This window comes from Toxorhynchites rutilus, chromosome 2, assembly GCF_029784135.1.
Source record: "Toxorhynchites rutilus septentrionalis strain SRP chromosome 2, ASM2978413v1, whole genome shotgun sequence".
NCBI lineage: Eukaryota > Metazoa > Arthropoda > Insecta > Diptera > Culicidae > Toxorhynchites > Toxorhynchites rutilus.
In genome coordinates, this window is record NC_073745.1 from 144,953,891 (window position 1) to 145,025,979 (window position 72,089).

General features: G+C 39.5%; 6 protein-coding genes across 7 annotated transcripts in view; 1 reads left to right on the forward strand and 5 right to left on the reverse strand.

Annotated features, from left to right (window-relative positions):
• Positions 1 to 338: 338 nt before the first annotated feature.
• On the reverse strand, positions 339 to 1,872 carry LOC129767244 (probable methyltransferase-like protein 25). The gene is made up of 2 exons (XM_055767939.1): positions 1,258 to 1,872; positions 339 to 1,201 (listed from the first exon to the last, which is right to left on the reverse strand). The coding sequence occupies exons 1-2, from the start codon at positions 1,855 to 1,857 to the stop codon at positions 356 to 358; spliced, it is 1,446 nt and encodes a 481-aa protein (XP_055623914.1). The 5' UTR covers positions 1,858 to 1,872; the 3' UTR covers positions 339 to 355.
• Positions 1,720 to 2,552, reverse strand: LOC129767245 (protein LTO1 homolog). Its single transcript, XM_055767940.1, has 2 exons — positions 2,356 to 2,552; positions 1,720 to 2,289 (listed from the first exon to the last, which is right to left on the reverse strand). The coding sequence occupies exons 1-2, from the start codon at positions 2,363 to 2,365 to the stop codon at positions 1,868 to 1,870; spliced, it is 432 nt and encodes a 143-aa protein (XP_055623915.1). The 5' UTR covers positions 2,366 to 2,552; the 3' UTR covers positions 1,720 to 1,867.
• Positions 2,553 to 14,865: 12,313 nt separating this feature from the next.
• Positions 14,866 to 29,427, forward strand: LOC129766516 (ATP-dependent helicase brm). Its single transcript, XM_055767084.1, has 4 exons — positions 14,866 to 15,811; positions 23,382 to 25,317; positions 26,518 to 28,734; positions 28,796 to 29,427. Exons 1-4 carry the CDS (start codon positions 15,227 to 15,229, stop codon positions 28,966 to 28,968), a joined length of 4,911 nt encoding a protein of 1,636 aa, XP_055623059.1. The 5' UTR covers positions 14,866 to 15,226; the 3' UTR covers positions 28,969 to 29,427.
• LOC129766517 (inositol monophosphatase 1-like) lies at positions 15,849 to 17,032 on the reverse strand. Its single transcript, XM_055767085.1, has 2 exons — positions 16,439 to 17,032; positions 15,849 to 16,285 (listed from the first exon to the last, which is right to left on the reverse strand). The coding sequence occupies exons 1-2, from the start codon at positions 16,904 to 16,906 to the stop codon at positions 15,917 to 15,919; spliced, it is 837 nt and encodes a 278-aa protein (XP_055623060.1). The 5' UTR covers positions 16,907 to 17,032; the 3' UTR covers positions 15,849 to 15,916.
• A 4,100-nt stretch (positions 29,428 to 33,527) lies between the features above and the next one.
• LOC129769178 (uncharacterized) lies at positions 33,528 to 34,547 on the reverse strand. The gene is made up of 2 exons (XM_055771266.1): positions 33,810 to 34,547; positions 33,528 to 33,755 (listed from the first exon to the last, which is right to left on the reverse strand). The coding sequence occupies exons 1-2, from the start codon at positions 34,470 to 34,472 to the stop codon at positions 33,615 to 33,617; spliced, it is 804 nt and encodes a 267-aa protein (XP_055627241.1). The 5' UTR covers positions 34,473 to 34,547; the 3' UTR covers positions 33,528 to 33,614.
• Positions 34,548 to 41,309: 6,762 nt separating this feature from the next.
• The window catches only part of LOC129765981 (uncharacterized), a 202,960-nt gene continuing 172,180 nt past the window's right edge, over positions 41,310 to 72,089 (reverse strand). For both annotated transcript variants that reach the window (XM_055766442.1, XM_055766441.1), the window contains 2 exons: positions 42,294 to 42,473; positions 41,310 to 42,237 (listed from right to left, as the gene is read on the reverse strand). In XM_055766442.1, coding sequence (XP_055622417.1) covers positions 41,917 to 42,237; positions 42,294 to 42,473 — 501 coding nt within the window. In that variant the 3' untranslated portion in view covers positions 41,310 to 41,916. The remainder of the gene's footprint in view (positions 42,238 to 42,293; positions 42,474 to 72,089) is intronic.

Genomic DNA, 72,089 nt, shown 5'->3' on the forward strand with positions numbered 1-72,089 from the left:
CTGGACGAGTGCGATGGGCAGGGCATGTTGCAAGATTGCCGGACAGCAGCCCTGCAAAGATGGTGTTCGCATCGAATCCGGTAGGAACAAGAAGGAGAGGAGCCCAGCGAGCGAGGTAGTTGGAACAAGTGGAGCAGGAATTGCAAGAATCGGTACAGACGGGAGTTGGAGAACTGCAGCCATGGATCGGGTTTATTGGCGAAAAGTAGTGAATCAGATCTAATCTCAATGGAATTTAGAACCATAGTAAATAAATGAAAATCAGAATCCATAAAATCTACCAGACGGAATCCCAAAAGACTTTCGGATCAATAACATCAAAGAGTTTTTTTTTTATTTTCAGTAAAGATCAATATCATTTAAAGGCCAAAATAGAATAACAACGTGGTGAAACGACTGGATCGAACAACTTGACTAGAAAACTATTCTCATATCCGCATTCCTTCAAGTACAAAATACGATCTAGTAGTATCACCCCTTCTACAATTGGGGCATACGTCATTCGATATAAATAGTAAACCTTCAGCTGCTCAAGCTCAAGCTCGAATTTGTTTTCTAGCTCATTCAAGAAATCGTCCGACAGATGAATATTGTCAATCTTCAATCTTTTTAACGATTTCCTAGCGTAATCAACGAAGTTTGTACATTTAAGTTTACCCACTTGGCTGTCTACGTCAGCGTTTTGTTCCGCCAGGATAACTTGCAACATCGCGCGGTATCCTAGCTTATCATTGGGTTCCTCAGAATAGAAAATCGACCGATCAATCGATTCACCCGCCATATTTCGCACGTTTCTACCGAGGAAGAAGCCTTTCTCTCGCAAAAATTCACTCATCGGAAAACCAAATCCAGAATTTTCCTTCAACCTTTCTTGATTATAGTACTTATCAACAACGAACTCCTCAACAAGCAAATGGTAGCAGCAGCCAACGTTACACAGTGCATGAATATAACGATTCTCATGGAAAAGACGCAAACAGTTCGGTCCCAAATTACCACAGGTGTGAAGCCCCGCAAGGCAGAAGTGACTGACGTCAGATTCTGGAAATTTTTCCTTTACCAGTTGAATAAGATTCGTGTCCGAATCAATGAGTTTATTAGTAGTTTTATACCTTGGTTCACTACCATTTTCTTGAAGAAGATTTATGAAGTGATCATCATCTGTAAAATCCGATTTTTTTATGGCCACCGCGATTTTTTTCTGGAAAGCATCAAATTAAGCATCCATGTACAGGAGAAGATTCAGCTGATACCCACCTTCAAACGATCACGTCTTTTTTCCGCATTGATTGTGTTTCCCATGTTTGAATCGATTCCCAATACCTTAATACCATGCTCCAGTGCAACCCTCGATGATAAATATCCTTTTCCATCACCAGCATCTATAACTGCTACGTGATCTAGGTTTTCGCTAGGAATACTTCCAGCCACTATTGTACAAAGCGAGGCAACCGCTTCGGATGCAATTTCTACTTCATGGCGCTTCTTAACGCTCATTAAATCCGGCACTTTTAGCCGTGTTTCCTTCAGACACGAATCGAATGCTGACTTCAATTCTTCTATACTCATTACAATACCGGGAAGCGCATCTAATCTGTACTGTTTTGTCATTGTTAGGTGTTTTGCTAGTGAAGGAAATTTTAACGACCCGGAGAGATCCAGCATGTTCTGATTCCAAAACATTTGCTTCGCCTCCAGCAGATCTTGAGAATCTTTTAGTTCCTTTCTTATCTCCACCGGGACATACGTTTGCCAATGGTTCTTCGTCAAGTAATCGACCATGTGACAGTTTAGGAATTCCATCTGGGGCTTCAGATAGTCAATCATTTTTGCCAGCTGCTGTTTGGTTGTTTCCATTCTGACTAATCTAAAACGATAGCTCATTCGGTTTAGGATATTTTGCCGATATTTTCAGCAAAACACAAAGTTTCTTGTATTGGTTTCTCAATTTCAGCAGCTTATCCAGGAGATCAACTTCCAAATCGTTAGTTATGGGAAACTCTTCTATCTGTTGCTTGATTTCTCTCAACAAATTTTCTGCCTTAGTTTTTGGTTCCTCCAAATTGCTTTCTTGGGCGCAAATAACTCCGTAGTAGAAACCCAGTTCGGCGCCAATTTCTGCCCCACGATGGTAACCGAAATGGTACGCATCGACGTTTCCCTCCAAAACGCCGGCCGCCACTCCACGTTGGTAACTTTCCTCTGATAGTTTCTCTTCTGCTAGGAACAGGTCCTCGAAAACATCGTTGATATCTACTTCTGCAACTTTTTTGTCAGATCTGGCAAATTCTTGTTTAAGGAAAGAGAAAGTTAAGGAATATTCACATAACAGGTAGTTTGAACCATATATAATACCATTAGTCATAATAAAACATCAATTGAACGAATATTTGCGCCTCAAGATATATTCGCTTTTTAACATGTCATCTGTTTGAAGCAGCTGATTTTGGTTTACACAAGCTATGAATGAAATAAAAATGTCTTCACGAAGTAGAAACATGTGGAATAAATACAATCGATTTATTTTGTTTATCTTTACTATGGCGTTTAGAATACAGTGGGCCAATTCCGAGATTTTTAAATCTGTGACGTCACAGATTTTGTTTATGTGTGTTACTTTTCTTATAACAGTTCACTACATAGGAAAAGTATTGATATGAAAAGTAAAAATGAATAAAAGATGAAATGAACGAACTAGATTTTTTCATTTAAACAATGCTTTTATTTATTTTTTATCCCTTTTGTTTATTTTAGGCTTATTAGCATTTGAGCTGTAACAGAACCGAATTTTAATCGCGTACATGTTTATCATATCTATAATTAGTACATTACACAGTAGCCATTTTTCGGCGTTAGAGTATTCCCTTCTATACCATTGCATATGGTACACATTTACATAGTAGCCATTTAGGCGTAAGAGTTTTCCTTCTGTTCTTCCATTATCCAGTTAGACCGGACAGCGGAGACAGTTGATTGATAATTGATGAGTTATTTATAGAACAGCAGCTCGAGGTGTCTTGCAGAGCAGAGCAGTTGTATGGATGAATCGGTCTTATTTCGACAGTGGATCGATCTCCACCGCTGATGATTGTTGCGTGGACGTAGTTATTCTGTAACAACACAAAGATGGTCAATGGGGGCCTTGAGTTTTGAGCTCACGATCGATCGCTTACCAAGCGAACACGCAACCAATGTAGCTACGGAGACCCCCAACTGTTTATTTTTTGATGATAAATGTAATGCGAAAAATATTTTTTGGAAATACGTTGTTATTTTCTATATATCCTTTTTCGACGTTATTCATTGATTCATTCAATTCTGTATTATTTGAGTAACTGAACTGACTGTTATGCCTGGTATGTGAACTTCCTATTTTCCTGGCTACTAATACAATCAAAGTTTAACCAACCAAAACCCGTGAATCCTCCCACCTTCTATTCTTCATCTCGGGGCAATTCACTGTCGAACTGTTATAACTGTTCTATGGCGGGATTTAGAAATTCAACGTACAGTGTCGACATCTACGAAATTTTACAATTGCCGAATTTACATTGGATTTACAGCTAGATGGCGCAGCACGTAAAATGAGGATGTTTTGTTTGCTTGGTATGAAATTCGTTCAAATTTTCTAGAAAAATCAGAATTTATCTTCAAATCTCCCGGTTTCATGTATTCTTTCCACACTGAAAAGGTTTGAAAATCATCATTTTACAATGTGCTATGTGTATTACGAGGAATGGCTTGTTATGAGTATTGTAACTTTAATTTTTTTGACGTAGAACTACGTCTAACCGGAAGATATAGGGGGTGAAATGGAAATCTAGGCTCTGAACAAGTAGGAAAAAATGCAAGATTTGGAACGCTTATAACTCGAGCATTTCTCAATAGATCGCAAAGGTTTTTGCATCAATTGATAGGAAATATATCTACGCATCTATCATAACGAATAACATTTCATTTTTCTTGAGATAAATAATTGAATAATTGTGAAATATCAAGCATTGTCAAAATGCACTATGTGCCCATTTTTGATTGGTCCATTTTGTGCTCCTCAAATCGTACCGACCAAAACAGGCAACCAGAGCAGCAGCGAAATAGAATGAAGCACGATTGGAAAGGAAAAAGAAAAAAATGAACGAAACATTGGTCGCAGTCTCACACATGCGTAATTCTCGAGCCAACCAGTCAGCTTAAAAATCCCCGCTCCGCTGCCGTAACGATCATTCTCATTCAAACCGTACACCACATCGGTTCGCATCACAACACATCAACAAGCCAACCCAAGCAGCCATGTCTGGACATGGTAAAGGAGGAAAAGTGAAGGGAAAGGCAAAATCCCGCTCGAACCGTGTTGATCTGGAGTTCCCCGCAAGGGTAGCTAGGCCGAGCGCGTTAGTACCAGTGCACCAGTCCACCTAGCCGCCGTTATAGAGCTTCGGCTGCCGAAGTGATCGAGTTGGCTGGCAAAACTGCTCGCGCTTTGGTTCGGTGGACATCAAGACAACAACAGGCAGACGCAAACGCAATCGCAAAACGGCAGCAGGTAGCAGAAGAATAAAGTTTGTTCTTTATACAAATTGCTTCAATGACAAATCCAGAACAAGGCGGCATCGAGGGCGTTCGAAATGGTTTTTTTCAAAACCATGAGTACTAAGTTTTCTAAATTGGAACCATTCCATAAAACAAGGCGCTTTTCAGGGCTATTAAACCTTCCAAAAAAGAGTTTAGGAAATACAGTTCAATGCTTTCTAAAACAATATCCAAAATAATAATAAAACACAAATTGATTTTTTTCATAATTTGTTTGCCAGGATATGATGAGTATGTGAATTTGGCAGTTGTTCTGAGCTTATTGATTTTCACCAATTCTTAAATTGCTTCTAGATTGAAAGTACAGTAATTTACACTTATCTCGACATTTAGCTAATTGGACGGACCTGTAATGCGACATATTTAGTTGGACATTTTTGTAAACATAGACATCCAAATTATGACCCCACATTGAAAGTCGACACTGTACCACTGTCATCGCAAATGTTCAATTACAGGTTAAAATTACCTCCAATCCGATACTGAGTGGTGGTAATGCGACGTGCCATTGAATGTAATTTATTGTAAAATATGTCACAAGCTGGATGGGAAGAATTTTTCCAACTGTGAAAGCTGTGGCGAGTGGCAAATGCAATCGCTAAACAGGAAGGTTTAGCCGAACAAGATGGGGATATCGAGTGATAACAAAACAATAAACTCTTTAGTTTGAAGATAATTTTGTGATCCTGAAAAGGACCCTTTTTAGTCTGCATGTGAATCCAACGAGCGAACAAATCGTAATGAATGTATTTTTTTGCCATCGCTCCTTTTTAACGCTCATTCGTTCGTCTCGTTAGACTCGCCCCTCTGGCTGAGTCTGCCGATTTGTCTCTATCCTGTGAGTGTGTACCGCTAGATTATAAAACACGCGGACCCCAAAAAAATATCTTATTTTCTTTCAAACCGTAAACCCGTGTGGTTGTACGGCATCGGCATCGTGGACGTAACAAAGGAGGACAAGTTAAGGGAAATCCAAAGTCTCACTCGAACCGTGCAGGTCTCCAGTTCCCTGTTGACCGCATTCACTGATTGCTCCGCAAGGGTAACTAGGCCGAACGGATTGGTGCCGGAGCACCAGTATACCTAACATTATAGAGTTTCGGCCGTCGGAATGCTCGAGTTGGCTTGCAAAGCTGCTCAAGACAATCAGAAAACCCGCATCAAGAACAGAGTAGCTTCGGTTCGGCGCTCATCAAGGCAACAATTAGTTTCAGTGAGTGGCAAAGTGTTTCTCCGGCACGTCGCATTAAATTGTAATTTACTGAACAACATGTCACAAGCTGGATGGGAAGAATTTTTCCAACTGTGAAAGCTGTGGCGAGTGGCAAACGCAATAGCTAAACAGGAAGGTTTAACCGAACAAGATGGGAATATCGAGTGATAACAAAAACACAACACCAAAGGTTCTTTTCAGAACCATCAACATATTCATAAAGAGTAAACAGTGAACTAATCCATTTTTCAGGTAGATAGGTAGGTATTCACGTAGGAGAAGAAAATAAAACAATATATTTAAAATATATATTTAACAAAAGCTGTCCCCTTTGTATAGTCCTACGTCACTCCGGTTATGTCCCTGACATTACCCACCCATCTTTTTCAACTAAGTAAACGATGAATAGGGTGTTTTGCGCTAAAAATACTGCAAATTCTTCTCGTATCGGCCCCTACATAATCAATGATATCAGCCAATTTGATATGATATCGATTTCATCGCAATTATCCATAGTATTAATAACCGGTATGCATTATCAAACATTAAATTTTCGAAGATTATCTATGACTTTGGTCAAATCGCGTGTTGAAACCATCATAAATATACAAAACTCCAACTTTCTTACCATATACTGACGACATTCAATGGTTGAAATGAATCTAAATTGAAATAAATTGAATAAACACCACCGAATCTTGCTTTTCAGTGCGTAGAGTAAACAAACACCCTCACTTTTGTGGTTCTGAGCTCTAATGTAGATGTCTCATGAGCTGATTCAGCTTTGCGTAAATTCGTCAATTTCAGTGTAGTCCTTTTTCCGATTAGCTACCCTTAAGGCGGGGGTTACATTGCTTGCAGCTGTGAGGATACGTATTGAAAACTCTCATTGTCTCATACCTGAAATGAGAGACCCTACAGCAGCTTCGCGCGAAAATGTGGCCGCACCATGGGAAGTAAACATCTACATAGGATTGTTGTGGTTACATTGCTTCTTCTCGCTGCGTTCGAAATCGTCTGCTTCGAGTGAACAAAATAGTTTGTTTCTCTTTGTTAGTGATCGTACAGTCAAGTTTTCGTGCGTACTCCGAATCAATGTCACCGCGGCCTAATCCTCCTGTACACGCGCGTAAAAATATGAAGGTGCTCATACACTGTTTGGTCGAAGCCAAATGTTTGACTCTTTTTGACAGATAAATTTTGATCAACGTGCTGCTCGAAAATATTCGACATTAAGCACGACAAGCAAGTATTCAGTTATTTTTTTTTTTTATCTTCGCTTATTTTTCGTCGGCCTATTTCCGCCACTTTAGTGCCAATCACCGACAACAGGGAGGCGACTCCACCTGTTCCTACCTATCAGACTCAACAACTCATGAGCCGGGCCAACTTCTTTTACTTCCCCTCCGAAGGAAGACGTAACCAGAGATTTTTCGCCTCAGAAAATCCCAACGACGCCAGCTGGGATTGAACCCAGGCCGATCGGATTGTGAGGCTGTTACGCTAACCACACAACCACTGGCGCCGTCGAGTATTCAGTTATCGGATACCTATATATTTTTTACTTCCAAACATTAACACTTGTCGATACCCATTGCCATTAATTGAATACGTCCGTGTCGCAATAATTCGACACATCCGGGTCGCTACACAACCTCTCGGCTGGAACTAATGTCATCATCCGGCTGAGGTATTCTCGAGCTATCGGCTATTCTATATTATAGCCGCTTTTGATCAAATCCCAAAAATCTATAATGATTCTATAATCTTCTAATGTAGGAAATCCCAAAGTTCTCTGGAAATACTTCCAGAGTATTAGATATTAGATTATAAAATTATTCGCACTTCTATTAATACAATAACTTTGCATTCATTAATTGAACTTATTCATGGTGATTATGTTGTATAGAGTAAAACCCTTTTTTTTAATCAAATGCCAAAAATGCTAAAACATTACGATTAAAAATCAAAATAAATACTATACTATATCAGCCATTCCATGACAAACCAATATAATGGTTCTCAGATTTTCGTGGAAAGTGGTAATATTGTTCTTTATCGCAAATCACTAGACCCATATTTTTTTTAGAGGCGAATGAACTGCAAAGTTTAAAACCTTTTAAAAACAAAGGACCGACCGACCATATTTTTTTATTTTTTCATTAGGGTGACCATTTTCCAAAAATGACTACACATACAATGAATAAATACGAAAACGAAATACAATTATAATTTTAGTGTAGTATTATTTCAAACAAGACCAGTTCATTGGCTTTAATTTGATATGTCGATCATCGACAGAGTAGTTATAATTTTTTGTGTTGGAAAAAAATTAAAAAGAAGATTTTTAGGGCCATTGGTTATTTTTGAAAAATCATAACTTATGAACAAAAAAAAACGCTTCTCTGATTTTGGATCTGTTATGTACAAAAATTTTCAGCTGTCACATTAAATGTAAATTACTGTACAATCAATAATTACGAAAATGAAATTAATTTTCCTTGGAAGTGAAATATTTTTTCAAAGAAAAATACCTGAATTCAGCAAAGTAGCATATGTCGATCATTTGAATCGGTTCGGTTTTGACGTAGGACTACGTCTTTCATTTATATACCGGTGTGTGAAACAAAGTTTCGAAAACGAAAGCGTTACGCCGGAGACCGAGATTTTGAGCGTTAATAGCTCTTAAACAACTGAACGAAATGGTATGATAAACACTTCATTCGAAAGATAAAATGTCTACGCGTTCTATACTTGTTACTTTCTGATCCAAAAACTTGTTTCAATAGTCTTAAAATTGCTTTCAAAACAGGCTATTGAAATCACCAATCGGTATAGAAGCGAGCGCCGCTCGGAAATCCACTCAGTTCTAATTTAACAGCGATTGGAGCATGTTGTCGCTGTTGTGGTGTAGCTCTTCGTTTATCATGAAAGCGCGAATGAACGGTGTCACCAAGAGCCTGTTTGTGCACCTAAGGCCAGAAGGGAATCCATCCGGAGATCTCGAAGATCTCGAAGCAGCCGCTACACACACAAACACACATACACGCGCGAAATTCTTTCCGTTTGGATGCCATTCAGCATCGAGAAAGATCCGGAAAATAATCTGCCAGTTCCTCTGGGAATTTAAAAATACATTCATGTGAAAGAGTTTATTTGAATGTTTTCTATCCATGTAACACTGTGACTAAATACATTTGGTTTTGTGATTTTTCAATCAATCGCAATTAACAGAATAGCTTCTGAAGATTATTCTTCCCCATCAGTAGGATATTTCCGTATCCAATATTGTATGCGCCCGCAATCGATTATTGCTCAGTCGCCGAAAGTTCCGAGCTCAGAGAGTTCATTCCTCTCTAGTTTGCCTTCCAAATTGCCATCGTAAACCACACATTCTCTCGATTCAATCACGCACAAAAAGCATACTTAAGCGATATTCTGGTGGTGAGATGCATTCATTTTTCGTGAGGACATCGACAAGACAACATAGTTGCTGAGGGTGCTGGACGGCGAAGAATCGAGATCTGCCCTGAAACGCAAGCTTTTTGTTTGAAACTGTGAGGGAGCACAGAGAAGCCGATCCTTCAGGAGAAGAGAAGGTGACCATCGAAGCAGCCGCTACACACACACATACACGCACGGAATTCTTTCCGTTTGGATGACATTCAGCATCGAGAAAGATCCGGAAAATAATCTGCCAGTTCCTCTGGGAATTTAAAAATACATTCATGTGAAAGAGTTTATTTGAATGTTTTCTGTGACCAAATATGTTTCAATCAAGTGCTATTAACAGATGGTTATCGAGATGGCATAAACCACTGGTGGGCTTCCAGTATCGAGGAAAATGTGGAAATATCTAATCGTTACTGAAAATAATCTGCCAGTTCCTCTGGGAATTTACAAATACATTCATGTGAAAGAGTTTATTTGAATGTTTTCTATCCATGTAACACTGTGACCAAATACATTTGGTTTTGTGATTTTTCAATCAATCGCAATTAACAGGATAGCTTCTGAAGATTATTCTTCCCCATCAGTAGGTTATTTCCGTATCCAATATTGGATGCATAAAACCTTGTGCCTCCAACGTAACGTTTTCGTTTTCGAAGTCCCGCAAATATTCATTCATTCAGAATGAATTCAGATTCAACTTCAAACAAATGATCTCTAAATCAACGATAGTCCTACGTCACCCTTGCGGTTATACCATAAATATAACCCACTTCCTGTTTTTAAAAAAAAAATCATTCATGGAAAACAAAAAAAGTTCACCCCAATGAAAAACTTAAAAAAAAATATGGGTCTAATGATTTGCGATAAAGAACAAAATTATCTCTTTGAAAATCTGGAAACCACTTTATCGATTTGACATGGAATTGCTGATATATAAAACATTGTTGAAAATTAAATTATGATTTTTTCTATTTTTTAAAATCAAGATTTTTCAATATTTCTTGATTTTAAAAGTTCTAAAAATCATAAAAAGTGACAAAACCGCAAGTCTAGCCGACTATAAATACAATAGTGTACCGCATTTTCACTGCAGGGAAGGTTTTATGTGATGTTTTATCGACTTCATATTAAACAGTTTTTGTTTACTTCAGCAGAATGTCGAAGTGCCACGTCCCGCGATGCCAGAGCAGAATAATTTTGAATAGAAGCAGGACATTTGGCACACAATTCCAATGGTTTCACGCGCAATTCCAATTGTATAATTTCACTTAACACCACTACTTCTTGCGGAAGTGCAAAATTTAATTTGCAATAACTTCGGAAAATGACCCGGGATGGAGCAAAAGTTTTTCTCGTTCTCCAAAAACGCCAATTTGGTTCCTTAAAGTGGCCTCACTACGACTGAACACTCCAAACCGAAACCAATGAAAGCGTCGCGATGACTCTTGATGGATGCTTAATCTTGCATCATATTACCAATCTGCGGAAACGACACTGTTTCGATATAACCTCTCCACAAATTTGTTCATCGTTTTTTGCATTATTTTTGTAATACAGGTGTGATAATTTTACTGTTTTGAATTTTAAAATGATTAAGTAAACTGCTAAGAGCTGGAATCGACAGGTGGTTCGTTTTTGACAGTATGAGGATGAGGCCTGGAAGATGCGAGAGGGGATGAAAAATGACAGCGACTATTTTTGTTTATAAACAAACCAGGTCTAATTTTCATGCTACAAAGCGTTTTCTCGTAATCGTAATGGATTGCCAATGAAACTTAGAGCAGTACGGCCAGCCTGAGGGCATCCGTATACTAGCACATAGGATTTGACAGCGTCAAACATGTCCGGGTCGCAAATGCAATTTGCGACCACTGTCACTCGCGAGAACTGCCAAACTCTCAAGCTGGTGTAAAACAAGGCACTTAACATACTACCAGGTGGGTCGAAACGTGAAGTGGTTTTCTGCAGTCATTTAAAAAATACACAAAAGTAAATTAAGACGATTGAGCACAATTTGTGGAATATACTGATACTTTATGAAATACTCATTGCTATATTCATTATATTCATTACGTTTTACGCTGCAAGCGTTTCATTTATTGTCTTATTTCACTTAAATTCTTTCAATTTCTTAAGTTGGTTTACATTATAATATAATACTACATTTCAAGTGATCAACCTAGGGTTCTACGTTTTATATTATCATTCAGACCCTTGTGATCATCATGATCATTACATTTCACATAAATTTTTTTTTCAAAAAACAATTCTTTTTTTAGTTAGCGAATGGGCGCACCTTGTTCCATAGATTTGCCTTGAGTTCGCCGAGTAATTTGATAGGTTTGGCAATGACAGCTAAATTTGTAGCACATCTTGACTCGCGGATCATATCCCCTTGCCCGGGGCTTGAGTACGGCACAAACCCGCCGGTAGTGGCTTTTTCATATACCAACCAGCACAGCTCTCACAATGGGTGAATTGCCAATTCCAGCACCAACGGCAACAACCCTCACGTCCCGTAAAACAGCAATGGAAACGATAACTTGCAGCAGTCACCGAAACACAACAATGATGCCAATAGCGTTAACAAAAGCAACGTTTAAAGTGCGATTCACATACAACATACACGTCACGATAAGTTAATGATTCTACCATGTAATTCTCATGAAAACATTCACATACACCAGCAACGAAACGACCCGTCAGCATACGTTCAACGAAAACGACCGGCAGGATTTGTAGAAAAGAATAATTGACGGAGACGAACTACTCGTTTGGTTTTTGTCTGGGCTTTGTGTCTCGGCTTTTGTTTTGATTTGGTTGTACAGTAATTTACATCTAAATCGACATTAAGCTATACGAACAGATCTGTGATGCAACACGTTTAATTGGACATTTTTGTAAATACTGAGTTCGGGTCCAAATTATGGCCCCACATTGAAAGTCGCCACCAGTCGCGAATGTCCAATTACTGGTCAAAATCGACTCCAATGCGACACTGAGTGGTGCCTCAGCATATCGCATTATAAGTAACTTACTGCACTTTTTATGCCAACATATCTCTTAACTCCAAATTTCGGAGTGCAAAACAGTAGTGGGTCGGACTACGGGGTTTAAGCATTTAAATAATTGAATTCAATGATTCTCATTGAATTTTCCAAAATTTAAAACTGATTCTAGGCATGCTGATTTTAAAGGGGGCATTGCAATTCAAAATTGTTGTAGGTGGCGACACCATGAATAAAATTAAATAAATCATTCGTTTGGCATTTGACGTGACGGTGCTGGTGAAATCATTGACTGCATGTGTGAATTGGTGGAGAAGTTGACGGAACGTAGACGTTCTTCTCCGTAACGTGCTTATGCACTTATGTGCGATTCACATACAACATCCACGTCACGTTCACGTCCCGTCACGTCACGTTACGTCAATTATTCTACGATGCAATTCTTATGAAATATGAATACACCGGCAATGTAACGACCCGTCAGCATACGTTCAACGAAAACGGCCGGCAGGATTTGTAGAAAAGAATAACTGACGGAGACGGCCGTGTCGTTGGGTTTTCGTCTGGGCTTTTGATTTGATTACAGTTGTATTTTTTATGCCAATATATCTCTTCTAAATTTTTCTCTAAAAATCTAAATTTCGGAGTCAAAATCATTCGCGAGTAGCTAAGAAAAATAGTCTATATATTATTGTTGAATATGGGTCGGGACTACGGGGTTTAAGCATTTCAATTATATAATAATTTTCATTGATTTTTCCTAAATTTAGAGCTGATTCTAGGCGTGCTGATTTGAAGAGGGCATTGCAATTGAAAATTGTTTTAGGTGGCTACACCATGAATAAAATTAAATAAATCATTCGTTTGACATTTGACGTGACGGCGCTGGTGCAAGCATTGACTGCATGTGTGAATTGGTGGAGACGTTGACGGAACGTAGACGTTCCTTTCCGTAACGTTTTAGATGAATCGAACATTATGCGCAGCAAACACATAGCAGTATGCACTCCTTATTGCATGCCATTTGTTATCCTCTTCTTCGGAAAACTCTAGCCGTTCGTTTGGCCGCTGTCAATTCGAACTGAAGTATTGGCTGAACAGCAATTCTGACAAATCGTTCCACCTTATTATACCGCCTTGATTGAAAATACGTTTTTCATCGTCTAGGTTTTGACCCAGGAACGTTCAACGGTGCGGAAATATTTCAAAACAAAACCAAAAGTCTTTTTTTTTACACACACATTGACAATTTTCATAAAACTCACCGAACACACGCCGCTGGCACAGTACAATGTGCTCTCAAGGCACGTTGACGCTCCGCTGCAGTGAGAACATGACCTTATGCTCCTGATTTTTTACCTTTTTTATCCCGTTTGTTTATTATTAGGCTGATTAGCATTTTAACTGTAACAGACCCGGGTTTTAATCGTGTACATGTACATGTGTTTATGGTTCTCGAATAGCGTTAACGTTCCCTGTGGAACTTTTGCCGTCTCAACGTATGCATTAACTAGTGTCATTTATTAATACTTAGTTGAGATTTCGTAAGCCAAATAACACGCCTTGAATGTATTCCGAGGGGCAAGCTCTTGAATACGCGTGACCACAGTGCAAGTCGAAGGAAATTCCTTTGACGAAAAATCCTCCCGGCCAGAACGGGAATCAAACCCGAACACCCGGCATGATAATGTGAGACGCCAACCTCTGGCCACGGGTGTACTTGTGTTTATGGTTCTATAAATTGTAAATTAGTAGTAGCCATTTAGGCGTTAGGCATTCTGTTCCATTACATTATGGTAAATTATGCAGTAGTAACCATTTGGGCGTAAGGGTATTCTTTCTGTTCTTCCATTGTTCAGCAGACCTGACAGCGGAAAAGGTGGTATTGTTCATTGTTGGGTTATGAATAGAACATCAACCCGATGTTTCTTGCAGAGCAGGGCAGTTGTATGGATGAATCAATCTTTGTTCCACCGTGGATCGATCTCCATCGCTGATGATGGTTGCGTGGACGTAGTTATTCTATAAAAACACAAAGATGTTCAATTAAGGGCCCTGACTTTGAACTCACGATCGATCGCTTAATACGTGAACGCGTAACCAAGTGGCTACGAAGACCCCCATTCATTTTTTACCTTTTGAGTGAGCTCAAATGAAATAATTGTTATAATTTGTGTAATTTGCATTTTTTAGTTGTTTTAATGAAGTAAAGGAAAAGTTTGGAAGTCAATAGCACTGGAATATCAATTTATGCCAAAATGCCAGTTGATTCCTTATGATTTTGAATGCTATCATTAATTGATACAAAAATATTTTTCGTTCATTTTTATCAATTCGATTATACTTGCTTTAACTGCAATACTTTCTCTTGTAGTGGATTATTATCAGAAAAGTAAAACTTTTTTCCTCTCCAGAATATTGAATCTCTTTTGGCATTCTATTCTTCAACAACTAGAACGTATAACATGCATAAATTGAACCTTACTGTAGTTCAATCCCGCTTTCTGGAGCAAAACAATGTTCACAAAATAATGCTGACAGCACTGAAATTACACGCAAATGATTGTCATCTACTTTTTTTGACGATCGGCTTCACTTTTTGTTGTTTGCTTCCTCTCTCGCTCTTCGTGTCATTTTTCCTGTGTTTGATCGAGTGAAATTTCCTGTCGGTTGTGTTATTTCTGAAAGTTGCAGGAAAATACGACTTTTCGGGTGGAAAAATTATCGAAACAGTGTTGTTTGGTGCTAGGGGATAATCTGTGAGGTGTTATTTTGTGGTTTTCTGTGTTCCCTGTAAGGAAATTGCCGATCGAAAATTTTCCAATTGGCAGCCATTTTCTAAGTGCTGCGATTTCTTTGCTTTATGCTGGTGTTGTGGTTTTTCGAGCTCAAAGTCGATTCGGATTGAATTTGATGCGGGAGAAGTTGTAAATCGAGAATTATTGATAGTGTATAAGTGAGTATGGCGAGTCCATCGCCAGTGAACAGCCCAATGCCTCCACCACAAGCTCCGAGTCCAATGGGGCCACCGTCGCAAAGCCCTGCACCCTCTCCTTCACCGCACAGTCCGTATCAACCGCCGCCGGGCCCACCGCAAGGCCCTCCTCATATGGGTCCCGGACAAGGACCACCGCATCCGCATGGGCCACCAGGTCCACCTCAAGGTGGACAAGGTGGTCACATGCCGATGCAGGGACCGCCCCCTCAACATGGACCACAACCACCCAATCCGCACGGTCCTCCGCCTCCGCAGCATGGACCTCCACATATGAATGGACCACCACCACCATCTCAAGGACCAGGAGGACCCCAAGGACCGCCGCCTCCCCACCATATGCAAGGCCCCGTGGGACCTGGAGGACCCCCTGGACCACCACCACAGCATATGCAACAACATCCCCCCGTTCCCCATCCTCAGATGGGACATTCTGGACCACCACCATCGCAACCCCCACCACATCCAGGAATGTTACCGCATCAGGGTCCTCCCATGCCGCCCGGAATGGTCCCCGGAGGTTATCCACCCCACTCTATGCCACCCAATTCGGTAAGTATGGCCAGAATCTCACAAACAAAACATACGCTTGGAAAGTTTGATTTTATTTATAAACAATACATTGTAATACACATATTTTGTTGTAATCTATGACTGTTATCCTCTGACTACGTCAGCTTCAACCTTCCGGACTACCTCCAAAACACGCTGAGCCAGTTTCTCACTGCCAGCCGCAATCACATCTGGCTTGAGAATATCATATTCTCCCCCGTTGATATTTATAACAACGCCTCCTGCTTCTTGAATCAGAAGGGCTCCGGCAGCGATATCCCACGGTTGAAGGTAATCGATAGCATAGCAGTCAAGGTTTCCACTAGCAATGTAAGCCAATGTTAGGGCAGCTGATCCCAATGCCCGTAATCCAATGCATTCCTTAATGAATTCCAATCCACGACCAAACACATAAGGACGAGCAGTTGCATAACTAGCGATTGATGACTCGTGCGCGACCAGACATTGTTTGAGCTATATGAGAGATGTAAAAGATTATCACGAAAGTTTTGTACAATAAACTGTGTCAAGCTGAGATACGGTTGAGTAGCAGCATCAAGATCGTATATCTTCACGATGATTGCGCACAAACAACGTATCGCGGTGTAATCTTCGCAGTGCTCTTACCTCTTCTATTCCGCTAGTTTTAATTTTCTCTCCATTCAAAAATGCTCCTTTACCCTTGACAGCCGAGTAGAATTCGTCTAAACAAGGGTTATATACGATGCCAATCTTCAAATCACCACCAACAACTAGAGCAACCGATATTGCGATGAACTTAACTCCCCTCACGAAATTACTGGTTCCATCGATCGGATCTATAATCCACGTCGGTCTCTCATCTAGTGGTTCTCTCAGGTTCGCCTCAGTTGTACTCTCCTCGCCAAGCATACGATGATCTGGGAAACGTTCAAGCAAACCTCTCACAAGCACATCCTCCACTTTCTGGTCATACTCGGTGACCACGTCCCAATGATTTTCCTTGCATTTCACAGCTTTTGAAGCATTTCGGAAGCCTTCCAACACAATGGAGCCACACTGTTTCGTGAGAGTGGTAGCTAACTGGAACGCTTCGTCAATTTTCTGATCATCCATCTCGGCGTTTGGTACAACACTAACTTTTAGCTTCTAGCCTCGGTAAGATTACAGCAATGCCCGATAAGGCAAGAGCCGTGGTGGCTTAGAGCAGTGTTTACTCTCTGATGAAAAATTATACACTTGATAAAAGCGAATGAAAATGGGACCATTCACTGCGTCGTATCGTCGCTCTCTGCTCTCGCGGTATACCAACGCTGGAAGGGTTGTAAGTTATTAATTGAAATTTGTATTTTGCAGCTCGAATTTAATTAACCTTCATGGAAAATATAATTGTAAATTGTTTCCCAAACATGCCATCATTTGCATGTCATTTAAACGAATTTTATACCAATTTATACCAATAAATCATTTATTTACTAATCTTTTTATCAGCTGCTTATTGCTTCGATTAAACGCCTTCAGATTAATTGGTTATTGTCTAATAGCAAAATCCCCATCAAAATATGGACGGATGCCAAGACACGATCAAATCAATTCAAATTAACTCTCATCCCCAGCATCAATAGTACAGTAGAATCCCAATTATCTGCGGGATTGTGGGGCAAGTTCACCGTAGATAACAAACATCGCGAATAACGCAATTGAGTACTAAAAATAAGAGTGTAGCAAACACGAAAAAAGATATTTCAGCAGCATGTTTTATCAATACAGACTTCATTAAACTATGGCCATAAGGTCGTGTACCCCAGTGGCCAGATAATGTAGAAGCCATGACCAAAACGAAACTATAAGCCTACTATTCCCTCACAAATACAGTAATAATTCGATAACTGAACCTGATTTAATTGGACTGCTTTTTAACTGAGCGAACGCTCACTGGTCTTTGGCCCAGTTAAAAAGCAAAATTTCGTAAACTATTGTCGTCATTTTCAATTTGAAGATTTGCTGTGAGGAGCATGTACCAGGATGGCTTATAGATTTACTATGAAACTCGCTGTCATGAAAAATCCGCACCGCGGTTCATCCACTCGCGGATAATTGAGATTCTAAAGAACTTGCTGCCTAGAATGACACTGAACTTATTGAGTATTCAGATTGTTTCAATATTCTCTAGCAAAATTATATACCATGCATCAAGATCCGAATCGAATTGGAATTGGCGATAGCAATCGCAGCGAAACAAAATTTCTTTTTCAATTTTCAACCGAATAACACAGCTATCACCGCAATTAAATAGCTACTTCACATCCGGCTTAAGGTGGCGGCACTGTTGACCCATGATGAGTTTTTATTTTATTTCTACACAATTTCTCATTTCATTTTTACTTCCTTGTAGCTTCTGCACCTTCTTGGTTTGTTTTATTGAGGCTTTGTACTCAACCGTTCGTTAATTTTGCTGATGACGCTTACGACGATTATATTGCCTTAAATTGTAGACGCTTCCATTTTTTTTCAGTTCATTCTCCTCTAGCCTTGAAAAAGGGCAGTTTAGAAAACTAAACCAAAACTCTCACTTTCGTTTCTGTACCGGGGTGTAAGTTCAAAATTTCGAAGAAAAAACCTGGAGTGTTTTGAACGTTATAATGTTCACTTCATTCGAAAGACAAAGTGTCCAAGAGTTGAGTTGTTTCGATAGCTTAAAAATTGCTTTGAAAACAGGCTATAGAAATCACACAAATCTTTATATCCACTCAGTTATGATTGCGCAGCAGTTGATGTATGACAGCTGGAATCGATGTATTTCCCTAACACAGATTTCAAAACCAACGAGCCTGGGGAAATCAACATTGCAAAATAGATGCGGGTACATTTGTACCCGCATGCATTTTTGCACTCCTGGATGTGTGTGGACTTCAAAAGCGCTATGAACACAACGCTTTGGTTCGATGGTTCGATTAATCAAGACTGCATTGGAAGATATCTCTTCATGTCTTCAGTTCACTAAACTTCTACGTATATCGTTTGGAAAAATATTGATTACAATTTGCTGCGATAACGTCGATTGAACAATATGCGTTAAACTTACATGTCAAAATCAAAACTGAGTGCCTGAAGTTCATCAATCAAGCAAATTTACGGTTCGAGAAGTACGTACACTGCAATAAGGGAAAAGGAAATGTACAATACATTAATCGTTTAGCCATTCTTCCGTTCACATATTTTGGAAGTCCACGATAAATGGATGAAATGAACAAGGAATCGTGTCATACGTCAGACTTGCAATGAAGAACGGGATCCTATTGGGATGAAGCTGAACGTCCCCTAGTCTGTACTCCAAATGTAGCGTGGTGTGTCTCTCTCGATTCTGAGGAATCCAGAATAGAATGGTCGCTGGTGAGCTGAATCTTCAGCTCGTGTAGAGCCGTCATGAGCACAACAATCTTCAGCTCTTGGTGAAGGATTAATGGCCTGCACAACCTTCGGCCCGTGTATCTGTAAATAGTATGTGTATGTATTGCCGAGATAAAGTAAAAGTTTATCGATCGGATTGGAGGGATACGAAACAGGGATACAACGAAGGAAACATCATTAAACGTTGACATCGGTGTTTCTGAGGAACAGGTATAGATGAAGCAGAAATCAAGATCACGGCTACTTAAGATATCACGGACAGGAATATCCGATTGTCTGTTTGTGCCCTCAATGCTCTGGAAAGTTGAGAACGGGCAGCATTGAACCGGATACACGACCAGACAACATGCTCGATGTCGTGGTAGCCATCGCCACAATCACAAAGATTGTTGGGTGCGAGCTCAATTCGATAAAGATGTGCGTTTAGGTTGTAGTGATTGGACATGAGCAGAGATATCACACGAATTAAATCACGACCTACGTTCAATCCCTTGAACCATGCACTCGTCGAGACTAGGATTGGGCGATCTCGGATCGATTCTTAGAAGATCGATCTTTTCCATTCTGATTTTCGATTTTTTGGATCGATCTTTTGTATTCGAGAGAATCGATTTTTTTGCTTTCGATCTTTTCGATTTTTTTGTTGATTTGTTTTTCAGTATGCATCGATTTTTTATCTCACCAAAGGCCACCTAACATTTTTTTAAACATAATGTCAACATTTGGATCGCTTCTTCTACGATTTACTACTGTACAAACTAGGATTGGGCGATTTTGGATCGATTTTCAGAAGATCGACTTTTTTCCATTTCAATTTCCGATTTTTTTTATCGATTTTTTGTACCCGAAAAAATCGTAAAGATCGATCTTTTTTTCCGATTTTTTCGATCTTATAATCTTAGATCTTAGAATTATTTTATAAACACAATGTTAAAGTTTCGATCGCTTTCGGGGATGTCAAATTAATGATAGTGAATCTAGGTGAAGCCGCTGTGTATGTTTGATCTAGGATTGGGCGATGTTGGATCGATATTTAAAAGATCGATTTATTTAGATTTTTTATCTAAGACAAACTTTTTGTTTTTCAATATACATCGGTTTTAATCTCACCATCGCCTGAAAAATTTTATAAACATAATGACACCGTTTGACCGCTTCGAAGCACTTCATTTGGCTTGCTAACAAAGTCAGTTTGATCATTTTTCGATATAATTCCGTACAAATTCTGACAAGATCAGAACTAGTGACAGCAACTAAGGGTTGTTGTTGAGTTTCCAATGATGCTTTTAAAATTAATTTATTTGATTTAATGATTGCATGATGGCACATGATGAAAGCGGTAGGAAAACACTACACTTTCTTGGAGATCTATTTCTTTCAGTCTTCATGTTGAAAGGAAAACAAACTGCTTTTGATTTTTAAATAAAATCATGAATTTTTTTATTCCATTTTAAAGAAAAACAAGATACTCACATAAAATAAGCAGATAAATTGGAAAAAAATACTTTCGATTTTTTAAAGATCGATTCTTTTGTACCGATTTAATCAGAGAATCGATTCCTACGCTGTTTAGAAAATCGATTCATCGAGATCGATCTTTTTAAAAAGATCGCCTAGTCGAGACCTTAGGGATAATCGTGTGTAACCAACGACTGAACTCATCTTCACTCCACATGCGCTGCCAACATACGAGTATGTGAAGACGAAGAATGTGGAAAAATTCATTCTAAACAATTTGCCTTTCAAAGAGTGTGCCTCCTGAAGCACCCACCTTAGCTAGTGAGTTCGCTTTCTCATTTCCCGGAATCGAGCAATGGAGGAGAACCCATGCTAAGGTAATCTTGAATAATTTTTTGACCAAAACACTCAATAGTTGCTTTTTCTTGTTAGGAAATAAGATGAGTGTTTCTTGTTAGGAAATAAGATGAGTGTTTATCTACTTTCATTGAGCGGATTGCCTCTATTGAGCTGAGACTGTCTGAAAAAAATTAAAAAAATGGTCAATGGGCAGTGCTACAATGTTCCCTAGTGCGTAGTATATCGCACCCAGTTCAGCGACATACATGATCTGACAACGGATGAGATATCTGTAATATAATTCTGAGAACCGAAGAGTGAGAAGGAATACTCCTGCCAAGACTTCGAGACTCATCGTATGTGTCGAATGCAAACACCCAATGGCTATACGCAAACAGCGATATTTTATCCTACATTAAGTACATTTACATACAGAGAAATATACTCCAAAGCAGAGCCCGAAATCTAGCAAAAACGACCATTTCGGTTTTCTCCGTAGAGATTTCGATACCCATCTTGAGAGCCCACGTGAACAGGTTGTTCAAGATCGGATTTATTCCCGTTTCCACTTCACGGTGAAAACGAAATGAATCATTGAACTACGTCTTACGAGTTAGCGAAGCCTCAATGATTGTAATGGGTTTTCAGTAGTGTTGAAAAAAATCGTCTTCGCCAAGCTCAAATCCATAAATTTTCGGACTTGCATCGAAAACCTATATATTCCAGGTATAGATGATGACTCTCCAGTTATTTATGTACATCAGGACACTAAAATGCCGATGAAATCTTCGTTGGCAGATTTGTCGGGTTGAGGTTTTCGGGTACAAATGGGGTCGAATCGGTATTCAGGAATGATTGTGTTTTGGCGTAATGCGATGACGCTTTATTTGGCCACAGCATATACTGTCCATCTGAATGATGGTTTTCATCTAATTTGTTTATTTATTTTGGCTCATTAGCATTTTAGCTGTAACAGAGCCGGATTTAGTGTACATTTTACATGGTTATGGTAACTATAAATTGTAAATTACACAGTAGCCATTTAGGCGTAAGAGTACCCCTTCTGTTTTTCGAATTGTTCGGTAGACCGGACAGCGGAGACAGTTGGTATGACCATTGTTGTGTTATTGATAGCACAACAGCCCGATATTTTTCTTGTTGCAGCAGAGTTTGCGTATGGAGAAAGGATAGGACTCCGACCGTGAATCGATTTGCATCGCTGATGATTGTTCCGTGGACGTAGTTATTCTATAACAACACAAAGATGGCCAATCGAGGGCTCTGAGTTTTGAACTCACGATCGATCGCTTAGTAAGTGAACGCGCAACCAATGTGGCTACGAAGACCACCCGGATGATGTTTTTGTTGAAACGGATCAAAACTTTCTTCAAACATTCGTTCTAGTACAAATCTTGATTGATAGCCAAACCAGAGGGCTTAAACATGGCTTAGAAATACCTACCTCCGAAATGCCAATGTACAAAATCAATTTCTGTCCAAACTTATTTTTGAACTTATATTTCTTGTTCGGAGATGTCGTAGAACTATCCAAGAAATAGTATCGATCGTTTCCGGGAATGTGCAACTTCGAAAGAAGGAAGTAACTTTCGTCGTCAAAAAAACATTTTCCGGAATATTTTTTTATCAACCAGCGGCATTGGAATTTCAGCGTCGAAATCTGTTTCTCAGTGTATTCCGGGGTTTTTATGTTCTTTCTGTATTTTATTCCGCCTCTTTTCAGTGTTATGCAGATTTACTGGTGAGAACAGTTGAACTTTTTTGCGGCAGCTGTATTCCAATTGAGCCTCAATATTTAATAAAAACATGAGAGGCTTGTTTCTGTTATCATTATCAAAAAATTTAGTGGGTATCCAAGTGTAATATAATTACTTGAGATGCTACACATCTCGCTAATGGTCAGGGCCCCTAAGACAATAAAACTCCCACGAGGGTGCCGGGCAAACATTAATATTAAATGGACCCTTGCCCCAGTAAGAGGCTTCGGCATCGTATGACACTTTATGGTTGCATTTGCCCGGCACCCTCGTGGGAGTTTTATTGCCTTAGGGGCCCTGACTATTAGCGAGATGTGTGGCATCTCAAGTAATCATATTACACAAGACTCGACTGCATTGCTGGATTATTTTATTCAATACAATAATATCGCTTCAAATATTATTTCAGGTTGACACGATATTTTAAAATCAACTATTCCATAGAAAATTTTTGTGGTCCCGAAAAAACGAGTCGTCTTCTGTGAAGAATAAAGAAATATATACCATAAATATACTTTCTATAGAAACGTTGTTCTTACATTTCCAACCATAAACCTATGAAAATCATCAAATGATAAAAACATGCTAAACACTGCTATCTTTTTCAGGGCCCTCCTCCGCCGGTTCCGATGCAACCTGGTGGGCCGGGTGGCCCCGGTCAGGGCATGTCTGGTCCTGGTCCCAGTATGATTCCCGGAGGTCCACCCCCACCAGGGCAAGAAAATCTAAGCGCTCTTCAGCGAGCCATTGATTCAATGGAGGAAAAAGGTCTTCAGGAGGATCCACGGTACTCGCAATTGCTAGCACTGCGTGCCACCTCCAAACAACAAAACTTGAACGCATCCCAGTTACACCAACTGCGAGGTCAAATTATGGCATACAGGCTTCTGGCACGTCATCAGCCTATTAGTAAAATGCTCGCAACTCAAATTCAGGCCCAACGGGCGGATGGAACACCTCCGCAGTGTCCAACTCCACCGGCAAGTCCATTCCCGGGGCAACAGGGTGGTCCGTCTCCACAACCGGTCATGCAACAGCAGCAACCACCACAACAAGGTCCTCCCCAGGGACCTCCTCAAGGTCCCGCAGGAGTACCTGGTGGTAAATCGGGACCACCGGAGTTAGGAAAGCCCCCTGTTGGAGGCATGCCTCCCACACAGAGTCCAATGCCGGGTATGACAATGGGTGGACAACAACAGCCACATCCACAACAAATGGGAGGTCCAGCTGGCCCAGGTGGACCGGGACAGCCACAAAGGCCAAACTCTCAAGGACCGGCCGGAGCAGGACCACGCCCGGCATCTCAAGCTCCCACAGTTCAACCAATTCAGAAGCAGAATCGAGTTACAACCGTTGCTAAACCAATCGGACTGGATCCAATTACTATTCTTCAGGAGCGAGAAAATCGAATGGCTGCTAGGATTGCGATTCGTATGGAGGAATTGAACAATCTCCCGGCAACTATGCCCGAGGATATGAGAATCCGGGCTCAGATTGAGTTGAGGGCTTTGCGGGTGCTTAATTTCCAACGACAGCTCAGATCGGAAATTGTTCAATGCACTCGAAGAGACACGACTCTCGAAACGGCTGTTAACGTAAAAGCTTACAAACGAACCAAGCGTCAGGGATTACGCGAAGCCAGAGCCACCGAGAAACTCGAGAAGCAACAGAAGTTGGAAGCGGAACGTAAGCGTCGTCAGAAGCATCAGGAGTTCTTGACTCTTGTCCTGCAGCATGGCAAAGATTTCAAAGAGTATCATCGTAATAATGTCGCCAAACTGGGCCGCCTCAACAAGGCAATCATGAACTATCACGCAAACGCGGAACGCGAACAGAAGAAAGAACAGGAGCGTATCGAAAAGGAACGTATGCGACGTCTGATGGCCGAAGACGAAGAGGGTTACAGAAAGCTTATCGATCAGAAGAAGGACAAACGGTTGGCGTTCCTGCTGTCCCAGACCGACGAATATATCGGAAATTTAACGGAGATGGTGAAGCAACACAAGGTCGATCAGAAGAAAAAGAAAGACGACGAAGAAGAGCGCAAGAAGAGGAAGAAGCGTATGGTTCTCGAGAGTGGCGACATTCAGATGCTGGATACAGACTGCGAGGCGCACGACTGTCGTGTTACCGTGATGGAAACTGCCACCGGGAAGACCATTACCGGGGACGATGCTCCGTACTTGAGAGATTTGTATGGCTGGTTACAGTGTCACCCAGGATGGGAATATGTCGTGTCCGATGGGGAGGAAGACGAAGACGACGATGAATCGGATGAGAAGAAAAAGAAGAACGAAGAAGAATTTGCGGATGACAGTAAAACGAAAGAGGTCATCCAGAAGGCGAAGGTCGAGGATGACGAGTACAAAACTGAGGAGCAAACTTACTACAGTATTGCACATACCGTTCACGAAAGAGTTACGGAACAAGCTTCGATTTTGGTCAATGGAAAACTTAAAGAATATCAGATAAAAGGTCTCGAATGGTTGGTTTCATTGTTCAATAACAATCTAAATGGAATTCTGGCTGATGAGATGGGTTTGGGTGAGTATATGATTGGTTCTACTATGCATATTAATCTATTAATTTCAGTGGGGTCCCGTGAGTATATTGACTAGTTGTGCATCTACACGGTGACACAAACCTTTTACTCAAAATTTCAAAATGGAGGTTAAGTAGTGCTCGAACATTGTTTTCTTTATGCAAGAATTTTAATGGGTTGGCTGAACTATCTCGTGTTTCATCGTATTCAATTTCTGGGCTAATTCTAGTTTTGGACTTTTCTTAAATATAATACTACAGTCTTGATTTCGGTAACAAATTGTTTTTTTAATTAAATTTCTTCTAGCGATACAGTAATGAAATTATTCGTTCTGCTACGATTGGCAAATCGGTCAATTGTTTTCCAAAAATATTACTCTAAAATTGGAGCTCGAAAAGCATTTTTTTCAATAGCTATAAGTATAAGATTTTCGAGTCGCTCCTCTCATATCGTTGATCTTAAGTAGGTCTTCATTCGACGAAGAACAGAAAAAATGCGTACTGCATATACACATACATACAGAGCAAGTGTGGGGCACACATCGTTTTTACATTCGTAGTTTCTATGCAGCAGAAGCTGATTAATTATCAATCGGCGTTCTTGTAGATGATTTAAATATAGTTAAATAATTAATAGTTAAATAGCCTGCCTGTTTCACAAAGTACATGTTAGTTCTATGAAATATTTCGCGCTAGATGAAAGACCGCAATTAAATTTAAATCATCTACAAGAACACCGATTGATATTTAATCCGCTTCTGCTGCATAGAAACTACGAATGTAAACAAACGATGTGTGCCCAACACATGATCTGTTTATATGTGTTGCAAGAGCCCTATTTTATAATTCTCGTGCACAAATGAAAGTGCGCGAGATGTGAGAGCGTTGAATAAGTGATAGAAATAGAAACCAATATTTTGCATCCTCGTTTCACGCCTTTTGTTCTTCTTTACTATCAAGAACGCTTGTGTACCTTATGTACCTTATGGGGTAGCCAAGTTCCTTATGATTTTCATACTTTCCATACGTTGCCTTAATTGAACTATAGTCTGTGCTAATAAGCAGAGTAGGGGCGCTACATTTTTTTCTTATTTGGAATATTAGGTTGTGCAGTGCATGAGGTGCACATTTGGACGAGACGCCACTGGTTTTATTATGCATATTCACCTATTAATTTCAATTCTTTGATTCTTCTTTTAACAGGCAAAACTATTCAAACAATCGCTTTGGTCACTTATCTGATGGAGCGAAAAAAGAACAACGGACCCTATCTTATTATCGTCCCGTTGTCTACTCTTTCTAATTGGGTTTTGGAATTCGAAAAGTGGGCTCCAGCGGTTGGTGTCGTTGCATACAAAGGTTCCCCCGCTGGACGTCGTGCAGTTCAGAATCAAATGAAAGCTACTAAATTTAACGTTTTGTTAACAACTTACGAATACGTTATCAAAGATAAGTCTGTGTTGGCGAAAATTTCCTGGAAATATATGATCATAGACGAAGGTCATCGTATGAAGAACCATCACTGCAAGTTGACCCAAGTGTTGAACACACATTACAACGCCCCTCATCGTTTGCTTCTGACCGGAACACCGTTGCAAAACAAACTTCCCGAGTTGTGGGCTCTGTTGAACTTCTTGCTGCCTTCGATCTTCAAATCGTGCTCTACCTTCGAGCAGTGGTTCAACGCACCATTCGCGACCACCGGTGAAAAGGTCGAGTTGAACGAGGAAGAAACGATTCTTATTATTCGACGTCTGCACAAGGTACTGCGCCCGTTCTTGTTGCGTCGTCTCAAGAAAGAAGTCGAGTCGCAGTTACCGGACAAGGTCGAGTACATTGTCAAGTGTGACATGTCCGGTTTGCAACGGGTACTATACAAGCATATGCAGAGCAAGGGTGTTCTGCTGACCGATGGTTCCGAGAAGGGTAACAAAGGCAAAGGGGGAGCGAAGGCTCTGATGAATACTATCGTGCAACTGCGCAAACTATGCAACCATCCGTTCATGTTCCAACACATTGAGGAGAAATATTGTGATCACATTGGCGTCCAGGGAACCGTTACAGGACCTGATCTATACCGGGCGTCTGGAAAATTTGAACTATTGGATAGGATTTTGCCGAAGCTGAAAGCTTCGGGACATCGCGTGCTGCTTTTCTGTCAGATGACACAGTGTATGACCATTATTGAGGATTATCTCTCCTGGCGTGGGTTTGGCTATCTTCGGTTGGATGGTACAACGAAGGCAGAGGATCGCGGCGATTTGCTGAAGAAGTTTAACGTCAAAAATTCGGAATACTTCGTGTTCTTGTTATCCACACGCGCGGGTGGTTTGGGTCTCAACTTGCAAACTGCAGACACTGTCGTAATCTTTGACTCTGATTGGAATCCCCATCAGGATTTGCAGGCCCAGGATCGTGCCCATCGAATTGGTCAAAGAAATGAAGTGCGTGTCCTGAGATTGATGACAGTGAATTCAGTCGAGGAGCGTATTTTGGCTGCTGCGAGATATAAGTTGAACATGGACGAGAAGGTCATTCAGGCTGGTATGTTCGATCAAAAATCTACCGGCAGTGAGAGACAGCAATTTTTGCAGAGCATCTTGCACCAGGATGAGATGGATGAAGAGGAGGAGAACGAGGTACCGGAAGATGAAATGATTAATTTGATGATTTCTCGCTCGGATGAAGAATTAGAGTTGTTCAAGAAATTGGATGCACAACGGAAGGCGGAAGAAACTAAACCAAGGCTGATCGAAGAATCGGAATTGCCCGATTGGTTGGTAAAGGAAGAGGAGGAAGTCGATCGTTGGGACTACGAGGAAGATAATTCAATTCTTGGTCGTGGGTCGAGACAAAGGAAGGAAGTTGACTACACAGACAGTATCACCGAAAAGGAATGGTTGAAGGCAATCGACGATGGAGCAGACTTCGATGAAGAGCTAGAGGAAGAAGAACGGGAGAAAAAACGGAAAGGTCGCAAACGTAAGAGCAGAAAAGACGAATCGGACGACGAAAGCATCATTTCCACGGTGACTAAACGCAGAAAGGGAACCACCCATCCAAAGGTTAAGAAACAGTTGAAGAAGGTGCTTGATGCCGTGATCAAATACACCGATGCGGAAGGTCGTGTTTTGAGCGAACCATTCATGAAACTCCCATCCAAGCGAGAACTTCCTGATTATTATGAAGTTATTAAGAGGCCCATTGACATCAAAAAGATTTTGACTCGAATTGAAGAGGCGAAATACGCAGATTTTCCCGATATTGAGAAGGACTTCTTTTTGCTGTGTCAAAATGCACAAATTTACAACGAAGAAGCATCACTTATTTACGAGGATAGTTTGGAGTTGCAACAGGTGTTTACCAACGCAAAGCAGAAGGTTCTTGAAAGTGCCGTAGATGATGATTCTGATGATGATGGTAAGTAAATAGTTGGATAACGTGAGAAAAACAGCTTCCAAATCTTGTTGTATCGTTCCAGATGACGATGAAAACTCGGACGAGGAATCGGGTAGTGTAAAAATGAAGCTGAAAATCTCGAAAGCTGGCACTTCATCAATGTCGGCGGGTAGACCGAAAGGCACTCCGGGCCGGAGGAAACGTTCACAGAAAAAGTATACCATTTCGGATGACGATGACGATGATATGGATTAAGTGGAAAAACACATGTGTAAGGCCAACACCATAGCCAGTAAGCTTACCATCATTCATTTGCACTCTTATTAAATACCAATATTTATGGAAGGTGTGAGATCCAATTTTGAAGATTATGCAAAATGAAATATTGTAGCATCGTAGAAAATTGTATCATTGTTCCGAGCTGGCTGAAACAGTACTATTTCATACGTATCTGTATTGCAGTCGTCAATACAGTTCCGATAAATTACATGAACCTTTAGAAAAAAAACAGAAAAAAACATTGAGAATGTAGTATGTTTATTCCAGAGTTTCAAGGGCGCAATTTTGGAAATTTGATTCCGAATCTAATACTTTATCTGATATAACTTATATAACAATTGATTGCTTGTAATATGTATTCATATAGCTCTACATAATCTATGAAATGATTTAATAGGTGTTTAGTATATTTGCTACATTAGGCAGTAGTGGAAAGCAGTCATGGTTTTTATTTGTATCCGAAATGGCCCAATAAGCGAGTCACCGGTTCAAAAAAAAAGAGGATTCATATCGGTAGAAACAATACAATCTTGTACAAGTGACGACCACCATCGTCACTTTTAACAAAACCATCATGGATGCGGCTAAGGCCTGGAACCCAAAAACAAAAAACATCGGGTAAAAAAGCGCTATATTGATGGTCTTAAGAAATCATAGGGGTGGTCTGAAAGAGGGAGTTTATTTTCTTTCCGATGAAAGAAGCTGCCATGAACAGGCATCAACCGCAACACATCAGGTTACGGATGTTAATCCGGAAGGGGAAGCTAGAAAGTTGGACTGGTTTTTTGAAGTCTATGAACGAGAACCAGTCTCCTACGGATCTATGACGGTGAGTTAACGCGCCGAATGGAAAGAAAAGACCACAAAACCCCATTCTTCAAGTGAACGGGATAACCCTTAGCGATCGGGCAGATACTTTTAACACGCTCGGAGAATATTTTGCGAGGCTGTCCTCTATCTCCGAATATGACCCCGAGTTCATCCGTCGACAGGGAGCGGATACCTCTTCGGCCAGCAACTCCGTGGTGAGCCGTCTCAATAATCTTCTTAGCCGGAACTTAACCATACTGGCCCTGACGGTATTGGCTATAAGGTGCTGAAACAACTGTCCCTGTTGGATAGTCCATCCTATCGGTAGCTCGCCTTCCGGCTAGGTATGGGCACCAACATCTATTTCGCAACCTTCAAAGACGTGATAGCCGAAGCCAACAGGAACCGTGAACACCGTGGATATGGTAGTACTAGACCTTGGAAAGGTGGTTCACTTCAATATGCCGTGAGGTTTATTTGACGATGAAAAATTAAATGAACACGGAGCGTCGTAGAGTATATAGAAAGGGTCCGAATGACTTTTGAACGGAAAAGCTTCCGAAACGATCCAGTTCCGACGAACAGGCCAGTGAGGAGACGTCCACGCTGTCCCGATACAATTATGTGGTCACATGAGTCTGGCGTGGTCCTTCGAGGGACGAGCGTTTCCGTCATATTGCGTCCTTAATTCTCCTTTTTTGGAATCCACTTCCCTCAGCGCCGGGGGATGTCCGCCATTACCGGTGGAGAAGTAACTTCCACACCGACTGGGCTATCGCAGAACTTCGGTTCCCTGCATGAACATCATTCGGTTGTTCTCGCAGTTCGTGGGCTGGGGTTGTATATCTGTGGACCCGTTTGCCGATTGATCCGTCAAGCGCCGATGACCATTCGATTCTGTTGACATTAGACGATCTCTTGCTCCGACATGTTGACGGTTTGACCATAATTTACCACGCACCTAATAGTGTTAAGGTACTGGTGACGAGACACCCGTACCCGTGTGCCATCCACCAGGCGAGTAAGCGCCAACAGATTCTCCATTTGCCTTTTTTTTGCGTATTTCCAGTCCGTACGCAGAACTGCCACCTTCTGGGAATGCGCCCTAGATTTCTCCCGCACAGTTCTCTATGGACCTGTGGATGAGGAAAGGCGCGGTGGGGAGGGCCTTATCCCTACCCTCATCATCCAGGCCCGTAATCCGTAAAACAGTTAATTCGCCATGGCTTTTGGCGGGGTCCATATAAATCGGTAGCGTGGCTCCCTAATAACTACCGTCAATAATTCGCGTGAGCAATGGATCAGCCACGCAGATCCTTGTTCCTTCTTCTCCACGAAGAATACTTCGGCATCTTCAATGGCACGGCATCCTCTGCACTGGTCTAGAGTCATTGCCCGAGGATATTCTGGCCACCTGGTCCAGCAAGCAAGCATCCAGTAAAAAAGGCCAGTTTTTTTGTTATATTATTTTAAAAATGTTTTAATATGTGCTTATTTCGGTGTTTTTTTGAAGTTTAAATTTTATGCCAAATTTCATGTTTATGTATATTTTATGTAATTGATTGGACCTTGTGGTAATGTCTACTGTGGTCGCTACAGAGGCGATCCAGCACAGGAGACGGAAAGCATCTTAAATAAAGAATTAAGGAAAATATTTTTTTTATAAAAAGATATAGGTGGTCGATTCCACATTGTTAGCTGTATTGCAAAAAAAAAAACAAAAAAAAATGTAATCGAGTTACTTATGGTGAAAAAAATAAAAAATGGAAAGATAAATGAGTGGCAAATATCGAGCGGAAGTAAAAAGAAAAAAAGAAAGACAAAGCCTAGGGTGATCAAAGTCGAATGCTCTGATTATGGCTCCAAAGAGGGTTGCGACGTATGCCAAGCTTTGTGGAAGGTTAAATCCGTCCCTGAAAAATCTAAAAGAAAATGTGGTAGAGTAGCCAAATGCGATGGGACGATCATAGCAGAACCGTGTCAATTACTTTTCGGTAATGGAAATAGGAGCGAACGATTGTGAATTCAAAACTCAGGGCCCTCATTGACCATCTTTGTGTTGTTACAGAATAACTACGTCCACGCAACAATCATCAGCGATGGAGATCGATCCATGGTCGAAATAAGATCAACTCATCCATACAACTGCTCTGCTCTTCAAAAAACATCGGGCTGCTGTTCTATTAATAACTCAATAATGATCATATCAACTGTATCCGCTGTCCGGTGGATAATGGAAGAACAGAAGGAATAATACTCTTACGCCGAAAAATGGCAACTGTGTAATGAGCTAATTACAGATATGATAAACATGTGACATGTACACGATTAAAATTCGACTCTGTTGCAGCTGAAATGCCAATGAGTCTAAAATAAACAAAAGGGATAAAAAAAATGGAAATTGGGGGACTGATAGAGAAAAAAAAACGGCAATTTCGACGTTTTGAAGATACTCCATCTAGGAAGTTGTATTCAATGAATATTAAGGGTTCGGGAATCCAAAACTATCGAAATCTTCGTATAAAGCTGCTATGCAGCTCCGAAATGCACGATCGAGCAGCTCGATTACATGCGATGTGTGCACCTGGCCCAAACGGATTTCCTAACGTGACTCTCGGATCCGTTGCAGAAATGCTTCGATGATAGAAACTTTCCAGATATTCAGAAAAAGCAGAGACTGGTACCTAAACAAGGGAAACCACCAGGGGATCCATCTTTGTATAGGTCCATTTGCCTTCTGGATATACTCGATAAATCGCATTCTCAACAGATTGATGAAGTGCAAGTGAATACGGTTTATCGAAGATGTTTTGGGGCTCAAAGGAAAGCACTGAAGCAGAAAAGGCGCGAAAATTGATATTACGATCGATGTCGAAAACGTGTTCAACAGTGCCAGTTGGGAAGTTATTGTAAAATCGTTAAAAGCTACTTTCAGAACCGAGTCCTCGTCCAGAAAACCGAGATGGTGCTTATCAGCAACTTCAAGCAAACTGGAACAAGCCAAAAATACCACTATTTCGTACAAACGAGAACAGAAGTAACTGGGTTTTATCAACGATGATCGACTCCACTTCAAGAGCCACGTAAAATACTCATGTGAGAATGGCCGCAACAGAGATGCCTACAATTATGCTACACAACGCAGGATCATGTATTAGCAAGAGGCGCCTTATTGCTAGCGTATCCACGTCGATACTTCGCTACTCTGATCCGACCAGGGCGGCAACGCTCGAAGTAAAACGAAATCAGACACTACTGAACAGAACATTCAGAGTGATGGAAAACACGAATGCAAATTTGGCAAACTGATACGATTTTTTTGCACATCAAGAACCCAGCGCATGAACTGATAATTCACGATGTTCACGCGAGTTTCCGGAACGTTTCGTGCATAAAAACTCGTTGGATACATTAATATTCTTAATATTAAATATTCTAATAAGTAAAAAGATGAACGATTTACGTTCTCAAATCAGTAATTAAACAAAGAAAATTATCTGAGCTGTTTACTGGAGTAAATCTAATAAAATTCAACAAATGATCGTATTTTCACGCAAATCAATGAGTTACAGTATCACAGAATTTAGGCAACATTTCTCTCTCAGAAAGTTGATCATAGATTATCTCTCAAATATCTTGCTACTTTTCACTCTAAAATGATATGTTCATGAAGCTCAATTCTAAATATTGGTAATTCGGACAACACAAGATTAAAGATTGCAAGATTAAAAATACAATTCGCCCTCATATAACAGACAGTAAAAATCTAATGAGTTACATTTTTGAAAATAACGTTTTTAACTTGGACTCAGTTATTGATGTAATTTGTTTTGACGTATATTTTCGTTGATATCGTCGAGACACTCAGCCAGTGGTGAAGCGCTCTGCACCAAAAAATCACTCATATCCGGAATGTACTCATTTTGTTTGATGAAAATAACCTGCGACAAGGTCTGAAAAACAATGGCATTTATTATTGATTTAATATAAACGACTAAAACTCTTACTGCCGACAAATTCCTTAGCTTGCTGACCAACTCATCGCTCATCAGATTCTTAGTTTTACCGTCATCATTTCGTTCACTGTCTACATACTTCCCAAGGTCTTGTATCATGGCATCTATGTCGTTAATGCGATCGCAAATTTTTGAACTTTCCCTGCTATGAATTCGCTCAATCCGTTGGAAATCCATCGGCTCGATAATACGATTTTCGATCTGTCCCAATGCTTCGGCTGACTGTTTCAGGGACTTCACCAGAAATTCCACGTCTATACTTTTGATTGGCTGCTGCTTACCGCTGTCGCTGAGATCGGTTAGCGACCCGGACTGACTGTTAGCCAGATTGGTTTCATTCAAAATTCGAGACTGCTGCAACGGAATCGGCTTCTTCTGCGATAGGTTGCGATTGTGACGAGATCCGCCGGTGGGACGGTGACGAATTCTGTTGAAAATATGGTCAACATCTTCCACTGAAAGCCGATCGGCGTGATCTATCGATTGAAGGTCCGAGCTGGGAGTCCATTCTTGCTGAGACAGTTTGAGCAGTCTGTCTGGCAGGTCCAAGTTGTCCAGTAGTTTAGACTCTAGTCTGCCAGATGCGAGGATGCGATTGATATGATCCAGATTTGCGATTATGTTCGCCGACAGACGATTGAGGTCCTCTTCCATTGCGTTTTTTGACTAATTAAATGACGAAAATGATCAATCTCATGCAACGGTTTATGTTTGGGCGGTAGGAATATAAATATTTTAAAACCCACTGGAAAACATATGCGGATATATGCAATGGCAAATGCAAGGCGCGTAGAAGTATATCCTAAGGTGGGCCAACTTGCTAAAACCATTCTTCAGCCATCTTGGAAGTCTACTGTGTTTTGTTTGTAAACAAAACACAATACGCTAGTGCCGAAGCTCGTTCCTGATCAGTCTGTCTCTTTCACGCTTCAAGCAAATAATTCCCCTTCTGCTTTCTTCCGTACTGTTTTCATATACCGCTCCCCTAACCAACTTAGTGACGAAACGGCCTCACCTAGTACCATAGACCCATCTTGGGCAAATGTACAGTGCTGACGTATATTGACGAATTTACGCAATGCTGAATCAGCTCATGCGACATCTACCCTTAGAAAAATCCTCGGTCGAAAACTACTAAATACATTTGGTAATGCAAAATTAGTAGAATGTACAAATTTTTTGTACATATTGTCAACAAACCCGCATCCCTACCAGAGATTAGTATATTTTACTCGATAACATTAGTAAGCTTGGATATTGTCATATCTGAAAATTGGTGAGAAAAGAGCGTATTAACCATTTTCATTGTTCCCATAAGGCAATACGGAGGTATAATAAGGATATAATTCTGATACGTGCATTTTCGGCGAGAAAATGTAGCCGATATTGGGCTTCCGAATCATGGTTCTGCTTGACATATGTGTTTATTAGTACGGTCGAAAATGACTATAGATTAGTAGAGTATTTACCAAAAAATTCGTTATATTTACTAATTATTTCTCTCAGTGTACATTAGAGCTCAGAACCACAAAAGTGAGGGTGTTTGTTTATTTTACGCACTGAAAAGCAAGATTCGGTGGTGATTATTAATTTTTTTTTTCAAATTTAGATTCATTTCAGCCATTGAATGTCGTCAGTAGATGGTAAGAAAGTTGGAGTTTTGTATATTTACGATGGTTTTAACACGCGATTTGACCAAAGTCATAGATAATCTTCGAAAATTTCAAGTTTGATAATGCATACCGGTTATTGATACTATGGATAATTGCGATGAAATCGATATCATATCAAATTGGCTGATATCATTGATTATGTAGAGGCCGATACGAGAAGGATTTGAAGTATTTTTAGCGCAAAACACCCTATTCATCGTTTACTTAGTTGAAACAATAATACAATACTTATAACAAGCCATTCCTCGTAATACACATAGCATCAATGTCCTGGAAAAAAGGTAATGAAGATGGTCGAGTTTCGAGCGATCTATGTAAAAATGCTATTTTCAGGAAGTAATTTATCAATTAAAAACGTACATTTTTGTAGAGCTCTTGCTAAATATGAAGCTAATGTGATAGCGTGAAGTGAATATTTGTGAAATCGCGTCGAAAAAGACGGATAAAAGTGATATTTCCATATGCTATTTTCACTCCCCCACGTTCATAGAAACAAACAAAGTTTTATTATTTTACCGTTATGAAGTTGATGTTCCGAAGGCTCTCAGTGTCGGTGTGTATGTTGTGAGATAATAATCGTCAATTATTCAAAATTTCACCGAAAATGTTACTGCTTTCGAGAACTAAACATACGACTGCTCTCTGGACCTTTTTACCACATGAATAATCGAAATTAGCCACGATATAATTGTCATCTGTTTAAAAACAACCAGCTGAATGATTTCATGAGAATTTTGACTCACATTATCATGCAACCGTAAGTACTTTCAACATTGTTTTGTTTCTTCCATATACATTCCCTATTGAATGCAAATAATTACGACACTATATTTGGTTTGCCAATACAGATACACTTCGCCTACTGCTCCACTTCTATATGTATCTCATTGACATAGCACATTGTGAAATGATGATTTTCTTGGAAAGAATATATGAAACCGGGAAATTTGAAGATAAATTCTGATTTTTCTAGAAAATTTGAAAGAATTTCATACCAAAAAACAAAACATCCTCATTTTACTCGCTGCGCCATCTGATTGTAAATCCAACGTAAATTCGCCAATTGGCGATCTAACGTACAATTCCACACCTAGGTGGCGCTGCGGTGAAAGTGATGATGGTTTTAAATTTTACAATGTGAGTTTATGGAAAGTTTGTAGTTCTTTCCATAAATCACAATGTTATAGTCATAAAAGATTATTTGATTGCGATGAATTTGGAAGAAATTTAATTCTGCGCAATTTTATATATATAACATGTTATTTTCTTACCTCTTTCAGTAGTGAAAATTGTACAAATGTTGACATTGGTTGAATAAAAAAAGGAAATTCGAGAGCACAGTTAAAAACAAGTTGAAAAATGCATGCCAATTGACTAATTTACGTTGGATTTAAAACCAGATGGCGCAGCGAATAAAATGAGGATGTTTTGTTTTTTTGGTATGAAAATCGATATCATATCAAATTGGCTGATATCATTGATTATGTAGGGGTCGATACGAGAAGGATTTGCAGTATTTTTAGCGCAAAACACCCTATTCATCGTTTACTTAGTTGAAAAAAATTAAAGTTACAATACTTATAACAAGCCATTCCTCGTAATATACATAGCAAATTGTAAAATGATGATTTTCTAACCTTTTCAGCGTGGAAAGAATACATGAAACCGGGAAATTTGAAGATAAATTCTGATTTGTCTAGAAAATTTGAACGAATCTCATACCAAAAAAAACAAAATATCCTCATTTTGCTCGCTGCGCCATCTGGTTGTAAATCCAACGTAAATTCGTCAATTGGCGATCTAACGCAAAACGTAAACGATCGGTGAGACATCTGGATTTTGTTTTTGAACTAAGAAAATGATGCTAATGTAACCTAAAACTCAAAAACAAATCACGTATATTTTACTTCCGGGCTTTCCAAGGTAGTTCTCACATACAGGAATCGTACATTTTTCTACTTGTGTTTGATTGTGCTCTCGAATTTCCTTATTTAATTCAACCATTGTCAACATTTTTACAGTTTTCACTACTGAAAGAGGTAAATAAATAACATGTTATATATAAAAATGCGCAGAATTAAATTTCTTACAAACTCATCGCAATCAAATAATCTTTTATGATTATAACATTGTAATTTATGGAAAGAACTACAAACCTTCCATAAGCTCACATGGCAAAATTTAAAACCATCATCACTTTCACCGCAGCGCCGCCTAGGTGTAGATTTGTACGTTAGATCGCCAATTGACGAATTCACGCAAAGCTGAATCAACTCATGCGACATCTACATTAGAGCTCAGAACCACAAAAGTGAGGGTGTTTGTTTATTTTACGCACTGAAAAGCAAGATTCGATGGTGATTATTCATTTTATTTCAATTTAGATTCATTTAGCCATTGAATGTCGTCAGTGTATGGTAAGAAAGTTGGAGTTTTGTATATTTACGATGGTTTCAACACGTGATTTGACCAAAGTCATAGATAATCTTCGAAAATTTTAAGTTTGATGATGCATACCGGTTATTGATACTATGGTTAATTGCGATGAAATCGATATCATAGCAAATTGGCTGATATCATTGATTATGTAGGGGCCGATACGAGAAAGATTTGCAGTATTTTTAGCGTAAAACACCTTATTCATCGTTTACTTAGTTGAAAAAAATTAAAGTTATAATACTTATAACAAGCCATTCCTCGTAATGTACATAGCACATTGTAAAATGATGATTTTCTAACCTTTTTAGCGTGGAAAGAATACCTGAAACCGGGAAATTTGAAGATAAATTCTGATTTTTCTAGAAAATTTGAACGAATTTCATACCATAAAAACAAAACATCCTCATTTTACTCGTTGTGCCATCTGGTTGTAAATCGAACGTAAATTCGTCAATTAAGAGTCCCTGCAGACTGCAGACTGATTTGTCCGGGGCTCTGGCAACCCTATCCCATCCAATGCAAATTGAGCGTAGGCAGCATAGAACGGGGCTCGCGCTTAGCGGGCTCACGTATTGTTTAATGTTTGGAGTCATATATGTTAATATTTGATTACGTTAGATAGTTTCCTTTGGCAAGCGATGTTTGGTTACTCATCCGGAAGCATTCTTGACGATTTACAATTAAAATCACAGCTGGAGAATCGCGCGGAGCACTTCATTTTTAATTTTAGGTTATGATTTCTATGCTCATGATTTTCTATGCTGGCTACTAAAAGGCGGCCATCTTAGCAATCCCTTGGATATGTCGACCGAGATAGTTTGGTCGGCTTCCTAATCAGTACGGAGAGGTATGCATGTGCGCACACTACGCCGATTCAGTTGGGTCGGTTTTTGCACCAGAAGGCCGACCCGACCAAACTGGTGGTTGACAGAAAGTCTGTAGTATGCGGGGGCTCTTAAATGTTTGGATATCCATCCGGAAGCTTTATTTTGCCATTTGCGATTAAAATACTGCAGCATTATCGCACGAAGCACTTTATTTTTTTAATTGTTATGATTCGAAAGGCTACAAAAAGGCGGCCATCTTAGGAAGCCCTTGGATAAAACGCCAACAACCTTGCATTTATATGGAATGCCAAGATATTGATGCTCGAGAAAGAGAGGAATGTCCTTCGGTTAGAATCCCTAATGGGCACCTTACACGATCAACCGGATTGACAATAAGTGTCTTCAATATCGTGACAGCTAGGCTTTCAACATCTGATCTAACCTCAATCAATATTTTTCCACCTTACACGGTCAATATCGCCCTCAACCCGAGACAACGAAAATATCCCAGGGGTATGACTAAAACGTCAAATCCCTCATATTGCCAGTGTACCCAATATTGCTGTGGTTCACTGACATTTTGGTTCTGTCAATTACTGTTGCTCGGTCCGGTTATATAGTCGAATAGTGGCTAACTTTAAACTCTATGTTAAATGTGAACACCTCCATGTGAAACCGAAATATGAAAATCGCTCATGCAGTTAGAAATAAAGCAGCGCATTTTTCTTTATTTTTACTATCTCCGTGATTTCAACGATTTTAATCCTCGCAAATGATATGTTGGTAAACAAATGATGCCATATTGATTTTGATTTTGGGTAGCCTATATTCAATTGATGTCTAACCCCTGAAATATCCGCGATGGCTAGTGGCGACATTTGAGTTTGGGATCCAAACTATTCTCTATCAGATTAGAAGGCTAAAAGGCAATTTTCAAGTGGTAAAATTTGAATGAAAATATCTACTTGGTATTATTTAATTAGTTGAAGCGCGTAGTCCTAACCTTAACTTAACCTATTTCCCTTGAATTTTCAGATATTCCTACTAAAATGTATTATTATAATATAACTTCAATTTCAGACATAATTTTTGTATGGGATTTTCTCACCACTTGCAGAAAAAAAGTGATTTGCACTCACATAGAATACTAATTTGATTCGTAAAAGATAATTTTCATTCATAATTTACACTTTAGGATTCGGTTTTTCTTCTCAAAAATACATCATAATACTCGTTTCACAAATACAGACTGTTCCTTTCAGTTTCAGAGATGCCAGATTATTTTAGTTTACGAAAATATATGCAAGTTATTTTATCTGCAAGCAAATGTTTTTATTTCATAAATGAGACTATGACAGTAGAACCCCGATTATCCGCGAGCGGGTGATCCGCCCTGCGGATTATTCGTGACTGCGAGTTCCATAGTAAATCAATAGGCCTTTCCGGAATTTGTTAGTGAGTGGTAGGCCCATGCTCTTTTGTTGTGGTCATGGCTTTTACATTATTTATCCACTGGTTTACACGACCTTATAGATAGATAGTTGATTGATTTCTGTATTGATAGAACATAGTTTTTATGTTGAAACATCTCTTTTCGTGTTTGCATTTTTTTTGTCCTTTAATGGGTCATCCGCGATTTTCGTTAATCGCGGTGAGTTTGCCCGACTATTCCGCGGATAATCTGGATTCTACTGTAGCTTGAATTAACACATGATGTTTTTTCATCTGTGATTTTCCCAGATCTTCTCATTCTCCAAATTTTATAGCGGAGTGTGAAGAAACACACAACCCGCTCACTAGCGCAAAGAATGACCGAGTTCAACGTTAAAAAATTCCTAAAACGTTGTTAAGTTTCATCCACTCTCTCACCATCACATTGTCAGTTTACTTTGAAGTTTTGATTTGTATCGTGAAAAGTACCGTATTTTGCTATTCAAAGTATCGGTTTTCCAAACCAAATGCTTCCATTTATGATTCCTACAATTTCAGTAGTTTATAAATTTTAATTGCAATCGCAAAAAAGACTAACAAAAATTAAATGTGCGCTTGCATATCTGGCAACTCAGTCTGGAAGTCCGTGAGGTAAAACGTCAACATCATGCATCCATATGAAATGTCACGATATTGATGCTCGAAAATCAAAAAATCCGGATTTCTGCGTCGTCAGCCATGTTCAGCTGTCATTATGCCCTCAAATGTCATCATATTGTCAATAAAGTTGACCGTGTAAGGTCCGCTTTAGGAAACAAGAACAGAACATAACTGACGAAAATGAGAAAATCCGGATTTCTGCATCAGTATCGAGCGTTGGCTGTGTCATTATCCTTTCAAATGTCATTATATATTGATCGTGAAGTTCCGCTTATCATATAGAGTACATGTTTTGTTCGGAAAAGTTCATTTTCATTGCCAACGGAACATGAAGCTTGAAATCGTCAAAGGGAATTAAAAGCTCTTCAATAGCACATACGTTTCTAAGGGAATTAAGTCTTGAACCTTTAACATCCTGGATTTCTTTTTTGTTCTCCCGATTACAGATATCGCTATACTTTCTTTGATTTATTTACGTATGGTACAAAAAAAAGGGAATAAATGATAAATTACAGCATGTACTGTTTTCTGAAGACAATAGCATGCGCAAATAGTAAATAACAAAAAAAATGTTCCAAAAATAATATACTATAGCGCAGTTATCAATTTCTTCTTTCTCTTCGACTTCATTTGATGATAATCCTTTGGTATTGTTAATACTAACTATATGTTAAACGTTACAGAATGGTTATATTACTCCCGATGCGAACGAAACTGCGTAATATTTCTTTAATTATGGTAGAGGACTAGGTGCGTGTGTTTTATTTACACAAAAAAAATAAATTGCATTCATTTGACATTGGGGAACAATGGTCCTTTTTGGGGTAAATGTTGGAAATTTGGTATTTTCTCCACATTCGGCTTTCAAATTCTTTTTAAGCTTTCACTCTCATGTGAGCTTTCCAGCGAAAGTGCAAATTGCATTTTGGCACTTTCTAGTTCGTGTTTTTTTCGCCAGGATGATTGCATACGTTAAATATTACAGTAATTATCACTAATAATTGCAGTGTTTCAAGAAATCCTTATTTTTAAATGGTAAAAATAACACTTCCACTGTATGTAGGCCGATCAATCTCTGGCAGAAGAACCAGACTGGGGGATCGGGGTTTCCAGCTTCCTGCGGTTGTTCCGCCGCCCGATCAGTATCGTCACGTCGCCGGTTTTGATTGATTTGAACACATTGATTGCCTCCTGGTGAGACAATCCCTGGAATGCCTTGCCGTTGACGGACAGTATCTCGTCACCCTCCTGAAGGGTTCCGTTCTCCGCTGCCTGACCATTGGGATAGATCGTCTTGACGTAGATTCCCATCGAACCCTTGGGGGAGTCCTTTCCACCAACGATCGAGAATCCGAGAGCCTTAGCGCCGTTTCCTTTGACGAAACGAGCCTGCAAGTGGAGAAGAAAGTTTATTGATAGCCGGACGAAGGAAAGAATACACTTACTTGTCGAATGGTGAAAGCATTTGGACCGTTACGAGGTAGCGTGCAGAATTTGCTTTCCTCGATTTCATCTTCATTAAGATCTTCGTTCTCTGCTGCCTCCGAATAGCCGCCATAGTGCTGTGGTATTTTGGAAAATGTGACTGCCGAAGGTTTTGTGTTTTCATTGGAAATATCCGCAATCTAAAAAAAATGAAAATAAGGAAGAGATAAGACACCTTAAATTAATGTGCCGCAGTATAAACACTACAATAAAACTATGAATTTGGCATTCAGTTATTGCGCCCCGTTTTGCATCGGTTAGCGGATTCCCGCGAAATGTTTTCACGCTCCGATTAACGGGCTGATATGCCCCTCCGAATCGAACCCTCCGCAATCAACGCATATCTGCCGCTTCCAAAACGAATTGGAGTGTGATATAAATGAGTAATCCTCATTGAGGTTTCGTTTGGATAGCAAAAACCCGTTGAAATTGAACATTCATAGGGAGAAAGCCGGACTTGTGAGGTGCCCACGTCGTCACAAAGACGACGAAACCGTTAAATCATTTTATTCTGATGGCTGTCTTTGTCTCCCGGTATTGGCACAACTGACCTATCCAACAATGGGCGGGGGATTTGAACATGATTGTAAACATTGGCATTGGTATGCCGTCCTCTCGGTCTAAGTCACGGTGGGAAGCTTTGCTCTATGTGCATCGGTGGAAAGTAGCAGCGATTGAGCCAGCTCCTATGTAATAACGCTGGACGCGTGTCATTAGATTTAACTTCAGAATGATTGTTAGCTTAGCCGAGCGATTAGCATAGCCATGAATGATAACTTTGAGTATCGTTGTTCAGTTATAGGATTGACGAGCATATCAGTTCTGGGTTTTGGTATGGTGAGTACCTACCATATAGAAATATAAAAAAACCGTAGAATCTCGATTGTTCGTGAGCGTACGATCCTCGGTGCGGATTCACTATCACCTCTTTTTAGTCCTTTATTTATTATTTGCAAATTTTGTTACCCTCGGTGAACATTCCACTCAATTATGCGGATGATCGGGGTTCAACTGAACTATTATACCGTTCTGAATCATATTTCGGACACTTTGTTCTAATATCATGAAATGCTTAATGCACTGATGATATAACTATCCAATTAATACAACCATTGCTTCTTTAGAGTTATCCCTTGGTTTCACTATCATTTCATATGAAAACGACATTTGAAATTATAACATAATCGGCAAAAATATGACAACACCACTCATTATCGTTTGTGTTTGACGTTTGCTTTGCGTGAGCACGAAGAATTTACCCGTTCATCAATACCGTTCTGAATCATATATCGGACGCTTAAGGCATATGATGCAGAAAACAGGTCTAAACTTTATGCACAGGTATTTTTTTGGTACCTATTTGATTGAAAACATAAAAAAAATCGAATAAAATGCGAATAAAAATCAAACTTCGGACACTAAATCAAATTTCGGATAGATTGAATTCAAATTTCGGACATTTTATTTTGTAATTTTTTGAAATTTACGAAAATTACATTACACTTGATTATATTTTATGGTCAACTGCGAAACACTTACCAAGCAATTACAGTAAACTGTTAACGATTATGAGAACAGATGAAAACGGGAGATGCGCTATGGAATGTAATAAAGGACTAGAAATATAGCTCCCGTAGGCACATTGAGACATGGCGCTACTTCCGATTGTCCTAAATGAACAGTTTTTTTGACGTAGAACTACGTCTTTCATTAAGGGTGCCAAATCAGAAAACAGGTCACGTTTTTATGAAATAAAGTTAACATTAATAACTATTTTTGCCGCGAACGGATTTTGGCGATTTACATACCAAATGAATTGGAAATTCCCTAAGATTTGTTTGATATGCTATACATTACAATACCATGGTGTATAAATGGTTAAAATTCATGAAAACTATAAGCGTTTCCATTTTGCCATACATTTGTTCTGTCCATTTGTGTGCTTTCCCGAACAGAGCTATCAATAACGAGCAACTAATGGACGAGCAACAAGAGGAAATCGTAAGACTTGAAGGTTAGAGAAGAATGAATTAAAGAACTTTAGAGTATCACGTGTCTTAGTTTCGGATTGAGCTGTGGACGCGACCAAATTACTGACTCTAGCACTGCAACAATTGCATCAAACTGACGCCATTGCATTAAAGTTCTGAGCTACACAATTGTGTGGGGAATCATCAAGCTAGGCTTTCGTCAGCTCACCAAGGAAATAAATATTCTGGAATTTTGTCAGTAATTTGGTTTCGCATGACGGTAGCAAAACTCTGGCGATAAGGAAGGGAGATATCGGGAGGGAAATATTTGCGCTAGGGTATTAGTAATGAATCTCTGCTGAGGCAAATATCCAGCCTTTTTCCAAGCAGTTTTTTTTCCGTCATCATGAAGGCTTCGTTGATGCCTTTGACATTGTATCAATGCATTGACCCGACGCTATGGTAAAGCAGGTGTTAAGGCTGTCCACCAAAAAAATATTTGAGAATACCAGGTTATTCAATAAGTTATAATAAGTTATAGATTCATAGATTTTTTATGATTGATTATGTATTATATGGATTTATTGATATTTTGAGTATAAAGTGATAACTGTAAAGTTTTTCCAACATTGCAGAGCTGGTTTTTGTAATTCAAACATTCGAAATTGGTGGACCAGACCCGAGTCAGAACGATAGTTATAACTTTTTACGTAATAGATATTTTCAACGGTATTGTTTTGAAGACATAGAAGAGAATTTTAAAAAATTGATAAATTACACGAGAATGGGAAGGATAAGAAGATTAAACTTCAGAATCCCATATGGGAGTAGCTCAGATTATACTGATCGTGAGGTGGATAAATTCGGGTTTGTTCTAAGATATAGAAGATATTATAATTCATCAAAAATGTAGAAACGGTTCTTCAAAAATGATTCTAACCTTGACCTATACTAAATATTTCTCACAGAAACAGAGCTAACAGAGCTAAGTACAAGAGTATGCGAGATTTCGATTATTGAACATAATAGTCATGTTTTATCTCTAGAGTAATTTATAGAAAGAGAAAATAAAATTACATTCCCATATGTTCAACAACTACATGATTCGCGAGCAACCAAGTATTCCTATCTCATACACGGTATTAATTTTACCTACATAACGTTGAAACGTCCGGAATTATGCAACCGACATAACGTTCAAACGTCCGCCTTTATGCAACCAACATGTCTTTTATATACGGGAACGAACACTTTCACTTCACGGAGTTTATTTTTACACGCAACTGTCCGTGACAATTTTACGCGATTCTCTTGAAATTACGCGATTTTTTACGTGATTTTCTTGAAACCGCCGCTTCTTTGGGAAGAGATAGAGAAGAAAAGAAATTTTGCGAGAGCATGTGCGAGTGTGGTTGTGAATGGCGCGCGCGGTGATGGGGAATCTTTTTTGCGCGATTCTCTCGGAATTACACGATTTTCCTGGCGCGCGCGCATCAGCCGCATAGAAAAAGAATTCAGTGTGTAACCGTATATAGTAGACAGTTGACAGTTTCAATTGTTATGTCATCAGCGACCAAACTGCAAAAAAAATATTTTTTTGACGAAAGCCATTGGCCTAATTTTGATTATTGACGTTGAAGAATCCCCAATGTTTAAGAATTTGTTTTCGAACTTCAATTTTTCGGGAAATCACTATCGGCTAATTCGAACATAGGCTAAAACCTGCATTTTTTCTGTAGGATTTTCATGTGGTTTTTGTACTTTTTATGTACTTTTATCAGAGTTCTACTGTAGAAAAATTTACATATTATATTTTTATTAGGCTTTGCTATTGAAAACACTTTTCGCAACTATTTTCTTTCTTCATCTTCTGTAGGAGCATTGAAACAGTAAATGTTCCGAAGTTTCAGCTTCAAAATTACAGAAACGAAAGTTATCATCTGTCAGTTTTCCGATTTTTTTAAGGTGATACCTGCTCGAACAGTGTCCGGTCAATATACCGGTTAATCCGGTTACTCAAATTTGCCTTATTCAAGCTGAGTAGGTTGCGTGTTATTCTGTAACAAGGTATAATGAATAATTTGGAGCCCTTCAGTTGGCTTCAATCTTCGATATTTCCCAGGTTTTGAGCTTTGATTTCATGCATGATGTAGATCATCCACACAACGGCTCAGGACGGACGAATTCAGTTGAAGATTCTAATCTTGCTAAGAGATCGGCTTTTGCATTACCTTCTATACCGCAGTGACCAGGCACCCAGTATAGATTAACTTCGTTAGTAGCAGCTAGTAGTTTTAAGAATAGAATACATTCCCCAACTAGCTTTGACCGACATTTGTATGATTTTACTGCATTAATAGCTGCTTGGCTATCTGAGAAGATACAGATATTGACATACCTGTATTTTCTAGCCTAACAAATATTGTTAGAAAAGCTTGTATTTCTGTTTGAAAAACTGTAGGCCACTTTCGTTAATAACTTTGCAATACAAACATTTCCTGATGTGTTCGAAGATTAGTGTGTAGAAAGTAACCTCGTTTATCAAGCTATGTATTGAAACTGGCGCCAAATCTGTCTGCAAATCCGTGGTTATCGAAAGAGCAAGTCAATGAAAAAAATCGATCAATGTAAATAGCTCCTTTTCAAAAGTTACGCGAGATTTCTTTTTAATTATAGAGTTGTGAAATGCATTGCCAAATGCTCCCTCGGTATCAAGAAAAAGCTGTAAGTGAGATTTCTTTAGCATCAAAAGACTTCTCTATTCTTGAAATTAACGTGCGAAGCGCTGTTTCAGTTGATTTATTTGCTTGGTAGACAAATTGAAATTTCTAGCGTAACTTTTGCGACTTTTTTTTACACATCAACTCGAGAAAAACGAAGTTGAAGACCGGAACATTGTTCCGCGAATTGTTTCAATTGGAATCGATATTTATCACTACTTTTACCACTATCAATCAATGATAACTCTGAGAAACCAATCGTAACTGTTGTTATGTGATTTTAGTTTGAAATTGGAGCCTCCGAGCGAAAAATGTCGTTTTGACTAACCGCTTAGTACATTGGACAAATTACGTTGCACGATGAGAATTGGAAACAACTACTGAACAACAACCCAAATACTTGCACTTAATGCTAAAAGCAGATCATTATTGAAATCATCATACAAAAATGAAGTTAAAACTTGTTTCTATTTTCAAACTGCAGCTATTTTGTATAAAAAACATATTTTGGATTGTCCGAGGTTCATATCATAGCGGCGTCTTAACTAATTAGGAATTAATTGGATTATTCAGCATAGGACAACCAGAACGACTGAAATTGGGTACGCTATGGCATTTTTGCCTGTTCCATTTCACACGCTTGTTACTTTTTTAATTTTAATAAATTTTTTTCGTTCATATAATTTTGAATTCCGCAACAGTCCAAAAAACGTCCAAAAATCAAACATCCACACTAGGATAAGGCCGAGAACATAGTAAAGGTGATGCGATGGTTGCCAGATGATTTTCATAAATGGTCGGGGTTCTGCCAAAAACGAACCAAGCTCCCTTTTTTTACAAAATTGAGTTACTTACACCACTGGATGCAGAAAATAATAATCTATCAACTGTAAAATGACCATGTCATTCTGACATTTGACAACAGCTCCAAAACAAAAATACTGTGTAGCAGACTGTAAAAAAACGAAATTGCATTCAACCAAAGCGAACCATGAACCCACAATATGGCATCGGACGATACTGATCGTTTTCTCCAAGAAGGCAAATCCGAATCGAATATTTTTTTTTGTTTCGGACAGCTCCTAGAATCAGATGTCGTCGGGATCTGGTAAGTAAGACAGTCAAAGGTAAAGTGACCAGATGGTCAGAGGTCTAACGCGGGACACAAAAAAACAAAACGTTATGTATATACGTTATGTGAACATAAACCATAATTTAGCGAGTCTAAACTGATCAGTATTATTTCTTTCTGAGTATCGGCACTCAGTTATGATTTTTCGGTGGTTTAGATTTTGTTTACGCCCGAAAATCACTCGCTCAACCAGATCATTTACGCCTGGCAAGCACGATTCAAATTCTACAATTTTTTTCAAATTACCGAATGGAATGCTCGAAAATTCTAATTCATTTTTCATCGATTTTAATGTTAACGTGTACGTAAAAATGATTCAAGGATGTTGATTCGCAGCAGCAGCACTGTCAAGCAACACCCAAAAGAAGTAGCTTGAGGTGCTGGTAAAACACTTCTTTTAGGCGAAAGAAGTTAAACACTTCTTTTCGTACTCATAATGAAAGAGATGTACTTGATGCTAGAATTCAACGAATGGTAGGGGACCGGGTACTTTACGTTCCCCAGGAAAGCGATGACGTCGAATATATCATTCATATGTAGAACGAAGTGCTTGCCGGAGTTGGGAAGGTGATGTGGTCTTTATGCCGAACCTGGGATCAGCTCATTATGCCAAAACACTCACTGGAGGATGGATCGGTTGGAGATAAACATTGTCGCGAAGACCACCATCCTTCCCAACATTCCCCAGCTTCGCCCGATAGAAAACTTTTGGGCGAATGGCCAAAATAGAGAGACAGACGACCACCAAAGCCACGAAAAGGTAAAATAACAGGCCGATATACATCTTTCATCTGCCATGGTTCAGGTTCCGGCCCAGCGGCCCAGCGCTTCATATACGGTACTTCATCAAACAACTCTGCCTCTTCCTGTCGAGTATACACTAGTTCTTCCGGCTTATTTAAAACGTTAAGCCCTGACCGAGCTAGGGGACCAAAGATGAACTTTTCGTCTGACTCACGTTGGTCCCTGCGAATCAATAGAGGACTTTTATAAAAATCATTTTCTAATTTTGTTGCTGTCGCTTCCGATTGACACTCTCTAAACAAAAAGCCCAATGTCGGTGCGATGAAACCGGCTCAACGTATTAATCTTTGGATGCATTATAAGCGCTCTTGAACAGTCTGCCAAATAAAAGTTTTTTTTGAGGTTCATCCATTTAAGAAAATCAACATGATCAAATTGTGATATTGAAATATATTGATATCGCGGGACATTTTCGTTTCTTTTGCCAAATGCGGGACGTTTCGCGGGACGGAATCTTACGCGGGACATTTCGTTGAAATGCGAGACTGTCCCGCGTAACGTCTGACGTCTGGTCAGTTTAGTCAAAGGGCTGTCATGAAGTGTAGAAGCGTGTTAAGAGGCTGGTCTGGTTTTAAAAATTGCGTTCAACCACAACGAACCAAGTGTAATGCATTCTGAAAGCAATTTATTTTCATTTATTAAGATACTATTTTGTCAAAAGCAGCAAAAGTGAGTCAATATATATACATTCATGAAGCTAGTCCAGAGCCGTTACAAAATACTAATGTGTTGTGTAATGATATTATATTAATAGTTAGCATGTATTTGGTTCGCTCTGGCTGCAAAGAGAACGAAATTTTGCGTGGCTAGTAGCAACGAAATTTATTTTTTTGACGTAGGACTACGTCTAACCGGAAGATACAGCGGGTGAAATGGAAATCTAGGCACTGAACAAGTAGGAAAAAATGCAAGATTTGGAACGCTTATAACTCGAGCATTTCTCAATAGATCGCAAAGGTTTTTGCATCAATTGATAGGAAATATATCTACGCATCTATCATAACGAATAACATTTCATTTTTCTTGAGATAAATAATTGAATAATTGTGAAATATCAAGCATTGTCAAAATGCACTATGTGCCCATTTTTGATTGGTCCATTTTGTGCTCCTCAAATCGTACCGACCAAAACGGGCAACCAGAGCAGCAGCGAAATAGAATGAAGCACGATTAGAAAGGAAAAAGTAAAAAATTAACGAAACATTGGTCGCAGTCTCACACATGCGTAATTCTCGAGCCAGCCAGTCAGCTTAAAAATCCCTGCTTCGCTGCCGTAACGATCAGTGTCATTCTTTGTGTGGACACCGACTGGACAACATCGTTGCTGGACGAGCTGGACGGCGAGGGATCGAGTGCCTTTCTCAAGGCAAGAGGGCGGAGGTGGTAGCGCTGGAGTAGAATAGAGTAGAGTTTCCAAAGGGCCTTTCTCAAGGCTAGAGACGAATGAACTGCAAAAGTTTAAAGTCTCTATAATTCAAGACCTTCCTTCCGTAACGATCATTCTCATTCAAACCGTACACCACATCGGTTCGCATCACAACACATCAACAAACCAACCCAAGCAGCCATGTCTGGACATGGTAAAGGAGGAAAAGTGAAGGGAAAGGCAAAATCCCGCTCGAACCGTGTTGATCTGGAGTTCCCCGCAAGGGTAGCTAGGCCGAGCGCGTTAGTACCAGTGCACCAGTCCACCTAGCCGGCGTTATATAGTTTCGGCCGTCGAAGTGATCGAGTTAGCAAAGCTGCTCGTGACGATAAGAAAACCCGCATTCGGAACAGAACACATTCGGTTCGGTGGACATCAAGACAACAGGCAGTTGCAGCGAGTGGCGAGTGGCAAACGCAATCGCAAAACGGCATCAGGTAGAAGAAGAAAAAAGTTTGTTCTTTATACAAACTGCTTTGGTGGCAAATCCAGAACAAGGCGGCATCGAGGGCGTTCGAAATGGTTTTTTTCAAAACCACGAGTACTAAGTTTTCTAAATTGGAACCATTCCATAAAACAAGGCGCTTTTCAGGGCCATTAAACCTTCCAAAAAAGAGTTTAGGAAATACAGTTCAATGCTTTCTAAAACATTATCCAAAATAATAATAAAACACAAATTGATTTTTTCATAATTTGTTTGCCAGGATCTGATGAGTATGTGAATTTGGCAGTTGTTCTGAGCTTATTGATAGTTGGGGACTTTCCTGATTATTCAATTTTCACCAATTCTTAAATTGTTTCCAGATTGAGAGTACAGTAATTTACAATTAGTTCGAAATATAGCTAATTGGACGGACATGTAATGCGACTTTTTTAGTTGGACATTTTTGTAAACATAGAGATCCAAATTATGACCCCACATTGAAAGTCGACACTGTACCACTGTCATCGCAAATGTTCAATTACAGGTTAAAATCGCCTCCAATGCGATACTGAGTGGCGCTTCGGCACGTCGCATTGAATGTAATTTACTGTACAACATGTCACAAAGCTGGATGGGAAGAAATTTTCCAACTGTGAAAGCTGTGGCGAGTAGCAACAAATCGCTAAACAGGGAGGTTTAGCCGAACAAGATGGGGATATCGAGTGATAACAAAACAATAAACTCTTTAGATTGAAGATAATTTTGTGATCCTGAAAAGGACCCTTTTTAGCCTGTATGTGAATCCAACGAGCGAACAAATCGTAATGAATGTATTTTTTTGCCATCGCTGCCTTTTAACGGTCATTCGTTCGTCTCGTTGGACTCGCCCCTTTGGCTGAGTCTGCCGATTTGTCTCTATCCTGTGAGTGTGTACCGCTAAAGTATAAAACACGCGGACCCCAAAAAAATATCTTATTTTCTTTCAAACCGTAAACCCGTGTGGTTGTACGGCATCGGCATCGTGGACGTAACAAAGAAGGACAAGTTAAGGGAAAGGCAAAGTCTCACTCGAACCGTGCAGGTCTCCAGTTCCCTGTTGATCGCATTCACTGATTGCTCCGCAAGGGTAACTAGGCCGAACGGATTGGTGCCGGAGCACCAGTATACCTAACAGCGATTATAGAGTCTCGGCCGTCGGAGTGCTCGAGTTGGCTTGCAAAGCTGCTCACGAAAATCAGAAAACCCGCATCAAGAACAGAGCAGCTTCGGTTCGGCGCTCATCAAGGCAACAATTAGTTTCAGTGAGTGGCAAAGTGTTTCTCCGGCACGTCGCATTAAATGTAATTTACTGAACGACATGTCACAAGCTGGATGGGAAGAAATTTTCCAACTGTGAAAGCTGTGGCGAGTGGCAAACGCAATAGCTAAACAGGAAGGTTTAACCGAACAAGATGGGAATATCGAGTGATAACAAAAACACAACACCAAAGGTTCTTCTCATAACCATCAACATATTCATAAAGAGTAAACAGTAAACTAATCCATTTTTCAGGTAGATTTTCAGGTTCACGTAGGAGAAGAAAATAAAACAACATATTTAAAATATATATTTAACAGAAGCTGTCCCCTTTGTATAGTACTACGTCACTCCGGTTATGTCCCCGACATTACCCACCCGTCTTTTTTCATTTTCATAAAGGTTCTGTATCAGAAATTGACGAAGATGTGTGCTTACAACATGAAAGGGAGTATTATGTTTGACATCCTGTTAGTAAAACGTGAGCGATAAAATGATAGATTTGATCAGAGTCAATTAGTGGGAGCCCAAACTTCAAAATGAAAAATCTCAAAATAATGTTTTTGGCAGAACCCCGACCAAATATTTTCACAATCGACCTCATCGAACGAAAATAAAGATTGAGTTCTTAAATTATTGTTTTCGTCTTATTCAATGAATTTTATAACTTCATTCTAATTTACATAATGCATATAATGGAAACGTTACGTTAAGGGCTTTCCATTTACCATGATCACAGATGAAAACGATCTCACAATTCAACTGTTTACAAAATAAAGACATGTTATCATAGTTGGCATCCCTGCGGTGGACCATTTACTTGTGATAACGGACTGGACTGTTTACTGTTAAAATGGAGGTCGAATCGGATAGACTAATTTCTCTGGTTTTCACAAGAAAGGCGTTGTGCGACAAAACTTCGAGGCAGTACCGAAACAGGTTGCTTGTTGACAAGCTTTGGCAACAAGTTACAACCGAGTTGGGAGTAAACACAACAAGTAAGTGTACATCAACAATAATTTATCGTGTATTAATATATGTCTTTAATTTACAGTGGATGCTGTGAAAAAAAGTGGAAAAACCTACGAGATGGGTTCGGAAAAGAACTGGGGAAGATCCCGGAAGGGAGATCTGGGGATCGAGCCCCATTAAACTTCGAGACATACACCACTTGGCCCCACTTCGGGTCGATGTTGTTTCTCCGAGATCAAATGAAACCCCGGAAATCTGGCGGCAATCTTTCAGCCAGGGGAAACGAGGATAATTCAGAAGAATATCTACAGAGAAGTATCGCAGGAGAGTCCGAGGAATTAAACGAAAATAATTATCTGGATGTATTCGATGTAGATTATTTGGAGGAACCTCCATTCATTTCCTCCTCTCCTCAAACAAATTTACATACTTCAAACAGATCTGCAAAGCGTAGTGCCCATCAGCAGCTGATCGAAAATGAGGCCAAAAAATTGAAGTTACTCGAACAAAAGGCGAATAAGTCCACCACTGATGACGACGATGAAGATGTAGCTTTTTTTAAAAGTTTGCTCCCACCTGTGCGCAAATTAATGCCGGAAGAAAAGTTGAAGCTTCGCATGGAAGTGCAAAGCCTCGTTCATAACTATGTTTACAACAAAAACAGATTGCTAAGTAGTCCGAATGCAAGCAACGATTCATGAGAATAATTTGTTCAGCGGAGTGCAATATTTTTAGAATAAAATCATGACGAACCATTTTTATCTTTAAAATACATGAGCCCAAAACTTCGCTTTGCTTTCGTTTCAATAAAAACTTTTATTAATAATAATATTTTCATTTGTCTAGCAGTTTCTTCCAACAATGCATAACATTATGACATTATGGAGTATGCTTATCGCCTTAACAATTTCGTCTGCAAATTTCAGCTTTGTTTCAATGGATTTCCAAATGATCGTCCACTTAGCGGACAATATTACAAACGCGGATTCAATACATTTTATTACCTTCGAAAATCGCGCATTAAAGTATTCCTTGTCCGATTCAAGTTGGGCACGTGGATATGGGCGAAGCAATTTTCGCATGAAAGGATATACTTCGTCTCCAATGAGGTACATATAGAGGTGGAGCAGTAGGCGAAGTGTATCTGTATTGGCAAGCAAAATACCGTGTCGTAATTATTTGCATTCAATATGGAATATATATGGTAAAAACAAAACAATGTTGAAAGTACTCACGGTTGCATGACAGTTTGAGCCAAAATTCTCATGAAATCATTCAACTGGTTGTTTTTTAACAGAAGACAATTATATCGTGGCTTATTTCGATTATTCGTGTGGTAAAAAGGTCCAGAGAGCAGTCGTATGCTTAGTTCTCGAAAGCAGTAACATTTTCGGTGAATTTTGATTAATTGGCGATTATCATCTCACAACATACACACCGACACTGAGAGCCTTCGGAACATCAACGGTAAAATAATGAAACTTTGTTTGTTTCTATGAACGTGGGGGAGTGAAAACGGCACATGGAAATATCACTTTTATCCGTCTTTTTGGACGTGATTTCACAAATATTCACTCCACACTATCACATTAGCCTCATATTCAGCAGGAGCTCTACAAACATTTATGTTTTTAATTGATAAATTTCTTCCTGAAAATAGCATTTTTACATGGATGCGGTAGGCAATCAAAGATAAACACAACGACTGACGTCACTATTTGTGAAATAGTTATGGCAGCGTATGCTATGTCGCTCGAAACTCGACCATTTTCATTACCTTTTTTCCAGGACATTGCTTCGTCTCCAACAAAAACATAAGGCATATCCGAATCAAAGGTTACTTTGATCTGGTAATGGAGTATAAGAGGGAATATTCAACTTTCCGCTCTGAAATTTCTCGTACTGCAAGCTAAGCACTGTTTTCCGTCAATAGATCCAACACAGTTCGGGAAGTTTCATTTTCTCCAATATTCATCAGCTACATGATGAAACGTTTGTTCATTTGGAATTGACATGTAGATGGGTTGAAGAACTCTCCACAAAACCTGCAAATGTAGATCGCCCCATGCGAAGAGAAAAACCAAGTGTATAAAAAGATGATCTGGTTGCGAGAAACCTGTTAAACATACATTTTATTATATTTTGTATGAGGTATTTAAAAAAAGAAATATTCAATTATTTACCGTAGGGTGACAACTAGTCGTTCACAAGGATAAATCAGTTCTTCGTTGAAATTTGACTAGTTTTTTTCAGCTTGTCCTCCACCAAACTCAACAGAATATCAAATGTTTCAATTCTTAACCTTGTGTAGGATCGAAACTTGTCCGGATATTCTCTCAGCTCCCGATAAAGTCGATGAAATTCTCCATCTCTCCTTCTATTATCATTGTTTTTGAAATAATATATTGCCTGGGGGTGCAAAATACTCACCAGGCGAATCCATATCGAGCAAAATAAATGGCCGAATACCTAGTGAAATATTTTGATTCTCACTAACACTCATTGACATTCAATTCTAACGGTTCAAATATCAAGACGAAATGAAGATGCTATAACAAACGGATTTCATAGCCTGCTGACGTTGATGTTTATTCCACTCGTTTTCATTAATAGTATTGTTTCATCTTTCCCGATTCTCGCTACTTATCAGACTACCATCGTATAGTAACCGATGTAACCAGAGATGCCAACCTTCCTGATTTTTCAGGATTTCCCAGACTTTTTAGCACGCTCCCTGATATCCTGACGAACACTCAATTTATCCCGATTTTTCTGAAATGATCCTGATTTTTCCTGATTTTTGTACTTTTTACATTATTCGTGATAAATATACTGGTTTTCATGTCAAAGTTTTCTGTCATGATAGTTCTCCGGTTCGCACTTGTACCCTTAGAAAAATCCTCGGTCGAAAACTACTAAATACATTTGGTAATGCAAAATTAGTAGAATGTACAAATTTTTTGTACATATTGTCAACAAACCCGCATCCCTACCAGAGATTAGTATATTTTACTCGATAACATTAGTAAGCTTGGATATTGTCATATCTGAAAATTGGTGAGAAAAGCGCGTATTAACCATTTTCATTGTTCCCATAAGGCAATACGGAGGTATAATAAGGATATAATTCTGATACGTGCATTTTCGGCGAGAAAATGTAGCCGATATTGGGCTTCCGAATCATGGTTCTGCTTGACATATGTGTTTATTAATACGGTCGAAAATGACTATAGATTGGTAGTATTTACCAAAAAATTCGTTATATTTACTAATTATTTCTCTCAGTGTATATATCTTACATTAGGTTAAATTCTCTAGACGCAAAGCTGTACTTAACTTTTTTTTATCTCTACCCTTAATTGTTTTGTGGCTTTCCAAAACAGTGCTAGAAATTTCTATGAAACCAGATTGTCTGATGAATTTATGAAATTACAACGAGACAACGAGTTTGAGGAACAACATTGCTTTATTGAGTATAATGTGTATGTAGATGTATCTCCAGAGTTATTAGTGTAGGAATACATTGCAAAGTGTAAAATTGTCAATATAAGAAGATTTTATATGTTATATATTCGTCTGATTCAAAGTAGAATCAACTTTAATGATGGGACTATGGTAAATATATCTAAAACCGTACTAAATATCATAAAAATTAGGTAAAAATCAACAAGTCTTCCACTGCTGATATGCCTTCCTCATTTGTTGAGTGAAGATTCATTCCAAATCATGGATGATGAATTCAGTGAAAATTTGAATATTGATTTCTCTGCAATTGCAATTGAGGATAGAATATTTAAGCTGTGTGAAAGATGGCGAAAGATTGTGAAACAGAACTATGGATATGAAATTAAATTATAATGCTTTGATTGAACATTATGTTTTTGTTTTCCCAAAAATCGAAATTAACTTTTCGAACAACCCATTATGAGCTATCCTGATTTATCCTGATTTTTATTTTCAGTCTTCCTGATTTTTTAGAATTATGGTTGGCAACCCTGGATGTAACCGATTAAAAGTGCTGTGGTTAATTCCATGGGTGGACTGAAAATACCGCCGATATCAAAACGCGTTCCTCATTTTTTTATAGCAATTCTGATGATTAAAACTTCTCTCTTTTGGGTGGTTCTTGAAATGCGCCCCATCCCGGTATATAATTATAACATTTCCTGCTGTATTTCATAGCGGTGAAACACATGTCATCCAATTCGCGACCCATAACTAAATAGTGTGATTGACACCATTCACTCCAGCCAAATAATGTTCTTTGTATTGCCGAAGGAAAAAGAACAAACTCCGATGATGGACTGCAAAACGAGGGCGTACAATCCAAGCCCCAATTTATCGCACTCTGTTATTCTTGGGCACTAGCGCTCTGTACGGCTGGGGAAACCACCCGGGTTTGCTATTTATGTCTGACATCGTGGGAAGCACATAAATAATAGAAAGAAAAAAAATCCTTTGATAGCGCCGAAATATACTCTTCGTGTGCAGCTCTATAATTGTTGCCCTCTTAGGGAAGCTGTGCCAAGTTTTTAAAACAGACATCAGCGATGGCGGCAGCAAACCACCAAACGCCAAACATGTCGAATCGGTAAGTTCTGCGGCTAGCTGTGAGTGAATTAGTTCAGTACTTTCTTATGCGAGAGTGATTTGCCTCCTTCTTCAGGAGGTGAACAATCCCCGACCCGATGCTCAACGCACGGTGGCAACTGACAGACAGGTGATTGAACTTCCGCTGAATCATGTCTTCTTGTAATTACACGCACGCACGCACGCTGTTGATATCTGCTGGCGCTTCCGTTTCATTCGCACTCAGATGTAACTCATCAGCTGATATCCTACCATCGAACATAATATGAAGACGATGGCGACGCAATGACTAATAGGTGAAGAAATAGTGCACTCTGTGGCAAACCCGGTGCACAGTAAATAAACAGAACAAAGCATGCATTCAACAACAACAAAAAAACATAAAACATAAACGGGTGTCGGCTCCTGCTGCCGTCATCGCTTACTACGTTTACTACTACGGTTGAGAGGCGTGCGCGAGCGTTTTTTGTCCATGACCTCATCATGTTTACGCGGCGGCATTCGGACCGGCTTCTGGCTTCGCGTGGTTAACAGACGCCATACGGTTCGGAAGCAATGTGTTTGTCTTTCCATTCCTTGACAAGGGCGTAGTCTAGAGATGGGCGAGCGCTCACGAGCCGCTCATTTCAGCCGGTTCGTCAGAAAGAGAGTACCATCCACGGTGCTTTAAAAATGAACCGCAGCTCTCAAATGAACGGCTCTTAAATGAACCGCGGTTCAAATAGAGCCACGGCTCATAAAAGAACCGTGGGTCTTTTGACCTAGGACTATCTCTTTGATTCCTATATAGGGGGTCACTCTACGAAAAATGTTCATTAAGAGTTTTCAAACGCATATTACTCAAAATCGTTTTTGCGACATACCATTAGACAGGAAATTTATCCAGCATTTTTGTTTTGTTTAAAACATGAACAGTGAATATAATTAAAAAAAGTTAACTATTCGACGATTCAAATGGGTATGTTTTTATTCGATGCACTAACCACTCGCTTTCCTCCCCGTCGCATCGAGCAATCTTTTTACCTAAATTCGGGCGTTAGCTCACAATTAGAGTTGATGCGTATAATGAATTCTCGCGTAACTTTTGAAAAAGTCCTATGTAACATTCACATCAACTCGAGAAAAACGAAGTTGAAAATCGGAATATTGTTTCGCGAATTGCTTCAAAAGGAAATGATCTTTATCGCTACTTTTACCACTAGCAGTCAATAATAACTCTGAAAAACCAATCGTGACTGTTGTTATGTGATTTTAGTTTAAAATTGAAGTCTCCGAGTGAAAAATGTTACATTGGACGTTTTGACTGACCGCTTTGTACATTGGACAAATTACGTTGCACGATGAGAATTTGAAAATAACTACTGAACAACGATCCATATGCTTACACTTCGTGCTAAAGGCATATCATTGTCGTTATTACTCGTTGAATTGCACTAAAAACGATATCAACACCCGAAAATAACAAAAACTAAAAATGACCGAAGTGCGATTTTGTGTTGTTTTGATTGCTTTGTTACTTTGGACGTATCAAGCGTCAGAGGAAAGTGGCGTCCGAAGTAACAGCCGAGTGCTTAATATTCGGATCAGTATATTGGACATTTTTCGTTTCGGTGTTAAAAAGGTAAAAAGGATAGATACTTGAACGACTGTTTTTGCAATGCATACAATGATTAAGACCTAATAGTGTGTATCCATTAACTCGATTTGCTTACATTTGTTACTTAGGACCTTTTCAAAAGTTACGCGAGAATTATTCTCCATTTGCCGATACTTGGCATTTATCAGTTAGGTAATATATAATTATAAAATCACATTATAAGGAAATAAATTTAGCATTTATTATTCTTATAATCCTTACAAAAAAGGTACTTAAACACTAGTGTCTAAATCATGACTGAGGTATCGTTCCTGCTTTCTGATGCTGCCCAGTTGTTCCTTTACCTAGGCTACGTTCTACCTGGTTCTTATGGTACGTTGGTAGTGGTGACATAAGCAATGATTGTGGCTTAGTGATGACGTGGCTTGGTGATAGCGCGGCCTGTTGATACCGTGACAAAATATTGATGTCGATACTCATACGGGTCTGGTGCGTAACTATATGTTGCCCAATCAATTCGTGCTCAATTCACGTTTTTATCGTGTAGGTCTTGCTACTAACAATTTATGTGATTGTGATCCGGGATGCCATAATATCGAGCATGTTGTTTGGTTATGTAAAGAATATAATTAATGAATCTAACTGGCTGCTGATGCAGAAAATCGAAAGGGTATACTCACGCATATCAGATTATGATACATTGAGTAGTCGCGATCTTAATATTATGCTCCCCATATATAACTTCCTAAGAAACCCGCTTCACTTCCTCGAATGTACATGCCCATTCTACTTTCTCTTTCCCATACACAAGCAGATCTCACCACCCAATGAGATCAACTCACTACAGAAGCTATACGAACTTCCCAAGGGAGCACTCATGGCCATAGGATACTCAATATACATCACTGGGCTATAAAGTTATTACAAACAATGTTCCGGAAAACGTGGTGACGAATTGTTTGTGTGGTTCGAAATTCACGAACATCCACGAAATAGGGGGTCTTCGTAGCCTAATTGGTTGCGTGTCCGCTACTAAGCGAACGATCATGAGCTCATCACTCAGGGCCCCTCAACTGACCATCTTTGTGTGTTATTCTATTTACTACGTCCACGCAACAATCATCATGTTTCGGTAATCCCAGTCCCTTACCGCTCACATTACGATCTGCTGCATCGGTAATTGGTGCTAATTCTAACACAACAATGGAAGCCTTATATCAACAGTCCCGCTGTGAACAGTCCAACTGTGAACATTCGAACAATAGGAATATTCTAACGCCGAAAAGGCGACATGTGCTGTATATCGATAGAATTGGAATACTCGGCATGTGTTGTGTATCGATAGAATTTGAATACTTTTAGGCCTAAACAGCTACTGTGCAATAGATAAAAACAAAAACAAAATGTTTATCGATGGATAGGAATCTTACGCCTAAAAATGGCTACAGTGTAATATACAACAATAGTTATCTTAAGATAAAAATGTATACGAATAAATTCGGCTCTGTTACAGCTGAGTTGCTAAATGAGCCTAATAAACAGATGGGATAAAAAAAGAAACGTGGTGACGAAGGAGAAAATGGTTTTTTTATTTCTAATATAATTCTGTAGTCATAGATTTATTTGAAAATGATACATGATGACTCTTTGTCTCCTTCTGCATAATTGAATAAACAAAAAGTAATGGCTTTAATGGTATTGTTGCGCATGACCCGCAACGCGCACCTTCATCCCATTACCTTGTAACTCCCCGGCCAGTGAACCACTGTCGAGATCTTGGTCTGTGCTAAACAATAACATAAAAAACAACAACAAACTGAACTGAAGCATTATGGAAATTATTTTACCTTATCCATATTACTTATACTATTTATACTTACTTATTACTTATACTATTACTTTATCGTGAATTATTAGAAGGAACTAAACGTAAGCGGAATGAATTACATGCAACAACTATTAAACTAATAAATTATGTATATATTCGTAGGAAAAATATAATCTAACCTGTACATAAAAACTGTGTTGATTATCATTTTGGAAATTCCGGTTGCAAGAGCAACATCTTATAATTTTCGTTTATTGTGGTAATAGAAACGAATTCAGCACTATGTCAACCATAAGTAAATCGAAGAAGGGTGTTTCTTCCGGCGCAATTCCTAAATCAAAAAGTGTGAAAGAGTCACATACTGATGTGGCGATGGCTAGAGAAGATCCAGACAAAACTATCCCGGGACGGACATGCAAAACATGTGTAGGTCCAGACAACGAAGAGATGGTGCAATGCGACCAATGCGACAAATGGCATCACTTCCATTGCGTTGGAGTTACGCAAGAAATTGAATCCCAGAGCTGGAGTTGTCCTAAATGCACAAATGCGAAAGGAACACAGTCACGGGCTTCGATGCAAGAACAAGTCCTTCAACCAACGAGTGATCCACCTCAACGCGACGAGCACCGTGTAGGAGACATCTCTAAAAATCGGAACGTTCCAAAGGCCAATTCGGTACGATCAAATCATTCTCAACAATCAACTCGAACTATGCTGAAACTACAGCTGCGTAAACTCGAGGAGAAAAGAGCACTAGAACAACAGGAAGCCGCGAAGAAAGTAGACTACTTGGAAAAAAAGTATAAATTACTAGAGGAAATGGCAAATGAACAGAGGACAAACAAAAGCGTATCTTCGAAACGAGTCCAGGAGTGGGTCGAAGACACTAATCGTTTGCAAAACAAGGCCTCTATTTCACCCCAGGCTATGAATAATTTTATACCTCCAATCAATTCCACACATAAACCAGGTTCAATACGAGAATGCGCGTCTGATCATCATATAGTGAACGAAGAACACCAGGCAGCTTCCGAAAATCACGCTGCAAGGCAGCCAGTTGATGCTATTTTACCGTACCGTCAATTCCGACAGCTAGGATTGAACAACGACAACAACAATGATGAGATGCTCGATCCGTGCCCGCTTTCAAGAAAACAATTAGCAGCGCGTCAAGCAATCAGCAAGGAGCTACCAACGTTTAATGGTTATCCCGAAGAGTGGCCTCTCTTCTACACGATGTTCAACAGCACCACGAAAATGTGTGGATTTTCGAATGAAGAAAATGTTGTTCGACTGCAGAGGAGCCTCAAAGGTAGGGCATACGAAGCCGTAAAGTGTCGATTGATGCACCCGTCCAATGTTCCAAGCGTGATGACAACACTAAAAATGCTATTCGGCCAACCTGAAGCTATTGTGCAGTCGATGATAGCAAAAATCAATGCACTACCGTCGTTAAGAGAGGATAAGTTGGAGACAATAATCGACTTCGCGATGAATGTTCAAAATTATTGTGCCACGGTTGACGCGTGCGGGCTTGAAGAACATTTATATAATATAACTCTCCTTCACAACCTTGTCAGTAAGCTCCCACCGTCGATCAAACTAGATTGGGCTCGATTCCGACAAACACTTCCAACGGTTAACCTGGCGACCTTTAGCAATTGGATGTTCTCACTCGCAGAGGCAGCTAGCACGGTAACCCTACCAAGCATGCAAGCACTCGTATCGGGCCCATTTGGAGCCCGCCCTCTCAAAAAGGGAAATACATTTCTCAACGTTCATTCGAATGCTTCAGAATCATTACATTTCGAGGAACCCACTATTGATTCTGATTTTAATGCAGCACACTCTATCAACCCTTCATGCCCCATATGCCATGAGGGGTGTACAACCGTAGACAGATGTAAACGCTTCTTAGATTTCTCACGTTATTCTCGATGGTCCGCGGTGAAGGAGTTCAGGCTCTGTCGTATGTGCCTCCGCGTTCATAAGGGTGGTTGTAATGCAAAGCCAAGCGGAATAAATGGATGCATGTTTCGCCATCATGAGTTGCTGCACAACCATGAAAAAGGGCAGTCGACTAATTTGAACACCGACTCAAGCAATGTCATATCTCCATCACCCCAGCCAGATTCCAATCAAGCGGCTTTCGGTAGCAACGTACATCAAACTACTTCGAGTTCAACCTTGTTCAGATACATCCCAGTTGTGCTGTATGGTACCAAGGGCCCTGTTTCAACATACGCATTTCTCGATAGTGGATCAGCGCTTACGCTACTTGATCAAGAATTAGCCGACGAGCTCGATCTGGGTGGAACTATGAAACCGTTATGTTTACGGTGGACTGGTGGAACACAGCGGTATGAGCAGGGCTCTAGAGAAGTTAATCTGGAAATATCTGGATCACGTCGTGATGCACCAAGATATAAACTTACCGGTGTACGAACAGTAGAAAAACTTCAATTACCACTTCAAACACTAGATATGGAAGAATTGTCTCATCGATATCCGTATCTTCACGGATTACCCATCGATTCATATCGAGAAGCCAGACCACGTATTTTGATAGGAATGAGTCATGACAAGGTATCACTCGTCCGAAAAAGCCGCGAGGGAGGAATGCATCAACCGACAGCGATAAAAACTCGACTTGGGTGGACTGTTTGCGGGGGATGGCATACAAATGAAGCTCCTAACATGATTCATTACACTTTTCATTTGTGTCCTTGTGATGAACAATCAGACGAAAATCTTCATCAATCTATGAAAAATTATTTCGCAATTGATAGCCTTGGCGTTTTTTTTTTTTTTTTTTTTTTTTTTTTTTTTTTTTAAAGACAAAACACACAAAGAAAGGGACGCCAAAGGGTGAACGGGAAGACATAAAAGGGACGATGTTTGGATCCCAGTGAAAAATAAATTTCTTTTAAGGGATCCAAGTATAATTACAACACAACATAATATCAATAATTAGGAAAACATTAACAATGAATAGAACTGGCACTCGTACTTAGAGAAAGAATTTGTGAACATGGAGAGTTATTACAGGAATTGTTATGCTTGTTCGTTGTTCAAATTATGAAAGCGTTTATTGTCGATTTTAGATGTTCCTTTAATTTCTTTTTGAAGAGATCAGAGCGTGTGATAAGTCGGACTTCAGACGGTAATACATTGAAACGAGACGGTCCATAGAATAGAATGCGATGCTGGCCTATACTAGTCGTTGCTCGACTTCGTACTAAATTCTGGGCTTGTCGTGTGCTGTGTCGGTGGTTTGCTGTAGGGATTTCTAGGTTGTGGTGGGATTTATTGTCATTAATAACACTATGTACAAGTTTACAAGTCTGAAGTTCTCGTAGTCCGATAAGAGGCAGTATACAATTAGGGTTGTCAGAGTATAATTCCAAAGTTGGATGTAGAGTCGGTAGCCTATATATTATTTTCAAGCATCTATTCTGCAATGATTGAAGCTTCTTAAGTCTTGTTTTGCATGCATGACCCCACACTATTATACCATACTGCAGTTGAGAGTGAATGCATGCAAAATAAAAATTGATTAGAGCTCTCTGTGGTACAAAAGTGAATACTCTTTTCAAAATCCCGCAAAGGGAGGAGATTTTTTTTTCAAGATAATTTATATGATACATCCACGATAGGTTTACGTCTAACAGAACCCCAAGATATTTGAAGTGTGTCACTCTCCCAATTGAAACATCCATAATTGCGGGGTCAGGGTAAATGGGGATTTTTTTCCTTGGAGAGTGGAAAACCATGTATTTGGTTTTTGATAAATTGAGTGACAATAAATTCGCTTGGAAATATTTACACAAAACAGTCATGTCTTTTTTAATGTTTAAAACTACATTTTTGACATCTGAGCACGGGTAAAACAATGCTGTGTCATCAGCAAAAAGCCTAGCAGTTCCTATAAGTGGCAGGTTCCCGATATCGTTGATGTACAATAGAAATAACAGAGGTCCGATATTACTGCCTTGGGGTACACCAACGTTTATTGAACACAGGTTGCTTTTGGCATTATTCAAAGATACGTATTGCTGTCTATCGGAGAGATAGCTTCGTACAAGGTCGTTGGCTTTTCCTCGGATACCATAAGTATTTAGTTTTTTTAATAATATTTTATGATCAATTGTATCAAAAGCCTTCTTGAGATCTAAAAACAGTGCTCCGACAATCATTTTACGATCGATTCCTTCAATTATTTCATCCACAAGTTCAGTGACGGCAGTTGTAGTGCTACGTGCAATGCACTGCAAACCTATGATGAAAAAAGAGCACTTGATCTCCTTAATTCTCTTACCAAGCTCAAAGGAGACCGATATGAGACAGGTCTCCTTTGGCGCTATGAAAACGTTCGATTACCGGATAGCTATACAATGGCACTGAATCGATTTCACTGTCTTGAAAGACGAATGAAGAAAGACACAACACTTGCGGTTTCTTTGAACCGTAAAATCGATGATTACTTAAATAAAGGATACATACGAAAACTTCAGATGGACGAACTCAATCATCCATTCCCCCGAATTTGGTATCTACCAGTATTTCCGGTGACGAACCCAAATAAACCAGCCAAGGTACGACTGGTTTGGGATGCTGCGGCCACATCCTTTGGAGTGTCACTGAACTCTACGCTCTTGACAGGCTCTTGAGTGGGAATCACAGCCGATATACGAGAGATGTTCCATCAAGTGTTAATCCGGGAAGAAGACCAACAATGTCAACGTTTTTTTGGCGTGACGGAAACGGTGAAATAGGCGTTTATGTTATGCGCGTCATGACCTTTGGAGCATGTTGCTCACCAAGTTGCGCTCAGTATATAAAAAATAACAACGCAGAGCGCTTTTCAAAGAAGTATCCCGCGGCAGTGAAGGCGATTACTGAGAAGCATTATGTCGATGATTTGTTGCTGAGTGTTGAATCTGAAGAAGAAGCAATTCGATTGGCACGAGAGGTAAAATTGATTCATGGGAGAGGCGGTTTCGAAATACGCGGATGGATTAGCAACTCGCAACGAGTGATGAAGTCACTACGAGAAAACATAACACCTGAAAAAAACCTTGATTTATCCTCCGATATGGCAACGGAGAAAATTCTAGGTATGTGGTGGTGCACTGGCACAGACGTCTTCACATATAAGATTGGATGGTCACGTTACGATAAAGCTCTTCTAAAGGGTCAACGCTATCCAACTAAGAGAGAAGTTCTCAGAGTTTTGATGGCGATTTTTGATCCTCTTGGTCTCATCAGTCACTTTCTGATGTTCTTGAAGGTCCTTCTACAAAAAATTTGGCGAACGTCAATACAATGGGACGAAAAGATCACTGGTGACTTATTCGAAGAATGGCGATCGTGGTTGCAAATTCTACCACAAGTCGAGAACGTCCAAATTCCAAGGTGTTACAGAGCCCAAACCACTTTGAATGAACACTGCGGAATACAACTGCATACATTTGTGGATGCCAGTGAGAACGGGTTTGCGGCTGTAGTTTTCCTTCGTTTCGATCAAAATGATATAGTCGAATGCAGTTTGACGGCTGCAAAAACAAGAGTTGCGCCCTTAAAATATCTTTCGATCCCCAGATTGGAACTGCAAGCGGCTGTACTCGGTGCTAGATTGGCACAAACAGTTTCGAAGTCGCTTTCCATCCCTATCACAAGGCGGTTTTATTGGTCTGACTCACGAGACGTTCTTTGTTGGATACACGCAGATCGTCAAAGATATGCGTCGTATGTCGAGGCCAGAACAAGTGAAATACGTGAATTATCCGAGACACATGAGTGGCGCTGGGTACCAACGAAGTTAAATGATGTTGCGGACGATGGAACTAAATGGATGGGAAAACCCAATTTAACCCAAGAAAGCAGATGGTTCAAGGGCCCTGAATTTCTCTGGCGCTCAGAACAAGAATGGCCGAGTTCATCAGTAGATATCAGTACCACGAACGAAGAGCTTCGCCATTGTTTCTCACTCCACTATACGTTCCCGAATCCAATCGTCTCGGTCACAAATTATTCATGCTGGAAACGTTTAGTAAATATTGTTGCTTTAGTCTATCACTTTCTATCAAATTGTCGAAGACAAAATGAACATCAACAGAAAACCACAGGATCAATTTCTTCAACAGAGCTACTGAAGGCCGAAACATATATTGTGCGTTTGGCACAACACGATGCATTTTCCAGCGAAATAGCTAGATTGAAATCTTCGTCACAGGGATCAGACAAAACTGTCCACATGGCACCCAAAAGCAGCCGAATCTATCATCTATCACCATGGTTGGATGAATTTGGAGTACTGCGAATGCGCAGTCGAATCGGCTTATGTATGTATACTACAGGAGATGCCAAAAATCCAATCATACTACCACGAGACCACCATATTACGACCCTCATAATTAACCATTACCATGCCCGATATCATCACCAGAATCATGAAACCGTTATTAATCAAGTACGGCAGAAGTATCATGTACCCCGCATACGTGTTTGCTACGCAAAGGTTCGTAGAGCATGTCAAAAATGCAAGAACGATGCGGCTATTCCACATCCGCCAATCATGGCTGATCTGCCTTTGGCACGTTTGTCCGCTTATTCGCGACCGTTCACTCATACAGGCGTGGACTATTTTGGCCCTATGGATATAACTGTAGGACGACGCACAGAGAAACGGTGGGGAATGTTGGCCACCTGTTTAACTGTGCGTGCAATTCACATCGAAATAGTTTACACATTGAGTACAGACTCGTGTATAATGGCTCTGCGCAACTTCATCGCTAGACGCGGTGTGCCACGAAGGTTTTACAGTGATCGTGAAACAAATTTTATTGGTGCAAATCGCAAATTGTGCGAAATCGAGTCTAAAATCAACCAAGAGAATATCATGAAAGAGTTCGTTAGCACGGATACAGAATGGCTGTTTAACCCACCTGCATCGCCACATATGGGTGGCAGTTGGGAACGACTAATCGGAAGTGTAAAAAAGAATCTTGCAGCAATTAAACCCCCTCGGAAACTATCAGAAGAAGTACTTCGAAATTTGTTGGCGGAAGTTGAAAATATCGTGAACTCTCGGCCGTTGACTCATGTACCAATCGATGATCTATCTGCATCAGCTTTGACTCCAAACCACTTCCTGCTCGGTTCGTCTAATGGAACGAAACCTCTTACTAATTTAGATGACAGTGGTGTTGCACTAAGAATGAGTTGGTGCACATCACAGATCCTAGCCAACCAATTCTGGAAGCGCTGGGTTACCGACTATCTCCCTGAGATCACGCGGAGGACTAAATGGTTTGCTCACACGAAGCCAATCAGGATAGGTGACGTGGTGATCATCGCTGACCCGAAGATGCCTCGAAACTGCTGGCCTAAAGGAATAGTGATACAGACACACGTTGGCAGAGATGGGATAGTCCGTTCAGCTACGGTGAAAACAACTAACGGAATGTATGACCGACCAGTTACCAAGCTAGCTATACTGGATGTAAGGCGCGTTGAACAGTAAGCCTGGCGCGCCTGGCGTACCCGGGGGAGTGTTGCGCATGACCCGCAACGCGCACCTTCATCCCATTACCTTGTAACTCCCCGGCCAGTGAACCACTGTCGAGATTTTGGTCTGTGCTAAACAATAACATAAAAAACAACAACAAACTGAACTGAAGCATTATGGAAATTATTTTACCTTATCCATATTACTTATACTATTTATACTTACTTATTACTTATACTATTACTTTATCGTGAATTATTAGAAGGAACTAAACGTAAGCGGAATGAATTACATGCAACAACTATTAAACTAATAAATTATGTATATATTCGTAGGAAAATTATAATCTAACCTGTACATAAAAACTGTGTTGATTATCATTTTGGAAATTCCGGTTGCAAGAGCAGGTATTTTTGTGTACATTTTTGAACAGAATGCGGTTTCGGATTCTACCACGTTATCTCATCTAACTCGTTAAAGGATATAAGTTCATACAGGAACCGTTTTTTTTCGAGGCTTCCATTTTATGTATCAAAGGAGAAAAAAATTATATTTTGAACAATGAAAAAACTCAATTCAAATATCATTACTACTCACAATCACAGTCCTATGTCAAGATCCCGTCCGTGCCCCTTGGACTTGACTAGTAGGACACAGTTATTTATGTAAAATGGAAATCCAAGATAGCGGCCGTTACAAAATGGCAGACAACAAATTTCGTCAAAACCCAAATATGGGTATCAAATTGAAGGGCTTGACTAGTAGAACACAGTTGGTTATGAAAAATTTAAATCCAAAATGGCGACCGTTACATAATGACAGACTACATTTCTTAGAAAACCCCATCATATGGGTATCAGATGGAAGGGCTTGACTAGTAGAGCACAGTTATTAATGATAAATTCAACTCCAAAATGGCCAAATTACTTTTTTCATGCAACTCCTGCATATGGTTATCGAATGAAATGATCTGACTTATATAATACAGTTAATCATGAGAACATTCCGTTCGAAACATTTTAAAAATGTTTGGAATAAAAAACGGGGAGAAATTGTGTCGTTATCGAAAACAGCTATACCCTCCCGACTGATAATTCGACATGATCAACATTATATGGATCAAGTGAAATCAGTTCTAGCGATTATAAAAAAGCTCTGTATGAACTGATTTCAGAGCTGGTAAAGCGATCTACAAATCTTGAGTCAGACGAATTAGTAGCCTAACAAATGCTAGGTCCTTGCTTCAAGCAGCAAGGTTTACAAAGCAGAAAGTACAACCATGCACACCTGTCGTTGATGAGGACGCTAAAAATGACATCCATAGAATACACGCCTACGAAACTACCACAAATCTTTGGTGATGAAACGCGGTCATCTGTATCCTCACATGATCCAAAAGCTGCTGCAATATCTATTGTAGATAAATATTTTGCGGAACCACATTTGCTGAGAATAAGCGACCCTTTGCTTTGGTGGGATGAAAGGAAATCTATCTCTCCGCGGCTCTACCATTTTTTTTAATATTATGTATTCCGGCGACTTCAGTACTATGTGAGCGAGTTTTTCTGAAAGCAGAACAAGTTTGTAGTGAAAGATGAACTAGACTTTCATCATTGGCCGCTCATCATAACATTGAAAAGATAATGTTTATAAATAAAAAAAAGTAGAGAAGATTATTTTGATGGAAATATATCAGAGAAAACCTTCAGTAAAGTAATGTTTTTACTATTTTGACGTGGGACTACGTCTAACCGTCTATGTCTATGGGGGGTAAAATGAAAACCTAAACACAGAACATGCAGGAAAAAATGAAAGATTCCGAATGCTTATAACTCGAACATTTCTTACTGGATCGGAAAGATGTTTGCATCAATTGATAGGGAATATTTCTACGCTCCTATCGCAATCAATAAAATGTTATTTTTCATTAGATAAACAATTGAATATCTGTAAATGCCCTGACTGCCTCGTTTTGATTGGCCCGATTTACGGTTTCCCCAACACAGCCATCAAAACCAATCAGCCTTGGGGAAATCGGCATTGCAAAAACATGAAAGTCGGGGGTATTTTTGTTCCGACTGAAATGTGTTTCCCTAACACAGACTTTAAATCCGAGGAGCGTGGGGAAATTGACATTGGAAATACATGCAGGTCAGGGGCATTTTTATTCCGACTGAAATGTGTTTGCCTAACACAGACTTCAAACCCAAGATGTCTGGGGAAATCGGCTTTGCAAATAAATGCAAACTGCGAGTACTTTTGTATTCGCTTGTCTTTGTGTAGACTAGAATATGTTGCCTCAACACGGTCTCCTAAACTTAGGAGCCTGGGAAAATCGTACAGACACTAGAGGCGAATAAACTTTGAAATTAAAAGTCTCTATAGTATAAAAAGTAGAAGTTTAAGTTGTTTATTAGTTGTTGGGAGTACTTCTGCACCCGCATGTTTTTTGCACTCCGAAAAGTGTTTTCCGAACACGGATTACAAAAGCGGGTACGAACACAACGCTTTGGCTCGGTTTGAATTTCTACGCATTAAATTTTATGATTAGGCGAAATGTTGATAGCCATTTGCTGCGAGAACGCTTATTGATTAAACAATAAGCGTTCGACGTACATGTCAAAATCGAAACTGGTTGCCTGAAGTTAATCAAATCAAGCAAATTCGCGGTTCGAGAAGTACGTACACTTGAGAGATGCAAACTTCAGAGGGAAATGTAAAATAAAATAATCGTTTGATAATTCATCCCAGGCATCATACCAAACGTAAATAGATTGTCATTAAATTTACTTGTAACGAAGAACATAATCTATCACAATGCATGAATTGACCTCACATGGCATTATACAATCTTTTTACTCACAAAGCAAATATATTGAATTCGGAAATTGTTTAATTTAAATCAAAAATTTAATCAGTGTAAACAAATGATTGTTAAGCTAAGGTCGTCCCACGTCAACCTTGCGGTTATATCATAGATATAACCTACCCATTTTTCTGCACTGACTATTGTTTCAAATCTCATATTTTTCATTCTTTACATATCCGAATAAACCAGTTCTTGAAAAGACCCGTCGAGTCGCTCAAACGAGCTGGCTCTTTTCATTGAGCGCCACGGATCTGAACCGCTCACTGAAATGAACCGTTTTACCCATCTCTAGCGTAGTCGCGGTGTGGACTTGATATTGCTGATTAAAAATTTTGGACTTCAAGTTTGATTGAAAGTTTAACTTTGGTTAATCAGTAGCTGAATGGTCGGGCAATGACTTGTTTTTTAATTAGTTCGTTAAATGTTTTACGGATCTTAACCAATAGGAAAACGCATTGTAACAATTAAACCGGTATCAATGGAATAATTGATCAAAAAAAATAGTATCCCAATGAGAATAATACTTCCTTCAAATACTATTGTAAACATAAGTGTCACTAGAAATGCATAATTAGTAAGCGTTGTTCAGATGTCAGTCTATTCTTGATGGAATG

What these genes read in the sequence shown, in the direction of transcription:
- LOC129767244 (XM_055767939.1), bottom strand. Translation starts at nt 1,857, where the DNA reads ATGGAAACAACCAAACAGCAGCTGGCAAAAATGATTGACTATCTGAAG. An exon ending in AAAGACGTGATCGTTTGAAG is followed by an intron (nt 1,202 to 1,257) that starts GTGGGTATCAGC and finishes GATGCTTTCCAG; the next exon opens with AAAAAAATCGCGGTGGCCAT.
- LOC129766516 (XM_055767084.1), top strand. Translation starts at nt 15,227, where the DNA reads ATGGCGAGTCCATCGCCAGTGAACAGCCCAATGCCTCCACCACAAGCT. An exon ending in ACTCTATGCCACCCAATTCG is followed by an intron (nt 15,812 to 23,381) that starts GTAAGTATGGCC and finishes TATCTTTTTCAG; the next exon opens with GGCCCTCCTCCGCCGGTTCC. An exon ending in TGATGATTCTGATGATGATG is followed by an intron (nt 28,735 to 28,795) that starts GTAAGTAAATAG and finishes GTATCGTTCCAG; the next exon opens with ATGACGATGAAAACTCGGAC.
- LOC129766517 (XM_055767085.1), bottom strand. Translation starts at nt 16,906, where the DNA reads ATGGATGATCAGAAAATTGACGAAGCGTTCCAGTTAGCTACCACTCTC. An exon ending in AAACTAGCGGAATAGAAGAG is followed by an intron (nt 16,286 to 16,438) that starts GTAAGAGCACTG and finishes TCTCTCATATAG; the next exon opens with CTCAAACAATGTCTGGTCGC.
- LOC129769178 (XM_055771266.1), bottom strand. Translation starts at nt 34,472, where the DNA reads ATGGAAGAGGACCTCAATCGTCTGTCGGCGAACATAATCGCAAATCTG. An exon ending in AGCTAAGGAATTTGTCGGCA is followed by an intron (nt 33,756 to 33,809) that starts GTAAGAGTTTTA and finishes ATTGTTTTTCAG; the next exon opens with ACCTTGTCGCAGGTTATTTT.